General features: G+C 35.2%; 9 protein-coding genes across 9 annotated transcripts; 6 read left to right on the top strand and 3 right to left on the bottom strand.

Annotated features, from left to right (window-relative positions):
* Positions 1 to 7,372: 7,372 nt before the first annotated feature.
* On the top strand, positions 7,373 to 9,311 carry GCK72_012697 (uncharacterized protein; the record flags this gene model as incomplete). The annotated part of the gene is made up of 3 exons (XM_053729328.1): positions 7,373 to 7,566; positions 8,873 to 9,054; positions 9,106 to 9,311. The coding sequence occupies 3 exons, from the start codon at positions 7,373 to 7,375 to the stop codon at positions 9,309 to 9,311; spliced, it is 582 nt and encodes a 193-aa protein (XP_053584100.1).
* Positions 9,312 to 17,885: 8,574 nt separating this feature from the next.
* On the top strand, positions 17,886 to 19,884 carry GCK72_012696 (uncharacterized protein; the record flags this gene model as incomplete). The annotated part of the gene is made up of 3 exons (XM_053729327.1): positions 17,886 to 18,079; positions 19,446 to 19,627; positions 19,679 to 19,884. 3 exons carry the CDS (start codon positions 17,886 to 17,888, stop codon positions 19,882 to 19,884), a joined length of 582 nt encoding a protein of 193 aa, XP_053584099.1.
* A 1,579-nt stretch (positions 19,885 to 21,463) lies between these two features.
* GCK72_012695 (uncharacterized protein) lies at positions 21,464 to 23,332 on the bottom strand (the record flags this gene model as incomplete). Its single annotated transcript, XM_053729326.1, has 4 exons — positions 21,464 to 21,563; positions 22,099 to 22,232; positions 22,282 to 22,839; positions 23,003 to 23,332. 4 exons carry the CDS (start codon positions 23,330 to 23,332, stop codon positions 21,464 to 21,466), a joined length of 1,122 nt encoding a protein of 373 aa, XP_053584098.1.
* Positions 23,063 to 23,368, top strand: GCK72_012694 (uncharacterized protein; the record flags this gene model as incomplete). The annotated part of the gene is made up of 1 exon (XM_053729325.1): positions 23,063 to 23,368. One exon carries the CDS (start codon positions 23,063 to 23,065, stop codon positions 23,366 to 23,368), a length of 306 nt encoding a protein of 101 aa, XP_053584097.1.
* A 9,314-nt stretch (positions 23,369 to 32,682) lies between these two features.
* GCK72_012693 (uncharacterized protein) lies at positions 32,683 to 35,604 on the top strand (the record flags this gene model as incomplete). The annotated part of the gene is made up of 6 exons (XM_053729324.1): positions 32,683 to 32,766; positions 33,184 to 33,444; positions 34,651 to 34,738; positions 34,786 to 34,999; positions 35,056 to 35,197; positions 35,245 to 35,604. 6 exons carry the CDS (start codon positions 32,683 to 32,685, stop codon positions 35,602 to 35,604), a joined length of 1,149 nt encoding a protein of 382 aa, XP_053584096.1.
* Positions 35,605 to 43,305: 7,701 nt separating this feature from the next.
* GCK72_012692 (uncharacterized protein) lies at positions 43,306 to 43,737 on the top strand (the record flags this gene model as incomplete). The annotated part of the gene is made up of 2 exons (XM_053729323.1): positions 43,306 to 43,542; positions 43,585 to 43,737. The coding sequence occupies 2 exons, from the start codon at positions 43,306 to 43,308 to the stop codon at positions 43,735 to 43,737; spliced, it is 390 nt and encodes a 129-aa protein (XP_053584095.1).
* Positions 43,738 to 47,789: 4,052 nt separating this feature from the next.
* GCK72_012691 (uncharacterized protein) lies at positions 47,790 to 49,390 on the top strand (the record flags this gene model as incomplete). Its single annotated transcript, XM_053729322.1, has 4 exons — positions 47,790 to 47,987; positions 48,410 to 48,576; positions 48,677 to 49,079; positions 49,193 to 49,390. 4 exons carry the CDS (start codon positions 47,790 to 47,792, stop codon positions 49,388 to 49,390), a joined length of 966 nt encoding a protein of 321 aa, XP_053584094.1.
* Positions 49,391 to 49,535: 145 nt separating this feature from the next.
* Positions 49,536 to 51,561, bottom strand: GCK72_012690 (uncharacterized protein; the record flags this gene model as incomplete). The annotated part of the gene is made up of 7 exons (XM_003095126.2): positions 49,536 to 49,661; positions 49,746 to 49,796; positions 49,843 to 50,012; positions 50,055 to 50,184; positions 50,232 to 50,316; positions 50,365 to 50,531; positions 51,343 to 51,561. The coding sequence occupies 7 exons, from the start codon at positions 51,559 to 51,561 to the stop codon at positions 49,536 to 49,538; spliced, it is 948 nt and encodes a 315-aa protein (XP_003095174.2).
* A 2,259-nt stretch (positions 51,562 to 53,820) lies between these two features.
* GCK72_012689 (uncharacterized protein) lies at positions 53,821 to 57,608 on the bottom strand (the record flags this gene model as incomplete). Its single annotated transcript, XM_053729321.1, has 5 exons — positions 53,821 to 53,985; positions 54,109 to 54,408; positions 54,801 to 55,119; positions 56,974 to 57,164; positions 57,552 to 57,608. The coding sequence occupies 5 exons, from the start codon at positions 57,606 to 57,608 to the stop codon at positions 53,821 to 53,823; spliced, it is 1,032 nt and encodes a 343-aa protein (XP_053584093.1).
* Between the last annotated feature and the right edge of the window lie 1,014 nt (positions 57,609 to 58,622).

Below are 58,622 nucleotides of genomic sequence, written 5' to 3'. Positions count from 1 at the left end.
AATTCCTATTGGTCAAATCAATTTAGCAACTGATTGGAACAGCAATATTTGAGATGAAGATGTCAAAAACAAGTGACAAGTGACAAAAAGTTGGTGCTCAAAAGGACTCATATGATTTGACATCAAAGAAAAGAATGTTTTTATCTAGTTTTTGTTAAAATTGTTAAAATTCTTCGTATAGAAATGACTGGGAACAGTACAACTGATGCTACCTAGTTTCGCCAATTTAGCAATTTCTATACGCCACTGTTGTCAAGTTAACACTTCTTTGAAACCGCAAGCCGTCATCAATAAACCTAACTTCTTAATGGTTTAATACAACATTGAATTAATTTCTAGTGAAAAAAATCTGGTGACAAGGAATGTAAGTCTGGTATTTGATGATTGAAATTTTTTTAGCTAGTCGTTCTAAGCAACTGGTGTAGTACATACCGTAGCAATCTTCGGTCGATTGAAAATGCAAAATTTGAGTTGAAGTTGTCAAATCAATCTAGAAGCAACATGTACAGTTTTGTGTGATTTATCAACTTTTTTTTGCTTTGGCAATGCATTAACTGTTCTTCTATTATGTCACTCTGGATGTTTAACAGAAGGTATTTTTGTGAGGATCAGTGCCCGTGGACAAGACTTACAGTCACTAAAATCACAATGAAATCGTTAATTTCATGGAAAATGGTTTAAATTAAAAGTAAGGGATCCACCGGTGAACACGATTGATCATATCATTTCATCGACTGATTGAAACTGCAATAACATTCTAGTGGAGTTTGCCAAAAACAACCAGAAAGCAACATAGAGAATGCAGAATAGCTACAAAAACTGAAAATATGTTTTGACACTGCTACATATTTTTAATGTTTCAAACTTGAGCCAACTCTCAAAGCTGGGGACAAAAATTGTTATTTTATCAATGCAACCTTGTGAGGACCAGAGCCAGTTAACACAGTTTATATGCATTTATTTCAGTTACAAAAAGTTGCAAAGGTTTTGACATATAAACCGAAGTAGTTGCTCGTGAAGCTGTACGGCAGAAGTTTGAAAAGGACACATAATCTTAAAGACATCTAGAGTGATTATGTATTTATCTGAAATCTTAGAATAAGATCTTGTATCATTATCAAACTAAAGGTCAACTCAATTAATCAACTGATTGGAACAGCAACATTTGAGTTGAAGTTTTCAACAAGAATGTTGGTGCAACTAAAAATTGCAAAGGGATTCAAATGATAAAACATCATAGAAGAAATATACAATTTCCTTATCAAGTTGTTGTTTATATTGCACTTGTACAAATCTCAACTAATAGCAAAACTCCGCAATCTAAAATTAACAACTTTTTAATTATCCAAAAAAAAAACCTTAGAAAAAATATACAAACTTTCCTTATCAAGTTATTGCTAAATTTCCTTTATAACTTTACAATTACTCAAAAAACAACACGATTAAAAAAAAACAACACTTGCACATGACATGCAACAACTCTGCACAACGCGAGGAAAGGAAAAAAAAGGAAAAGGAGAAATAAACTGTGTGAAGGAGCGGAGTAATAGACAAAGAGAGCGCAGAAACCACGCAGCGGAAGGGTGTGTGTTTGGGTTCTTTCTCATCTCTCTTTTTCTCTCCTTCCCCAACCAACATCTATTGATCGAAGCGGACGGTGAAGGGGGAGAAGGAGAGTATAGATGGAGTGTAGACGGAGTGAGGAGGCGCAGATGGTGATGCAGAGAATCGTCGCGACACGGGACGAGGCCGTCTTTGCTAGGGGAGAAGAAGAGAAGACAGGGAGAGAAAGGGTGACGCAGATGACGATAGTCCGTCCCGCAAGGGCGTTTGGTGGAGGAGAGGAAGGGAGAAGGAAAAAAGAATTGGGTGAATGTGTTTGTGCAGTAGTATATTTTTCAGGTCATGTGTTTGTGGGGGGAGAGAAGTACCTATTAGCTCGGCACAGTTCTTACAACTGCGCTCCACTGAAATGCCCTTAAAATGTTTTTTTATTGGAGCGCGATCGGAAGAAGAGTGCATTGCTAATAAGAAGAGTTGAAATTGGAAAGCAAACGGATATGGAAGGAAGTGTGTTTCAAGGAAAAGGGAAACTGTAAACTTACATGGAATGACTCCCGACTGGCTCCACAAAATTTACGAATTTTTTTGCCTATTTGATAGATTCTACAGAAAAAATGACAAATCTAATTGCTTTTCCGGTGACTGGACCTAATTTTCGAGATTTTCAGATTTTTAGAAAATCAATTTTTTTTCAAAATTTTTTTTTCATCATTTTTTTTCTCAATGTTCTCCCATCTGGCGAAAAAAGCAAAAACAAGTAAACAGTAGAGAATTTTATAGAATTTTCGATAGGCTATGAAAATTTTTTTGGTCATGTCCCTACTTTGACCAGACCCCCGAAAACTGAGAGTCAAAAATAATAATTTTTTCTGTGAAGTCGTTGGGCTGTTTTAAAAAGCTTTAAAAAATAGAAGAACTCATGCAAAGAAATTTTTCAAAAAAAAATTTGGGGGTAATCGCGAAAAAAAAAGAAATAAATTTTGTTGAATATTTCGGTTTTTCAAGATTTTGATGGGTATAGGAAACATGTCATTTCTTCTGTTTAAGCTTTGAAAACGTGGATATATTTAAAGAAATTAATAACCACGGACTTGTGAAACTTATATCAAAAAGTTTTAGTGTTTTCTGATCAGTTTCCAATTCGTAGCAGAGGCTCATAAAATGCATTCTTTTGAGGTGGTGAAAATTTCAAAAGCTTGCAACGTGCTTTAAACGTCAGATAAACGATTTTCGCTTCAAAAACATGCTTAAAATGAAAGATTCAACAAGATCGAACACTTTAAACAAAAATTTAAAATTTTCATTTTTCATGAAAATTTCATGTGGTCCCCCCTTATGAAATTTTCAAAAAAAAATTAAAATTAAAATTTTTGTTTAAAGAGTCCCAATTTGTTAATTTTTCTATTTTAAGTATGTTTTCAAAACAACAGTCGTTTATCTGACGTTTAAAGCACGTAGCAAGCTTTTGAAATTTTCACCACCTCAAAAGAATGCATTTTATGAGCCTCTGCTACGAATTGGAAACTGATCAGGAAACATTCAAACTTTTTGATACAGGTTTTAAAAGTTTCTGGTTATTAATTACTTTAAGTATACCAACGTTTTCAAAGCTTAAACAGAAGAAATGACATGTTTCCTATAACCATCAAAATCTTGAAAAACCGAAATTTTCAACAAAATTTATTTCTTTTTTTTTCGCGATTACACCCCAATTTTTTTTATGAAAAATTTGTTTGCATGAGTTCTTCTATTTTTTAAAGTTTTTTAAAACAGTCCAACGACTTCACAGAAAAAATTATTTTTTTTGACTCTCAGTTTTCGGGAGTCTGGTCAAAGTAGGGACATGACCAAAAAAATTTTCATAGCCTATCGAAAAGTCTATGAAATTCTCTACTTTTTACTTGTTTTTGCTTTTTTCGCCAGATGGGAGAACATTGAGAAAAAAAATGATGAAAAAAAAATTTTGAAAAAAAATTGATTTTCTAAAAATCTAAAAATCTCGAAAATTAGGTCCAGTCACCGGAAAAGCTATTAGATTTGTCATTTTTTCTGTAGAATCTATCAAATAAGCCAATAAATTCGTAAATTTAGTGGAGCCAGTCGGGAGTCATTCCATGTTAATGATTTGGATGTTGTTGATGATTATAACATTTTTTCTCAAATTTATTCCTTAAAAACCTTTGAAACCTGCAAAAAATCAGTCTTACGAAGTTTTTTTTCAAAAAAAATCAGAACATTTTCAAAAAAACTAAACATTGTATCTTTTTCAGCACTGAACTTGTTGCTAGTCTGAATATGTATAAAGTTAGCTACGACGGAAAAAACTAAATGAAACCTGGAATTCAGTCACGAAACTCTGGAAGGGACAATGTTTTAAATCAGGATTACTGTTGTATCAGTCAAAGGTGTTGTAATGAAAGCTGTTTGAAAAAGCAAAAAAGTTGTTGGTTTTTGTTACAGACAACTTTTAGGGAAATTTTCAAATTAAAAACCTCGAATATAGTGCTTTTGATGAGAATTGGAAATTAAAAAAAACAAGTTAAAACTGAAAAATACGCGGAAAACAAAAGGAAATCAGGGATATGGTTTCGAAAACTGGGAAGAAATTCAATTATAACAGTGCTGTAGTTGCTTTAATAAAAGTTGTTTGAAAAAGAAAAATATATTTTTTGGCAAGTAATGTGGATTTTGTTACGGGGGAAGTTTTCAAGAAACTTCCAACGTACTGATTTTTTTCTAAATTTTCTGTTTCATCTGTTTTATATTCATCAGACTAATTTTGACTGCTTGATCTGCTTGTGTACTCTAGTTCAATTCATACTAATTTATTCTTACATGCACAATCCAACTACGCTCCACTGAAAGTATCTCGACAACTGACTCTTATTCTCTACGTCTTTCCATTCCTCACGTCGTTTTCATTGTTTCGGTGGAGCGCAGTTGTTGAAATGATGACGAGCTAATAAAGATTTTGGACGACGTAAGCAGTAAGAACTGATTTTTTTCTTTGTTATCACAGAGTAAAAAAAATCACAAAACAGTAACTTTTTTGTTTAACACCTCAGATTTTAACAAATTTTTCAAAAATTGCTTTTTCTTGAAAAGCTGAAAATTCGCCAATTTACCAAGATTTTCTGTTTCATCTGTCCGATATATGTATATTCAGAAACCTTTTTTTGATTGGTTGATTAAGTTTGAACCTGTACTCTCACAATGTTAGCACAATTACATACGCAATATCGAAAGTTTCTCAAAGATCGATTCTTCTTCTCCGTGGTTTTAATTATTGTTTCAATAGGGCGCAGTTGGGAAAAATTATAATGAGGAATTTCGTATGTGGAAAGCGGATACAAACAAATTTTCAAAGTTAATCAAAAAATTAAATAAAACTCGCAAAACAGTATTTTTCTGTGGATCCTGAAAATTTACCGATTCTTGTGGTTTGCTATTGTCGGCGTTATTAAACAAAAAAAAATGCAAAACTGATTTAAGTCATCTTTGAAAGAGGAAACTTTCGATTTTTGGGGGGGGGGGGGTCCAATTAAAATGGATAATAGTAAACATTCCACTTCTGAAATTCTTCCTTGTGCTCTACTGATGTGGAAAAAATGGTAAGAACTTTATGACTCTGCAGTGAAACACAGAAAAAAGAGGCGGAAAGTGAAAATCCGTTTAAAAAGAGAGACACTTTCAGACGTGATGAGAACAAAAATTCCAACTCTAGAAAAAGAAAAATCGGAAGAACTGACCATTCCAGGTATTCTCACCGACGATTACAGTATAGTCGAATGGCAAGAGAGTCATAAGTCATAAGACTTATTCGAGTATCGTTGAAAAATATAAAGTAATTTAATTCGGAAACAAAACGTGAAAAATGATGCATCAAAACTAGATTACATGTTATTGAAGTCGAAACTATTCCCATCAAAATGATGGCTCACTGAAACGGGATGCGTTTTGAATGATATGAGAATCAAGTTCACTCTTATTAAAAACATGTGCTTTGTTTCTGATTCGGTGTAAGTCCAGAATTATAGTGAAACTTCAATGCGAAGACTATTTCAAACCGTTTTTCCGTATAATGCCTTTGTCAATAGTTGCGCTCGAAATGGGACGAGTTGGGACGTCCCGCGTCCCCGTCCCGCGCGTCCCGGATTGTCATAAAACGGTTGAAAATGAACGAATGTTTTTGAAACTTTGGGAATCGCGTCCCCAGCTATGTCTTCAGATTCTGTGAAAGTTTCACTATTCTCCTACAAAAACTGACAGTTTTCCAAAATTCCCGGAAAAAAGTGGGACGCCCCATTTCGAGCGCTAGTCAATGGTGCTCTACGATGAAAAATATTTCTGGAACATATTTTATCTCTTTTGTATTAACTTTAGAATTGATATTTTTTAGAATGATACTATCAACTCCTGCAATCCACTCACAAAAAATGGCACATTTGAAACCGCAACTTTTTTCAGAACAAAAAAAACGTTTAAGAAATATTGTTTCGTAATTCCAGTGAATGTTATGATATCTTGTTCAAACAATTGATTGATTCCATTTTTCCATTCCATATATCGTTTTTTTAATAATTGACTGTTTATTCAATTAAAATTTTTCACTGATAGTGAGCATGTGATAATTTATTTCAGTTTCAGGAAGGAGATTTAATTTGATATAATTTTAGTTGACATTCCGTTCAAGTTGAGACAATTTATCAAGTCTTACTAATCTAAAATGCTGCAAATTTAACGTATCCTCTAAGTGTCTTCTCCATATATTTGTTCAAAACAATACACACCAATAATAGGGGTCTCTTCGCGCCAGGTGAGCCAACACTCCCCTCCCTTGACTTCCCATTTCGCCACATTTCAATTAATGTTTCCATGGTCAGTATTCACAAAAATATGGTTTTTACAAGGAAACGGAAGGATTCGAATACTACTTTCTTCTGTGCTATTGTTTTCTTCTGTCAATTTTTAATCATTCTTTATTTGTATAAGCATTTGAAAAATAGTGAGTTTTTCATAGTCGCAGTGTCGAAAAATATTGCGACTAGCATTCTTAACATTGAGAAGCAGGAATTCCAAATAGGACGGGTTTCACGCACACGTCCATCAAATATTAGAATTTTAGTTAGACTGAAAATTATTTTGTGAAACTGTAGAAAAAAGAATTGACGCCCCAAGCTGTGTTGAAACAAATGGAAATCATTTTATTTATTTCTGAAATCATGATTTAATGGGGGCAAAAAAGTGTCTGTCGTGATTGGTTGTCTTACTGAAAAAATATTTTCAGCTTCATCAGTTTGAGATATTCTTGTATGGTAACTTAGAAATCAATTCGAAGATTTTTTTCACTTTCTTTTTTTTCTCACTTTCTTTCTTTTTTCGATCAATGAACCTTATCTTGTTGCTCTCGCATTATCAGTTCTGAAAAACCTAACTTTTTTTCGGTTTTGAATTGTTGTAATAATTCAACGACCCTTTTGATAATGGTTGGAAACGCTGATCTTTTTGGTATAACAATATATCAAAACATAGTGAATATAGTTACAAAGTTATATTTTGCTTTACAGACTAACAAGCTATCATTCGAAGCATTTTTTCAAATGTTTCATGAATATTACATGAACTGAAATTAATAATGAAGGCATTGGGTAGGCCATAAAGAAAGAAATAAGATTAGGAATAATCATAGAGGAGTTCCATCTTCTAATAATTTTCGATTTCAGACACCCCACTTGATTTGGAGAACATTAACTTGAAAGTGAGTCCATCGCTTTAGAGTCATTTACCAAAAAACCCTTCGTTTCAGAAAATGCGACAAGAAGCGTTGAATCAAGGAGAGAAAGTGCGGGAATCAGTTCTAGAAATGTCGAAACAAAATGAGACTCATAAATTCTACGAGACCCTGACACCAGAAGCATTTTGTCCGATTAAAGTGAAAGTTGGTGGAGATGGAGACAGTGGGAAGGTGACGTGTAATCCGAGGAAAGCGAAAAGGGATTGCACGTGAATATTTTGGTTTTTTTGTTGTTAAATGTTATGTCCAGCAATTTCATGAACTACACTGCGGTAAACAGGAGCATAGAAACAGGAAATCTGATGTAATATTCAATCAGACATTTGGAAAAGCATCTTTAAGTTATTGAATATCAAAATAAAAAGTTGCAATATATCATCAAATACCGTTACATGAGAAACTTATAAATGTTTGATTAATTTGAGAAACAGTGCGTTTTTGCCTTTCATGATACTTTAGGATGTAGTCTGTGTTGTCATTTTCCCGATTTTTGGTAATAATTGGAGATATTGAAATGTTTCAATAATCTTAAAATGAAGAAACAGTACAAATTATTTAGTAATTGTATTTCAAGATTTTCCTTTATTTCCTGAATCAGTAAATAGTTTATAGTGAAAACGTAATAATACGTCCATTCGGTCATCGTTGTATAGCACCAGCCATTCGACGACACATGTGAAACATGATATACAGAAAATTTTGAAGCAAATTCGAAAATTATTGAGTTTTTTGATGTTCAAGCAATTCTTAGTGTTTGGTATTCAGTATTCTGGTTGTTTTGTTGAAAATTGCGTTAAGCAATATCATGGACTTCAGAAAGGCATCTCTGATGGTGGGAGTTAAAGAAAATAGAAAAAATGACAAGTAGTCACCAATAACCACTGGGAAACACGTAGTCTGTGTTGCTATTTTCCCGTTCATTTACCTCAAATCTATTTGTTCGATAATTGGACTAATGACTTTGCTGAAATGTTTCAATAAATCTTCAAATGAAGAAACATTAGAAATTAAATTGTTTGAAGATGACCTTTTATGAAAAAAACTAAAATTCCTGGCATTTTGAAAAAACAAAATTGTAGTGAACTGAAAAAAAAGATGAGATCAGTATCTGTATTTCATATTACAGATACAGTTTCACGAAATTTTCCATTCTTTCCTGAATCAGTAAATAATTTATGGTGAAAACGTAATTCTAGTTATAACCATTGATTATTAAACGTTTATAATGTACTAGCCTAGAATTCGCAAATTTTCCACGTTTTTCTGTTTCATCTGTCCGATATTCAGTAGCCTAATTTCGACTGGTTGCTGTGCTGGTAGAGCCAAATTGATAAAAGTGGATTTTAATAAAATTTTCCTTATTCACGAGCGTCGAGAAACCTTTTTTTTTAATAAATCTCTGTTTATCTTTCGTCTAACACAATTTTCCCAATTTTCGCATTTTTCGACTTTATTACGTAGAAAAATGAAAAAAAAAATCTTCATGACCATCATGAAACATTAAATATATTCCAGAATGATGTCTCTCGGACTCAATGATCAAATCCAATTCGATGAGGAAATACAGTCGATGACAGAAAACCGGTGTAACATTATCGGGGCGGATATGGCAAGACAGAATGCGACAACCAGAGAGAAGTATGAGAAAATCAGAGGACAATTGTTTGTTGGAAATGTTCCGGATACACTGAAATTATGTAAGTCGGAGAAATGTGAGTTAGACAATGCCAGATAAGCCGCAATTGCAGACCGAATGATGATTGACTCCGGCTCGAAGGAAGTGGAAATTCTGAAAATAGACATTGAAAGTTCGGAGCACACCGCATTGGAGCCATTCCTGAAATCATATTTCGTTTGTCAGATTTTGATTGAAATCCATGGATATCCGGCAAGACAGTTGGAGATGCTAACGAAGTTATCCAGGTGGGTGGTTATGGTAAAACGTATGACGTAAATGATGGGTGTACCATCGAGTATGTTATTAAGTTTTTAAAATTCAGTTCTGAAACAGAAAAACTACCCAACATGAGACACTTCATCAGTATTTGAATATACTTTTCGTTTTTTTAAATTACCGGTTTCACTTCCTAGGTATTGCCGGGGAGATCAGATTGTTTTTTCGCTTTCTGCTGTAAATCCATTCGAAAAAAATTGATTTGCCTGTAGTTCTATTCTATCACACGAATGACTAACTTTCGTACTGATAAAAACTGTTTATCGAATCTTGAAATTTTCACAATTTCACTATATTGTGTTTTCGAAACTGAACATTTTTGAACAGAAATTTTCAGTTTGATTCCGGTGAAGTGCTCTGAGATATAGAGCTAAAAAGTGACAATCACTTTTACGAACAGTTCGATATTTCAAAACAATAATCTATTGAAACAACTGTTTCAAAAAGTACTTGTAGGGCTCGCTTTTCTCGGTGTGCAGTAGATTGAAAAAATATCAGTGAACCGCGAAGCTCATCTTATTTTCATCTTATAGCAGAAAAATAAATTCTACTTGAGAACACCTCATTTTGAAATTAAATTTACCCAGTAACATTCCCGTTTCATCATTTAAATATTAAAATTCAGACTAGTCATACATGCTGATTTTAGCATATTCTCGCAATCGTCTCGTTTCGTGCTGTCTCGTTTTGTCCAGCATAAAATTCAGCATAGTTCAGTTACAGTATATTCTAGCACGTTTCAATTAATTTTCATTCCCGCATAATTTCTTGCTGGTCATTGCGAGAATCTCGTGAGACAAACGTGATCGTTTTTGTATAAATTAATGTCATTTTGACATTTCTATTCATTATTTCATACAGATTTTCACGAAATGAATATCGAAAAAAAAACAAAATGGGCATTGTTAGAACCGTGACCTACGAAAAAAGTTCAAAATGAGGAACAAAATGTACTTAATTCACAGTGAAAGGCCACGGGGAATTCACGTTTGTCTCACGAGATTCTCGCAATTCCCAGCATTAAATTATGCGGGAATGAAAATTAATTGAAACGTGCTGGAATATGCTGTAACTGAACTTTTGCTGAACTATGCTGAACGAGAATATGCTGAACTTTATGCTGGACAAAACGAAACAGAACGAAGCGAGAATATGCAGGATTCAGCTGGAATTCTCGCAAAGTGCTGTAACTGATTCTCGCGAGACGACACTCTAATATCTTGAAATCCTTTAATTATTTAATGTTTCTATTGGAGTTCTCCCAACGCCTTTTGAAAATTCTCGGACAGAAACGTTTCCATTTCAACTTAGAATGCGAAGAACATATAGATTATTATCAAAAACTCGGCAACCTAAATATGGATTAGTGGAAACGGTATACTTTAATGAGCTGTTTCCTAAATAGATTAATACCAACCGTTATTGACGAAAAATGTTTAGAAAGTAAAATTCGTGTCTGTTGAAGAAAATGAATCCCTGCAAAATAAGTCGTGATCGACTTCCACTCCTGGAGATTTAAACAATTTATGAGCGTACTAACTAAGTCTCACGGGGACAATTGCCAATTAAAAAAAGAGAATTGTTTTCAAGACTACCTTGAAACCGTTATCAAAATTTTGAATTTGAATTCGTTTTTATTCGTTTAACATCTCGCTCTTGGAATGTTGCTCCAAATTTGTTATGAGCGAAGTCTTGCTGTTTCAGTGACTGAATAGAATTCGAAGAGCAGTACTGGACCCTGATAGGTGTTCCTAAAGCCATGTTACTTTCTAAACATTGCTGGAAATAACTTTTAACTATGATATCTCACTATCAGAGAGAATTCAATCTATCTATGTTGATGGATAATAAAAAACTCGGAATCCAAAATAGACTAGTGGAAACAGTATATCTTAAGCTACTGTTTCCTAAATAGAATAATAGCAACTATTTTAACGGAAAATAGTTGACACGGTGAATAGCGTGTTTTAGAGAAAATGAATCCATACGAAGGTTGTAGGTCGGGATCGACATTGACTTCTGGAGATCTAACCATTTTTTGAGCAAACTAATTCTGTGATTCGTTGTTTAGCCAAGGGGAAATAACAATTTAAATTGTTTTCATGAATATCTTGAAGCTGTTCTCACAGTTTTAAATTTCTCGTTTGTTGTTCCAGTAGTTGGATGAAACTCAAAGAGCTCTCATCGTTTTTTTTTCTTCCATGAAAAAGTGCCTGCAAGTTGTTATGAGCAAAGGTTCGTTTGCTGTTTCAGAGATTTCATGAAATTCGAAAAGCAATAACGGTCCTTGATTGGACTATTATTAAAGCCATTGTTCTTTCTAAACATTACATTTAGGCAATTCCTACTTGCTTTCGAAGTAACGTCTATCTTGAAATGTTTTGATTATTTTTTATTTCTATCGCAGTTTCCCGACGCCTTATGAAAAATCTCAAACAGAAAATGTCCAATTTCGGTAGATATGTTTGGCGCACTCAAAATAATTTCCTACAAAACATATCGTCGGTAAACTACTGTTCTAGATTCGCTTTTAATTTTTTTAAAAGTTTCTGAAACAGAACAAACACTTTCCGGATATTTACATATGTTTGTAATGAGAGTCCTGATCATTTTTTGCAATGGAAGAACATGTCAGAAATTAGTCCAAATTTCATATGTAGCATTCCTATTTCTAGTTCAGTCCCTCTAAACCTCTTTTGCAAGCGAGAATCAAAATATATAAAATACGGCTCTAGGTTTGCTTCTGTTTTTTTTCCAATTTCTGTAACAGAACAATCGAGGATATCTACATACATACGTATTTAATTTCACTTTTAGTTCTTGTGCAGTCACTCTAAACCTTCAAACTGGTAGTGACTCAACGTGTGGCAAAGCGTTAGAAACAATCCGGTTTCACATCTTCCTTATTTGAAACTGAACAATTAATATCTTAATCTTTCGTCTTTTAAAGTCTTCGTCTTGTAATCTTTCATTGTTTTCATTGCAATTTTTTCGACGCTTCTTGAATAATTTCGGACAGAAAATTTCCAATTTCGGTAGATATGCGTTCTCAGGATAATTTCCGGTAAATTTCGCCTCTGTTTTTTTCTGTTTCTGAAACAGAACATACATTTTTTAGATATCTACATAAGTTTCATACTTTTCTCTTATTTCTAGTCCAGTCACTCTAAATCTTCAAATTGGTACTGGCTCAACGTGTGGCAAAGCGTTAAAAAAACCCAGTTTCACATCTCTTTCATTTGAAACTGAACAAGGAACATGGTTAATCGCCCCAAATGTCATAATTTTGAAGACGTCGGTTTTTTCTTCGATCACCTCTTATCATTTTGTGAAACTGGTCTCAAATGTCGTTGGCAAAATGTGAATCTATAATCTTGAAACTATGTAACGAAAGGACTGATTAAACTCACCTTTTGTTTCTTCAAATATGATTGTTCTGAAACAGTAAAATTTGAAAAAGTGTAAATCCCGATATCGAAGAATCACAGCAAAAACAGTGTAGGAATTAAATCTCCATGGTGTCTCCATGATATCAGCATGTGTAATCTCACTTTTCTTGGCAGTTCACCTCATAACTCTTCCCGTTCCAACATTTCTATGTTGAGATTCAGTTAATGAATTGCGCCGATGACACCCCCCTCACTTTTGAGTTAAAAAACCAAACCTTTTCACAACAAGCTCGTTTCATTTATCAAAAGAAAATCATAACATATCAGAAATTAGTCCAAATTTCATAGGTAGCATTCTTATTTCTAGTTCAGTCACTCCTTCAAACTGGTAGTGACTCAACGTGTGGCAAAGCGTTAGAAAGAACACGGTTTCACATCTTTCTTATTTGAAACTGAACAATTAATATCTTAATCTTTCTTAAAATTGGGAGGGGAAAAAATTATCTTTACTAATAATATTCAACAGATCCGTGTGTCCGTTTATTTGTCGCTGATCATAACTCCCTCCGTAGTGGACCGATTTTTATGAAACCTAGACAGATTGATTGGAAATTTCCCTTAGATGATGCCCGAACTTTTCTTTTTTCAAAAATATCAAATTTGACGTCTTCTGGAGACGATGTCGATTTCAACAGTAGAAAGCGTTCAGAAAAGGTGTGTCCCGACAGGGTGGTAGAAAGCTCAAAATGTCAACCTAACACTACTGACTCGGAGTTTCTTGACAGCATTCTCGAGAGCGCCCCGGCAGCGCGTATTTGGAGTAGCGGTCTACGCAGATGATTCTCACCCATGGGGTAGAGAGTTCGTTCCCGCCAGGTCCGAAAAGTTTTTTGGTTTTTTGTTTTGATAAGAGCATAGACAGTCAGTATATGAACGTTGTAATTATGGTCGAGATTTTAGAACAAAAGGGTGGAGTAGCTATCTTTCTGTTGACTCTGTACACACCGCTGCAATTCTGTCAGAAGGGATGATTGAGGTCCAACTTTGACGGTGTTTAAAAATTCACAATCCTACAAACACCGAGTCAGAAATAGATAGTAGTTAACAATAAACCTTTCGTCCGAATCTTTTTAAAAACTCAAAATGTTTTTATTTGTTTTTTTTAGTTAGTTAGTTTTTATTCGAGATGATGAACCAAAAGCCACTAACACAATCACAATAGAAAAAATAAAAGAAAACGATCAGGAACTTAGTAGGTAGACATGTTAAGAGTGAGATATTTAGGGGAATCAAGAAGTTTTGTTTTCTTTAAGAACTTTGAGAATTTTTGTGAAGCACTCAGGTACGAATGAAAAGGATTGAAATCAAAATAGACTCTGAATAAGGAGGTTCTTTAACTTTTGAACTTAGAGATATGTGAAATAGTTTTAGTTTCGAAGTATTCCAGAGAAGAGAGGCGGCATCGCCGTCGAACAGTGAAATATTTAGAAAGCAGAACGTTTTGGATCAAATTAAACTAAGAGAAGATTTCCGTGTATATGAAAAATTAATCTTTAAAGAATTTGGAGGAGGGAGGCGGCATCGCCGCCGATCAATCAAAAGTTGAAACTTTATATTTAGAGGATCACCTGCCTATTGATGAGAGGGAAAATAGAGATAATTTGTCGAAAGCTTATCAGAAAAGTAAGAGTGTTTAAATTGTTCTCTCTGGAACGGGTTGCTCAGCTAATAAAAACTACCAACAATCGAAGAAAAGTTATAGGACCAGAAGAAAAAGAGAATTCTGATACCCCCGATTGTTTGGACCATGTGAGAAGCGCCGCAGGCGCTGTAACACCTAGAAGGGTGGTGTTGAGAAGGAGGTTCAGTCGCCGTTAGGCGACGTGAACCGACTGGTAAATTGAGAAAGAGGAAGGTAACATCAATCATGAAAAAGACAAGAGCGGCGATGAGAGTCATCGAAGTCCGATCTGGAAATTGAGGGATTGTTGAGAATGAAACAAGTGCCCAGCAGGGAAGAGTGATTGGGGAGAAAGCGGAAATGGAAGGAAATGTGTTTCACCGAAAAAGGAAAATGGAAATAAAATGATCTGGATGTTGGTGACATCGTCGACTTATTTTGTGCAAATTATGTATAAGCAGACAATAATTGTTTTTGAAAATTTCCCATTTTTTTACAAGTATATTCTTCAAAAACCTTTGAATTCTACAAAAAATCTTAAGAAAAAAAAACAGAATTTTTTCAGTGCTGAACTCCGGGCCGTATCTGGAGATTTTTTAGTCAGGGAAGCAGAAAGACGAAGATTTTTCCATTTTATTAGTGGTGTACGAGTCAGTGTTCTTTTAATGAAAGTTGTTTGAAAAAGAAAAAAGTTGTTGGTTTTTGTTGCGAATGAATTTTTAAGAAATGTTCAAATTGAATATCTTGGTTTAGCACTTTTGATGGGAATTGAAGAAAAAACAAGTCAAAACTGAAAAATACGCGAGAGAGAAAAGGAAATCATGAATTTGGTTTAAGAAACTGAAAGGCGGTACATTTGTTATTGCTATAATAAGTGTTGTATGGGTCAAAGTTGTTTTAATGAAAGTTGTTTGAAAAAGAAAAAAACTGTTTTTTTAAACAACATTTTGACAAGTAATGTGGTTTTTGTTACGGGAAAGTTGACAACAAAAGTGTTCAATATATGTTAATGGGGAGTAAGATGTAATATTCCGTAAGGCTTTTGGAAAGACATCTTTAAGTTATTGAATATTGAAATAAAAACGACAAGATGTAATCAATAATCAATACGTAGGAAACTTATTACTGTTAGGTTATTTTAAGAAACAGTAAGCGTTTTCCCTCTCATGATTTTTTAAGTTGTAGGCTATGTTGTCATTTTCCCAGACCTTGACCTCAAATGTTTTTTTTTTCAGGAGTCTTACTTTGACTGCTTGAATTGTTTACCGACATCAATATCTTGAATAAAATACTTATACGCACAACCCAACTAAGCTCTGTTGAAAGTATATGGAAAACTCATTGTTTCGGCGCAGTGCAGTTGGAAAAATGATGAAGAGCTGATAAAGATTTCTCAGCACAAAAGCAAAAACAAATTTTTAATGTTAATCACAGAACAAAACAAATCACGAAACAGTACATTTCCGTTTACCGCTCTTCTTAGAGTTGAACAAACTTTTCAAGAAACGATTTTTCTTGAAAAGCGGAAAATTCGCAAATTTTTCACGATTTTCTGTTTCATCTGTCCGATATTCACAAACCTTAGTTAGAGTTAAGATGTTTCGTGCGTAGACGTGATGAGAACAAAAACTTCCAACTATAGAAAAGGAAAAATCGGAAGAGCTGACCCTTCCAGGTATTCGCACCGACGATTACAATATAGTCGAATGACGAGAGTCATAAATCATAAGAACTATTTGAATATCGTCGAAAAAAATCAAGTAATCAAATTTAGAAACAATTTGTGAGAAGTGACACATCAAAAATCATATAAAAAGTCATCATTGAAGTCGAAAACCGTTTCATCAAAATGAGGACTCGCTGAAACGGGATGCGTTATAGTTTTAAATTGAAATAAAACTTCTTTTTAATTTCGGAATTGGTCCTGAAGTGAAACCTCAATACAGAAACTGTTTCAAGAAGTTTTCTTCCTATTAGTCAATGGTGTTCTGAATATTTCAGAAACACTTTTTATCTCTTCTGGATTATGGATCTGAAACGTAGCTTCAAATTAATTTCATTAAGAAATTGTATTTATCCTTATTGTTATTCATACTGTGTTGAAACAATAAATTCCTGCAATCTACACACGAAAAAATGGCACATTTGAAACCGCAACTTTTTTCAGAAAAAAAACGTTTAAAAATATTGTTTCGCAATTCCAGTGAAAGTTATCATAAATTGTTCAAACAATGCTTTTATGGACTTCGTTGCACACATATCATATTATTTAATCATGGACTTTTAATCTTGTTAAAGGTTGTCACTGAGAATCTGATAATTTGCTTCAGTTTCAGAAAGGAGATTTGCTTTGACAATTTTCCAATGACATTTTTCAACCAATCAAATCTTACTAATCTAAAATGATACAAATGTAACGTATCCTCTAACCAGAAAGTGTCTTCTCCATATATTTGTTCAAAACAATACACACCAATAATAGGGAGTCTCTATGCACCAGGTGAGCCAATACTCCCCTCCCTTGACTTCTCATTTCGCCACATTTCAATTAATGTTTCCATGGTCAGTATTCACAAAAATATGGTTTTTACAAGGAAACGGAAGGATTCAAATACTACTTTCTTCTGTGCAATTGTATTTTTCTGTCAATTTTTAATCATTCTTTATTTGTACAAGCATTTGAAAAATAGTGAGTTTTTTTTGGGGATGCAATATGAAAAGTGACAAAAATTACTTCGAGTGGTATTGTTAGCATTGAGAAACAGGAATGCAAAGTAGGAAAGAGTTTCATTTGTCTATCAAATATTAGAATGTTAGGTAGACGGAAGATGATTTTGTGAAACTGTGGAAAAAAGAACTGACGCCCCCTAGCTATGTTAAAACAGGTGGAAATCTTTTTTTTATTTCTGAAATCATGATTTAAGGGGGGGAGGGGGGCAAAAAAGTGTCTGTCGTGATTTTGGTTGACTTACTAAAACTAGTTTCAGCTTCATCAGTTTGAGATATTTTTGTATGGTAATTTAGAAGTAAATTCGTAAATTTTGTCCACTACGTACTCTCATGATTGATGAACCTTATCTTGTTGCTCTCGCCTTATCAGTAATGAAAAAGTTGAAATTTTTACAGTTTTCACTTGTTCTAACAACTATGTAAATCATCTTTGTGGATCATGGTTGCGGCGCAAATTTGGTATTGCAAAATGTCAAAAGCTCTTGAATATAGTTACAATGTCATTTTTTGCATTACAGACTAACGAGTTATTATTCGAAACATTTTTCAAATGTTTCATGAATATCACATAAACTAAAAATAATAATAAGAAGGCATTGGTGAAGATATGCTAGTTAGACCACATTAAACAAGGCAATATTATTTAAAATTAGCATAGTCGCATCTCCTAATAATTTCCGATTTCAGACACCCCATTAGACTTGGAGAACATTAACTTGAAAGTGAGTGCACAGAATCTATCATTTCGAACTATTGCCTTCTTCGTTTCAGAAAATGCGCCAAGAAGCATTGAATCAAGGAGAGAAAGTGCGGGAATCAGTTTTAGAAATGTCGAAACAAAATGAGACTCATAAATTCTACGAGACGTTGACACCCGAAGCATTCTGTCCGATTAAAGTGAAAGTTGGTGGAGATGGAGACAGTGGGAAGGTGACGTGTGATCCGAGGAAAGCGAAAAGAGATTGCACGTGGGTATTCAGTGTTTGGGATTTTTAATTATAAAACACAAAATGTTTGCCGAGCAATATCATGAGTTTCAATGGGGTTAAATTGATCTCCCTGTTTGTTGTAGGAAGATCGTTGTGTGAATGAATGTGTTGAATGTGTTGGATGTTGGTTTTGAAACAAATATTTAGAAACAGGAAATCTGATGTAATATGCCATCAGACATTTGGAAAGGCATCTTTAAGTTCTTGGATATTGAAATAAAAAAGGTGCAAGATGTAATTAGATACCGTCACATGAGAAACGTATCACTGTTTGATTGATTTGTGAAACAGTAAGCGTATTTCCCTCCCATGACACTTTTGGTAGTAGTCTGTGTTGTAACTTTCCCGATCTTTGGAAAAATTGGAGTTTGGAGATATTGAAATGTTTCAACAAATCTTCAAGTGAAGAAACAGTACGAATTATGCAGTAATTGTATTTCAAGATCGAATTACTGATAACATTTTATTGAATTTTCCTTTATTTCCTGAATCAGTAAATAGTTTATAGTGAAAACGTAATAATACGTTCATTCGGTCATCGTTGTATAGCACCAGCCATTTGACACATGGTATTCTGTATTTTGGTTTTTTGTCGAAAATTGCGTTAAGCAGTATCATAGACTTCAAAAAGGCATCTCTGATGGTGAGCGAGTTAAAGAAAATAGAAAAAAAAGACAAGTACATAGTCGCCAATAACCATTGGGAAGCACGTAGTCTGTGTTGTTATTTTCCCGTTCATTTACCTCAAATCTATCTGTTGGATAGTTGGACTAATGACTTTGCTGAAATGTTTCAATAAATCCTCAAATGAAGAAACATTAGAAATTAAATTGTTTGAATCGTAATGAGAAGTAAATATACATGATATTCAAGATCGAATTACTTTGGAATTTTCCTTTCTTTCCCGAATCAGTAAATAATTTATAGTGAAAACGGATTTATAGTTATAAATATTGATTATTAAACTTTATAATTTGAATCTGCATAAAGCAAAAGTCCTCGTCTAGAATCCGTCAAATCGGTCACCGTTATAGCCCACCATGAAAATGACGTCATTCGGCACATCTGAAACGAGTTGTACCGAAAAATATCAGAAAATTTGAATATTATTGAATTTTTTGATGTTCAAGCTATTTTCGTAATCAATTTTCATCGATTATCAGCGATTATCAATTATTATTTTCAAAATGCAACAAAAAACGGTTTTCTTGAAAATATTCTTCAGGAACTTTCTTTTCTTTTTCAAGAATCAATGAGAATTTCTATCAATTGTACCTTTTTATAACAAATTTTGAAAAACTAAAAAAATCTTCATGACCATCAGGAAACATTAACAATGTTCCAGAATGATGTCTCTCGGACTCAACGACCAAATCCAATTCGATGAGGAAATACAGTCGATGACTGAGAACCGGTGTAACATTATCGGGGCGGATATGGCAAGACAAAATGCGACAACCAGAGAGAAATATGAGAAAATCAGAGGACAATTGTTTGTTGGAAATGTTCCGGATACACTGAAATTATGTAAGTCGGAGAGATATGAGTTAGACAATGCCAGATAAGCCGCAATTGTAGACCGAATGATGATTGACTCCGGCTCGAAGGAAGTGGAAATTCTGAAAATAGACATTGAAAGTTCGGAGCACACCGCATTGGAGCCATTCCTGAAATCATATTTCGTTTGCCAGATTCTGATTGAAATCCATGGACATCCTGCAAGACAGTTGGAGATGCTAAGGAAGTTATCCAGGTGGGTGGTTATGGTAAAAACGATTGAATGAAATAGCCGTATTACTATCGAGTAAGCTATCAATTTTTTTAACTCAGTTCTGAAACTGAAAAACCACACAACATGAGAAACTGTATCAGTATTTGAATATCGTTATTTTAAATTACCGGTTTCACTTCCTAGGTATTGTCGAGCAGATTGAATTATAATATTTCACTGCTCTAAAATTTGAACAACTCGAAAATACTTTTCTTTGCCTGTCCACTTTTCTATTCTATCACAATCATGAATTTTTCACAGTTTCACTATATTCTGTTTTCGAAACTGAACATTTTCGAACGAACGGAAATTTTCAGATTGATTCAGGTGAAGTGCTCTGAGAAATAAAGCTAAAAAGTGAAATCACTTTTACGAACAGTTCGATATTACAGAACAATAATCTATTGAAACAAATGTTTCAAAAAGTACTAGGCGCTAAAGTAGGCGCTATTCTCGATTTGCAGTTGTTAGGAAATATCAATGAACCGCAAAGCTTACATCACATGATATCCTCTAGAAGTCCTATTTCAAAACTGAAAAGCAGAATGATAAATTCTACAGGTGAACCCTCATTTTTAAAATATAATTCACATAGTAACTTTCCTGTTTCTTCATCGAAATATTAACATTTAGACAATTCCTACTTGCTTTCGAAGTAAGGTCTTTCTTGAAATGTTTTGATTATTTTTTATTTCTATCGCAGTTTTCCCGACGCCTTTTGAAAAATCTCGAACAGAAAATGTTCAATTTCGGTAGATAAGTTTGGTGCACTCAAAGCAATTTCCTACAAAACATATCGTCGGTAAACTACTGTTCTAGATTCGCTTTTAATTTTTTTTAAGTTTCTGAAACAGAACAAACACTTTCCGGATATTTACATATGTTTGTAATGAGAGTCCTGATCATTTTTTGCAATGGAAGAACATATCAGAAATTAGTCCGAATTTCATATTTAGCATTCCTATTTCTAGTTCAGTCCCTCTAAACCTTCAAATTGATAGTAGCTCAACGTGTGGCAAAGCGTTAGAAACAACCCAGTTTCACATCTTTCTTATTTACTTTTGAACAAGGAACATGGCAATCGTTTCCCAAATGTCATCATATTGAAGACGACGGTTTTTTCTTCGATCACCTTTTATCATTTTGTAGAACATGTCTCAAATGTCGTTGGCAAAATGTGAATCTGTAACCTTGAAGCTTTGTGATGAAATAATTAAACTCACCTTTGGTTTCTTCAAACATGATTGTTCTGAAACAGTCAAATTTGTGAAAAAAGTGTCTCGATATCATGTTCACATCGAAAACAAATTAGAAATTACACCTCAATTATGTATAATCTACGTAGTTTAACTTTTCTCGGTTGTTAACCTTGTAACCATTCCCGTTTCAGCATTTCTATGTTGACATTAGAGCAATGAATTGTGCCGATGTCATTTTTCCCTCTTTAAAACAAACTCGTTTCATTTATCAAAAGAAAATCATAACCCAAATAAATACACAGTGAGTAAAGCAGTTTTGATAAAAAGACATAAGAAATGAATGCCATAAAATCGGGAGGGGAGAAAATAATAAACTGAGAAGGGGAAGGGTGACTAATTATCAATTATGAAAAAGACAAGAGCAGCGATGAGAGCGAGGAGATTGAAGAGGTGGAATCCGTTGGAGCTATCTTCGAAGTCATCGTCGTGATATCTGGAAATTGGAGAATGTTGATTGTTGACTGCGAGTCGGGGTCAGTCAGCTTGTTCTAGCCTTTTTTTCAAAATTTGTATTTTTAAGCCATGTTAGCTTAAATACATTGAAAAAATGAGCAAAGTTTCCACCAATAGGAGGCATTTTTCAGATTTCAAAAATACTGATTTTGAACAAAGTTACAAGCGTTTGAAGTTGGTGGCCTAGTTTGGGTTTCTAGGCCATCCACTTTAAACCTTCGTAACTTTGCTATAATTTTTCAAATCTGAAAACTGGGATATACTCTTATAGACCTGGTGGCCTAACACCCCAACAACTTGTTTCTACAGAAACGGGGGCATAAAGACCAACCAGAATGCTTGAATCTCAACGGGTTCCGGCGTTCCGAGAAATTTTCGGACTACGGTATCAGCAATAGACCTTTTAGACAGCTCTTATTGCGAACCGACCAAATCAAACATCAGTGGAATCAAATTTTTCTATTTTACACATTTCTAAAACAGAAAGTTCTAAACCGGGACCCTTGCCAACTCACTCCTCCTCATCCGGTCCTTTTTCCTTCTTGTTGTTCTTTTTCTTCGGTTTGACATCCTTATCATCATCGAAGACGTCCTCGTCTTCTTCATCGGAATGTTCACGACGAGATGTTGGGCGTCTGCTCTTCTTTTTCTGAAATACATATCATTGGGAATTTCTGACTATAGATATTCGAACTCACTGGATTCTCTTCTTGCTCCGCCTCTTCATCTTCCTCATTACGAGATCCACGGGTTCTCGATTTGTGTTTCCGACGTGGTCGCTCCTCATCATTCTCCGCCTCCTCTTCTTCACGGCGACGCTTCTGCTCCTGCCGACGTCGAGTACTGTACTTCTTTCCAGAATCCAACATATCATCCAAGTTCTCTTCCTCTCCTTCATCTTCCGATTCCTCCGACTTCCGATGCTTCTTTCCAAGAAGTGCTCCCAACTCCTCATCATCGTCACCTCCAGATATTCTTCTCATTCTTCCCAACAAATCCGACGTCCGTTTGCTTTCATCTACTGATAACACAGAATCCGATCGTTCAAAAGATCTAGCGGCGACTGGATAGGAGTAGAAGTATGTGGGGGTGAGTAGATGAAGTTGTTCTACACTTGGGACAATCATATTCTCAGAGTAGATTCCATCGGCGAAGTAGAAGACGTCTTGATTGGAGAAGTCGTTTGGGAGCTCACTCTTGAGGAATGTGCACACGAATTCGTCGTCGGACATGTCTCGGACATAGCGGGCCATATGCTGAAAAGGAAAAATCGAATCGTTATTCTAAGAAAAAATAAAGAAAAACGGCGCGGGGGTCGAACCTACTGGGCAGCGCCTTAGACCACTCGGCTACACGTCCATTTTTTGGGGGGGGGGGAATACAGGACGGTGACAAGGATAGCTCTGACCCTCCACTCACCTGCTCAACAATCTGAATCGGCTCTCCTTGCTTCGCGACACCTCTCATCCGTCTCTGTTGATGTGGAATGCAGATGACGTACTCCGTCGCGAGATCCGCTCGAACACTGACAGCCACTGCGATGTATCTATTGTAATCGACGACATCCCTCATTTTGACGTCCAAATTTCCTTGTGGATCGAAGTGAAACAGCACATTGCAATCGGTGTCCGGTTGACAGTTGGCTGGCGTTCCGAAGCACGAGTGTTCTTCGACGGAGCAGTCGATTGTCGTGTTGTTGCACGAGACGAGTGTGACGAGAAGCACGGCGAGAAGACTTTTAGGGATCATTACCTGGAATTGGGAGAATTGGTGAAAATCAGCTAAAAATCCAAGAAAAAAACTGAAAAAACCAATGAAAACAAGAAAAAATGAAGAAAAATGAAGTCTGGTTGTTGTTTATTCACTTTGTCTCAATGCTCATGATGACAATTCCGCCTTCCGCGCTGGTAGATCAAAAAGTTTTTTTTTGAAAAAAAAAGTGGGTCTAGAAATTTTTCCCGGAGAAGATTCTTTTATTCAATTCAAAAAATTGTTCGGTTATAGAACGTGCATGTATTATAGACAACTATGTGGTAGCATTTTTTCTACGTACTTTCGTTTTATTAACAATTTTTTTTTCAGTTTCAAATGCTCCATACAATATGTAGATCTCTTTTTCTGATTTATTCGTTGACTACTGATAAATTGTAATTATGAATTTCTCGCTGGGAAAAATGAACATAAGGGACCAAATTCGAGGGCTTAACCGATCGCTAATGATAACTCGGCAACCAAAATACGGGTTAGTGAAAACGGTATTTATTATGGATCAATCCAATAATGAAACGATTAAATTTTTGAGCAAAATTCTAAAGACTCGAAAAATGAATGAATCGAAGCATAAGTTGAAGGATGTTCCGACGTGAGACTTATAATTTATGAGTTCCAGTAATCTGAGAATTTCATGGAATTACGAATACTAAAAAAGATGTCATACACATTCAGGCAAAGAAACATTAGTAATTAAAAAAGAGAACTGTTTTCATGAGTATCTTGAAACCGTTCCTCAGTATTTAGAAAATAAAAACTTGCTGTTTTGAGAAAGTATGAAATAATGTGATTTTTGGTTCGATCCTCCTGAATTTTTTTATCTTTGATGAAGAAGTGTTCGAATGTTGTCATGAGTGAAGTCTCATTTACTGTTTCAGTGATTTGATAGAATTCGAAGAGCAGTAATGGGACTTGATTGGTCATCTTTAGCCATCGTTCTTTCCGAACATTTGATGGTTGGGAAGGAATTAAGAACACAATTAATTTCGAAGGCAATTGCAACATAAGAGATGGAAAGTTGACTGGGCAGTATTACCCGTTTCTTAAAATCAGAATACGAAGAACAAATAGATGATTTAGTTTATATTAATCATTTATCAAAAACTCGGCAACCTAAATATGGATAAGTGGAAACGGTATACTTTAATGAGCTGTTTCCTAAACAGATTAATACCAACCGTTATTGACGAAAAATGCTGAGAAAGTAAAAAACGTGTGTGTTGAAGAAAATGAGTTGATGCAAAGGCTGTAAAGGACTTTGACTTCTGGAGGTATAAAAATTGCATGAGCGTAATTAAAATGTCTCAAAAAAGGACGATTAACAATTAACAAGGAGAACTTCTTTCATGAACATCTTGAAACCGTCCTCAATATTTAGAAAATTAAAACTTGCTGTTTCGAGAAAGTATCAAATTTTGATTTTTGGTAAAAAAACTGATTAAAACTTGCTGTTTCGAGAAAGTATCAAATTTTGATTTTTGGTAGAAAAACTATTGAACCAAAGAAATATTTGTTTTATTCCTTACTATTAGCTCTAAATATCTTTCTCTTTGATGAAGAAGTGTTTGAATGTTGTCATGAGTAAAGTCTCATTTACTGTTTCAGTGACTCGATAGAATTCGAAGAGCAGCGTGATTGGTGTTCACTAACCCATGTCCCTTTCTAAATACTGCTGCAAATTACTTATAAAGCTTTCGCTGGGAAAAAAATTTAGAGCGCAGTTAATTGCGAGCATAATTGCAATAAAAGATATGGAAGGTGGACTAGACTTCTCAAAAACAGAAGACGAAAAACAAAGAGAGAATTCAGTCGACCTATGTTAATGGATAATAAAAAACTGGGAAACCAAAACATGGATTAGTGGAAACGGTATACTTTAATGAGCTGTTTCCTAAATAGAATAAAAACATCCTTTTTTAACGAAAAATTGTTCAGACGAAATTAAGTTGGAAAGAACGAATCAATGCGAGATCGATTTCGACTAAAGGAAATTCAAAAATTTTATGCGCGTACTAACTTTATAATGTGCTTTTATGCTAAGGATAAAACAACTTTTTTAGTGAATATCTTGAAATCGTTCTTAATATTTAGAAAATAAACATTTCTGTTTCGAGAAAGTATGGAATATTTTGATTTTTGGTAGATAAACTGATGGATCTAGGAGAATTTTTCCTATGTTCACAATCTTTTTATCTTTGCTGTAATTTTGTTTCAAAGTTGTCATAAGCAAAATTTCATTTGCTGTTTCAGTGATTTGATAGAATTCGAAGAGCAGTAATGGGCCTTAATTGGGAGTCTTGATTAGCCAATAGAATACTTCTCTTTATAATCGATGGAAATTACTTTTAACTATGAAATCTCTCGTTGGAATGAAATTTAGAGCATACATAGTTAATTACGTAGACAATTGAAATATTATAAATTCACAGTCCGCTGCCGGAGGGTGTTAAAGACGCATCGAACAAATTAGATGCGCCTTACCACCCTCCGGTAGCAGACCCTGAATTTATAATATGTATAAGAGATGGAAGTTGGACTGGGCGGTATTACTCGTTTCTTAAAAACATAATACGAAGAATAAAGAGAGGATTCAATTTATGTTAATGGATAGATTAGTGAATAATAAATCAACTGTTTCCTAAAGATAATAATAGAACCTTTTTTGGCGGAAATTTGTTGACACGGCGAATAAAATTATGAAATTAAAGAAAACGAATTGTTGCGAGGTTGTAGATTTTTCCACTTCCGGAGATTAAAAAATTTTACGAGCGTACTACAATGTACTCTTTGTGCTAACAACTATGTATAGTTGTGAGAAGATTAAAGAGCAAGGCTGTCAAAAAGGCCGTGGACCGATTCTGTATCTCAGTTCCCAGCCATGGAAAATTCTCGCTTCTTCAGGCGGCCTTGTAGAGGGCCAAAGGATTAGTCGATGTACAAAAATTTTGCCTTGCTAAAGAGAAAACAACTGCTTTCATGAATATCTTGAAACCGTTCTCAATATTTAGAAAATTAAAACTTGCTGTTTTGAAAGGGTGTCACACATTGAGGTTTTTTCTGACGAAACTGATTCCATTCTTATTGGATCAACTCATAATTTTTCTCTTTGATGAAGTATTGTTTCAAAGTTGTCAGCCATTTCCGGAGCCTTTTAATTTTTGCTCATTATCGACGATTATCGACGATTAATCGTCGATAATCGTCGACCGACTATCGAGAATCATAAGTAATCATGATCGTCGAAAGTCATCGATAACTTTGAGAGATAATCATGATTTTTTGATTATCGTTGAGTCGCGATTCATTTTCTGGTCATCGACTCAACTAAATTTCGATCGAATAGATTTGCTTTTCCCGATTATCGTCGACACTATCGATGATCATAGCAATCGACACGTTACTCTACTTAGCTCTCAACATTTTTCTCTTTGATGAAGTAGTGTTTCAAAGTTGTTATGAGCGAAGTCTCATTTGCTGTTTCAGTGGTTGGATGAAACTCAATTAGGAGTACTCGCTTGATCGCAGTTCTTTTTACAGTCCTTGATTACAGTTTTTAATCCATTTCCGTTTCTAAACATGGATGCAAATTATTTTTAACTAGCGCTCGAAATGTGACGAGTTGGGACGTCCCGCGCGTCTCGCATAGTCATAAAACAGAAGACGAAAAACAAATAGAGAGTTCAATTTATGTTAATGGTTAATAATTCGAAAATTTGCTGTTTTGAAAAAGTAGGAAATATTATGATTTTTGATGGAAAAACTGATCAGTTTGGTAGAAGAACTACTTTGTATGCTCTCAACGTTTTTTTTCTTCCATGAAAAAGTGCTTGAAAGTTGTTATGAGCAAAGTTTCGTTTGCTGTTTCAGAGATTTCATGAATTCGAAAGAGCAATTCGAAGAGCAATAACGGGCCTTGATTGGACTTTGTAAGCCATTGTTCTTTCTAAACATTGCTAAAAATAACTTTTAAATATGATATCTCTGGTCGGGAAGAAATTGAGAGCATAGTTAATTGCAAAGACAATCGCAATAAACGAGATGAACTGGTCTTTTTGAAGACATAAAACAAAAAATGAAGAGATCATTCCAGCATTTTAATAGATATTCAAAAACTTGGCAACCAAAATATAGATTCGTGAGAACGGTATATTTCTATCAACTGTTTTAGACAAGAAGTTGTTGGGACGGGAAAATAATTCGGAGTTAGAGAAGACGAATTCCTGTGAAGGTGTCGTGATTGACTTCTACTTCTGGAGATTTAAAATATCGTTGCCGTGGACGATTAACAATTTGAAAAGAAAATTGTTTTCATGAATATCTTGAAACCGTTCTCCTAATTTTGAGGTTGAATTCTTTCTGTTTCGATAAAGTATAAAATATTGAGATTTTTGGTAGAGGGACTGTTCTAACGACAACCACGTTTTTTAGTTAGTTTTTGATGATGCAAATGACTTATAATTATGAAAGTTCTCGCTTGGAAGAAATTTAGAGAATAGTTAATTGCTTTGATATAGTAATAGCATCGTTTTTGACGGAAAATCGTTAAAACTGAGTATACAAAATGAATTCATGGTTGTAGATCGATATCGACTTTGACTTCGGGAGATTTAAAACTTTTTGAGCGTACGAACTCTATAAAGTGCTTTTATGCTAATGACAGTTATTAATGAGAAAATAACTGTTTTAGTGAATATCTTGAAACTCTTCTCAATATTTACGAAATAAAAATCGTCGGAAATAAAACAGGCGATTCTCGCCAAAAAACGTTGTTTTAGCAGCCCAACTGAAATTGTATTTTATCACAGTAGCGCTTTTACTAGTTTTTCAAAAACAGAAAACGATGAACTACAGTGATCTGACAAGTTTACAGTTGCGAAGTAGTTTGGAAAATTATCGTCGATATTAACCTTGCGAGCATAATATTGATTAGTGGAAACGGTATTCCTATTCTTAATAGAATAAGAAAAACTTTTTGATGGAAAGTTGTTAATACTCCAAAAATGAAAAAATTAGAGAAAATGAAATGATGCAAACATTGAAAGTTGTTTCGATTCCCACACACAGGGATCCAAGAGTTTAATAGAATTACTAACACTAACGGATTTGGTTTAATTACGCGCACAGAGAAGAATTAACATTTAAAAAAGATAACTGTTTTCATGACAATTTTGAAACCGTTCTCAAAATTTGAATTTGAAAATTTGCCGTTTCGAGAAAATATGAAATATTGTGATTTTTGGCAGAAAAACTATTGGACAAAAGAAAATTATTATTCCTTAGCTCTCATAATTTTTCTCTTTGGTGAAGTAGTGTTTGAAAGTTTCATAAGTGAAGTCTAATCTGCTGTTTCAGTGATTTCATGAATTTCGAAAATATTGACTCGAGTTCAGTTCACGAACTGTACTCTGGGTCATTTCCTTTTCTTAACGTTGGTCCAAATTACAGCTCTGACTGGGAAGAAATTGAAAGCACAGTTAATTGCCTAGACATAGCGACAAAAGATATGGAACGGTGGACTGGTCTCCTCAAAGTAAATATGAATTAATGACAACGGTTTATTTTTGACAACTGTTTCCTAAATAGAATAACAGCATCCTTTTTGACGGATGATTGTTGATACTCTGAATAGCGTGTGTTGGAGACAATAAATTAATTCGAAGATTGTGTAGGACTTTGACTTCTGGAGGTTGAAAAATTGTATGAACTTTCTAAATGTATCTGTTATGCCGAGGACAATTAACATTTAAAAAAGATAACTGTTTTCATGACAATTTTGAAACCGTTCTCAAAATTTGAATTTGAAAATATGCCGTTTCGAGAAAGTATGAAATATTGTAATTTTTGGTAGAAAAACAATTTGGAAAAAAGAAACTTTTGTTTTATTCCTTAGCTCTCATAGTTTTTCTCTTTGGTGAAGTAGTGTTTGAAAGTTGTCATGAGTGAAGTCTAATCGAATGGGCTTGGAGGTGTTGGAGGCGGACGTAGACACTAGAAAGATTATAAATTCACAGTCTGCTGCCGGAGGGTGTTAAAGACGCATCGAACAAATTAGATGCGCCTTTAACACCCTCCGGCAGCAGACTGTGAATTTATAATAAAAGAGATGGAAGCTGGATTGGGCGGTATTACTCGTTTCTTAAAAACAGAAGACAAGGAACAAAGAGAGGATTTAATTTATGTTAATGGATGGATTAGTGAATAATAAATAAACTGTTTCCTAAAGATAATAATAGAGCCTTTTTTGACGGAAAGTTGTTAATACTCCAAAAATGAAAAAAATTAGAGAAAATGAATTGATGCAAACGTTGAAAGTTGTTTCGATTCGTACACTCAGGGATCCAAGAGTTTCATAGAATTACGCACAGAGAGGAATTAACATTAAAAAAAAAATACAACTGTTTTCATGACTATTTTGAAACCGTTCTCAAAATTTGAATTTGAAAATATGCCGTTTCGAGAAAGTATGAAATATTGTAATTTTTGGTAGAAAAACAATTTGGAAAAAAGAAACTTTTGTTTTATTCCTTAGCTCTCATAGTTTTTCTCTTTGGTGAAGTAGTGTTTGAAAGTTGTCATGAGTGAAGTCTAATCTGCTATTTCAGTGATTTCAGGAAATTCGAAGAGCAGTAATGGGCCTTAATTAAGAGCATTGATATTCCAATTGAATAATTCTCTTTATAATCGATGGAAATTACTTTAACTATGAAATCTCTCGTTGGAATGAAATTTAGAGAACACTTAATTACGTAGACAATTGAAATATTATAAATTCATGGTCTGTTGCCGGAGGGTGTTAAAGACGCACCGAACAAATTAGAAGCGCCTTCAACACCCTCCGATAGCAGACCGTGAATTTATAATATAAGAGATGGAAGCTGGATTGGGCGGTATTACTCGTTTCTTAAAAACATAAGACGAAGAACAAAGAGAGGATTTAATTTATGTTAATGGATGGATTAGTGAATAATAAATCAACTGTTTCCTAAAGATAATTTTTTGACGGAAAGTTGTTAATACTCCAAAAATGAAAAAATTTAGAGAAAATGAATTGATGCGAGGTTGTAGATCAGAGTTGCATGGAAGTGAAAATTTCTTATCCGGAAGTCGGAATGGAAAAAATGCCCGGAAGTCGGAAGTCGAAATTCCATGCAACTCTGTTGTAGATCTTTCGGCTCTGTTTTGGAATCGGGTGCCGGCCATCAAAAATCGGGTGCCCAAAAAAAATCGGGTGCCGGTCAAAAAAATCGGGTGCCCAAAAAATCGGGTGCCTAAAAATCGGGTGCCCAAAAAATCGGGTGCCCAGAAATCGGGTGCCCGACTTTTTTATCAAAGATTTTCTATTTTTTTGTTTTTTTTTTGGTTTTTTTGTATGTTTTTCATCGTTAATGTTTTTATATTGGAAATTATCATTGTAATTATTCATCAATGCGTTGATAAGATTGCATTCTCGAGAAAGACTTTGTTATGCCCAGAAGCCGACAGAAAGCTTCAAGGTAGATTTTTTCAGTAAACAATTCGGTATCACTGACGAGGAGAAGATGTGAGTATAAAAGAAATTACGAAAGCACTGGAACCATCTTCATATTCGGTTAGCACTGTTGCAATTGTTCAACATGATTGACGATGGAACCCAAACCAGAGGAGAGCTTTTCGAACTGATAAGAAATTTAGAATGGGAGACGAGCGTGAGTTTATTCCGGCTAGAAGATAAACCAATTTTTGGATTTAGAAACGTTCTGGAGTGCTGGATGAAGCTTTATCAAGAATTAGCCATTTGAGGGGTACTGTGGATGATTTCGGCAAAAAATGGTTCGACTATGAAGAACGAAGATACTTATTTCTGGAGAAGAATGTTGCTTTCAAAATGTCTATTACCATTCGCGAGAACTTCTACGAGGTAACATCTGCTTCTTTTCCCGTTCCAATTTTGTATTTTAGATTACAATTAATGACTATTACACCAAGGTGTTTGAGCATCATATTCCTTATCTGCTCGCAGAATATCTTGTTATCTCTGGTGACATCATGTCAATGACGTCGTCGTTTCCGAGCCGCCCACAGAAGAAGAAGAACAGTAAAAATCTATTTGATGTTGACTTGTTATTCTGATTTTTCTCAATAAACACGTATGTTAATATAACTTCATCTCAGAGAACAAAAACCAAAAAAAAAACGAAAAAATAGAAAATCTTTGATAAAAAAGTCGGGCACCCGATTTCTGGGCACCCGATTTTTTGGGCACCCGATTTTTAGGCACCCGATGTTTTGGGCACCCGATTTTTGGGCACCCGATTTTTTGGGCACCCGATTTTTTTGACCGGCACCCGATTTTTTTTGGGCACCCGATTTTTGATGGCCGGCACCCGATTCCAAAACAGAGCCGATCTTTCCACTTCCGGAGATTAAAAAATTTTATGAGCGTACTAACAATGTACTCTTGTGCTAACAATAATTATAGTTGTGAGAAGAATGACCAAAGAGAAAACAACTGTTTTAGTGAATATCTTGAAACCGTTCTCAATGTTTAGAAAATTACAATTTCTGTTTTGAAAGGGTGTCACATATTCAGGTTTTTTTCTAAAGAAACTGATTCGATTCTTGTTGGATCAACTCATTATTTTTCTCTTTGATGAAATAGTGTTTGAAAGTTGTCATGAGTGAAGTTTTGTTTGCTGTTTCAGTTTTTAATAAAATTTTGACTCGTTTTCAGCATACTTGTCAAGGGCCGGGCCGGGCCGGGCCGGGCTTTTTTTTCAAAACGTCAGGCCCGGCCCGGCCCGGGCCGAAGCTTTTCAGGCCCGGGCCGGCCCGTCAGGCCCGTCTTTTTGGAGGCAATTTTTTTTTTCAATTTTTTTTCAAATTTTTTTTTCAAATTTGATTAAGGTGTACTGAGATGAACTCAGACTTTTCTCATAGAATAATATGAGTGTCTTTTTGTCAATTTTTCCGCCTGAAAAATTGAAAATTGAAAAAAAAAATTGAATATTTTTCTCAAAAATTTCATATCCCTGACAAGACGGGCCTGACGGGCCGGCCCGGCCCGGCCCGGGCCGAAGATTTCCAGGCCCGGGCCGGGCTTTTTACGGGCCGGGCCGGGCCGGGCCGGCGGGCCGGCCCGTCATTTGACAAGTATGGTTTTCAGTTTATAATTCCGTTCGGATTCTTAGGTATTTTGATATTTGATGCAAATTATTCTACCTTTCTCTTAATTTTTAGAGCAAAAAATTTTAAAGAGCTATAAATTAACTCAAAACAAATCTCGTTTTTATTTATCTGTTTTCTGAAACAATACTCAAAAAATTTCCCGAAATTTCAGACTCGGCTTCCGAATGTTCAACTTCGAGCCCAACCCATCATGTAGTATCTGCTGTGAGTACTCCTTCATCAACGAGATATGTATGCCTCGCTATCAAGTGACTCCCTTGGCAATTATAATTCCATGAAAATTATCATAATACTTTTGTTTTCGATATAAAATAAATTTTACTTCTTATTTGTACGCTCACGTCAAGAATCCCCAGGAGTAAGTTTCAGACATGTGATAAGAAGGCGGTAGACAGCTTTCTTAGTTCTCACTATACGATTTTAAGTCTGGCACATTCGCTGTTCCGTGCTCTCTGAGATGTTCAGAACTGTCTGGGCAAAATTATTTGTATACTGTTTTCGAGAGTTGTTAATTCAAAACGAATGGCTTCCCAGCTTAATACATTTCTCTCTACCGTATAATTTATTTTTGATTCTTAAAAGTTTTCCTGAATTCTTTAACTTTCGGATTCTACTGCTCTCTATAATCTTTCGAATCCGTTGAAATTATTCGATTCTATCTCCAGAATCCTCCAGAATTCTCCAGATTCCCCAAAATGAAAGAAATCCTCCCGACCACCGAAAGAATCTCCAACATGACCATGTGGCTTGAAGTCACTCGCATCTTCGACTTCATCACATTCGTCTTGTCTACATTCATCAACGGTGTCCTTCTGAATCTCATCAAGACTGCGTCACCCAAACATTTCGGGAATTATGTCTACCTCATGATGTCATTTTCGGTCAACAGCTTGATCTTTGCCGTCATTCACGCGTTCCTTCAACCAGTGAGTCAGGGGATTTATAAGACAGTTTGGTCATGGATGTGTGAATAAGTACATGCTAAATAAGTGAATGTTTGAAAATAGATTGAAACGAATTTCATAACAACGAATTTCACAACAGAAATTTCATAACATATATTTCATGAACTTTACTTTTACGGTATATTTTCTGAAAACTTGATAAATTCGCATTTCTTACATTACACTTTCTGACTTTTCAATTTATTTAATACAATAACTGAAAAAAAACACGAAAACGCTCACACGACTGGATCGTTTTATTAAAGGATCATTGAAAATGACGCTACTTCCTCTGTGCACAAAACGGTATAAAAATGTAATTGTTATGTATAAACTAGTAAAAAATTGTTACGAAAGCAGGATTTAAAAAGAACTCCTAATCATGATAACGCGGTCGAGGTTCAAATTGCGTATCAGTTTCATTTCTTTAAACTACGGAAACTGTTTTCTTTTTCAATTTATCAATCTTTCGGGGATTCATTCAAAAACATAGTTCTACTAACTTTGCGGACACTAGCCTACTGTATTTCAAAGTTTGCTGAAACATTGTTTTGGTTTTTCCTTACCTCCCACTGAGTTTTCGTACTTCATCACTGACCAACTTTCTGTTTTCGAAATTATCTTTGTCACGAAAAAATTGTCTGTTTCAATTGAATGTTGTATTTTTCAAACTGTAATGATTGTTCAATCGGATCACGTTAATCAAATTTTTGAATCTCATACAATAATCTGTTTCAGAAGTTCCACCTCCTGTTTCTCGGTTTCTCAGTTCAGTTCTTCGTGCAATTCCCTAATCAGATCACAAACAGTCTAGACATTTAAATGCAGATAATAAAAACATTACTTCAGTACTAAAAAACGAACAGAACACAGAACTGGATTGAAAATAGACATAGCTGTACAAATTGAAATCATGAAACATTTAATTTTTGAAATTTTTTCCGAGTGCGTGCGCGTCGCGGTATGTATTGAAAATTACGACAAAAAACCGTGAAATTTGAATTTGGCACTCATCGAAACTTATTGGCACAGTGCCCACTGTAGTGCGATGGTGCGCGTTTCCACCCAAAAACTCTGTTTCAAAAAGTTCACTTCAACGCTCATGCGTTCTCATATGCAATGCATCTTCTCAAAATACGAAAATTACATCTACGTCATCATAGCATTTTAATTTTTCTCTAATTTCAGATAATCTCCACGGAGAAATACGTGCTGTTTGTGTTCACATCGACCAATTACTTGGAAGTACCACGTGGATTCATGAGAGTACTTCTATGTAGGCACCCCTCGTAAACAGACTCAATATACTTTAAGTGCTTTCAGCCGTCTACGGAACCAGCTACAGTCAAGCCTTGGTGCTCATCGCCGTTCAATTCATTTACAGATGTTTTTCAATAAGCCGTCGGAAGTTTTTGATCTACTTCAAGGGGAGATGGCTGTTCTTCTGGTACGCACTGGTTGGAGTATTCGGGATCAATTGGGGTCTTTGCATCTTTTTCATAGCTCAGGAGAACCCACAAGTCGATGAGATTTTGAGGTTAGGGAATCCTAAAATCCTTCTGAAAACGGAAAATTTTGAGTAGAACGTTTCAGACCTCTAATGGCATCAAGTTTTGGTCTAAACATGTCCGACGTCTTCTATGTCGCAGCTAGTTACGAAGTCGAAGATGAGTTCAAGAACAAGGTTTTGAACTGGCCAGTTATCTTCATGATCATCAATTTTGCCTCTATTATGGTACCCAGTAGAACCAAGACTTATCCCCCACACCTTCAATTTTCCAGGGTCTTTCCTTCGCCATCATCGTCCTCTGTTTCTGTTTCATCCACTTCAAAATGCAGCGTGTCACCCACTCGAAAGTCTACGAAGCAGTCCAACAGCAACTGTTCCGTGCCCTAATGTCCCAGATGATTATTCCATTGGTTTTGATCTACCTCCCTATTATAATCGTCATGATCCTCCCGATTTTCCATCTTAAGAATGATGCATGCATGAGTCTCACCTCTATCTTGATCTCTATTTATCCAGTTTTGGACCCCTTCGCTGTAATCATGATAATTTCAGTCTACCGGCAAGGGTTCTTGAATATGTTCACAAACCACCCGAAGACTAATCAGATTTCGAATTTGGAAATGAGCACTTGAGATATTCTGTTTCATTAAATTGGTGAATGATCGTTTTTCGCAAAGCTCACAATGAAAACAACGCCCAACCAAAAACGATGGTCCAACACTGAAATGTATTGTAAAATTTTAATTGCATAAAATGAAAATACGAAGCAGTATTAAAAAAATACTTTTAATTATTCTTCTGTTTTCATTCAAGGTGATAGTTGTCGGATTGACTTGGACTTTTATTCGATGGAACTATAATAGCTTCCTTGAATCCTGACAAGATCTGAGAAAGGTTCATGTGAATCAAAACATTTTATGATACTGTGTTTATGTTTCAGTTTTTACAGTTAAGATCATTTTTGCTTTGGCCATAATTCCAGGTAGAAAAATAAAATTTAAAAAAAGATGTAATTTATGTTCAAGGTCTTCAAAAGTATGATGGAAAAAATAATTGTTCACAGCACATTGTGTATAACGGTTTTTCCCGAGTTTTTTACTGTTTCACTCCCGTTTATGTTCGACTTATTAGCGGAAAAATAGGTTCGTTTTATGATTTTCCGAACAGCATTCATTCAATTGCTGTTTCAAACACTACTGATTATGCAGTTCGCGAATTGAAAAATTAGTAGTCCACGCTTTGTTTCTAAGTTTCAATGTGTTTTCTTCCTTAAAAAGAAAACAGGATCAGTCGAGAGCTAGGTCTTCAAAAATCGCGGTTTTTTTTTAGAATATCAACTGAAAACATGACTTTATAGACATTTGGCTTTTTGGTACTAATCTGACAACCAGGATTCGACCAACACTGGTAGCATGTTTTCTCTCGGCCAGTCGATATTTGGTCGAGAATAAGATCTGTTTTTCTGTTCCACTTAATGTATAATGCAATGCACATTAGAGGCTAACGTTTATGCCAATAGATCGTGATTACAACAAAATTTCCCGTTCCCCGCTCTCTATTTTTTACTTTGTATTTTATTGATAAAGTATTTAGAATCCTTAGGATGTTCTGGCCAGTTCACAGTTGATGCGAAATGAAGTTATTGCTATAATAAAATGAACTACCAATACTTTCGTTAATGATATCATCGAACCCACTTGGTTTATCGAAACTTCTCTGAAACAGTATTACTTGTTTCTATTATTTACCATTTCACTGTCTATACTTCACTGTCAACTTTGCTATCAGATTGTTCACAAACCAAACTACTGTATAAAAATTGTTTTATTTCAACAACTTAATGATGAGAGCTACAGAAAAAGTGAAAATAATTGTAATAGGATGATAATGCCAAACGGAAAATAACATTTTGAAACAGTAATATTACGTTCCACATTTTTGAACATTTTTAATAGGTATGCACTATCAGTTCTGACCAGACAAATATAATAGTTTTCTTCGCAATTCTATAATAGTTTTAATCGAAAAATCATGAAAAATTGGCAATATGAAACGTGCCACACATTATGAAGTTCAATATTTGTCTTTGATTTCAAAATTCGAACTGAACGTGAAACTGGGATCGTGGATTAAAGTTACCAGTCGGTTCACGTCGCCTAACGGCGACTAAACCTCCTTTTCTACACCATCCTTCTGGGTGTTACAGCGCCTACGGCACTTCTCAAACGGTTGAGACTATCGAAGTCTAAGAATCTCTGCTTTTCTGGAACGATTTCGATTCATTACTCTTTTTCTTTTTCTAAATCTGGGGGAGAGAACTTTTTTCACGTCCTCAAATGGGTTCGAACAAACTAACTACAGTCAACATTGGCTAACTTGCCAGATCTTGCCGGATCTTTCCTGAACGCGAAGAGCTTCTTGGCGTGTCAACTTCCGAATGATTTTAAGGGCTGGTAATAGGCCGTCGTTAGCCCGCTGGCGGTCGTTTAGCCGCGTCCGTTCGCCACTCGCACGCCTGCGCTCAGTCGTCGCTCGTCCGTAATTGGGACTTGTCGGTCTACGCTGTCCATTCCCCTTTGCTTTATCAGTGTTTCTGGCTCAGAAGACGTCACTTTGGGAGTTTGGAAGAAAAGTAAGACGGGTATCGCGAGAAAAGTTTGAAAATTTCTGATTTTTTTGTCCAACTTTGAAGGAATGTGGGCCCATTTGGATCAACAATAGATCCATCACCTGTGTCCTGAAAACTGCCCGTATCTAATTGTGTTACCGATCAATCTGGAAGGAAAGGAAACGTTTTTAATCCTCGATTTTTTCTTAATCTGTTGATAACAAAACATCTTTCACGTCGTTTCTTGTTAGAAACCGATTCGTTTATTTGTGACGTTGATTTCGTTGGAAACAAACGGCACGTTCGGATACATCACTTTTTCGAATCTATCAACAAAAAAAACCAAAAAATCTTTTCTCGCCCCGGGATCGAACTAAAAACTAACTGTAGTCAACGTTGCATAACTTGCCAGATCGGACGCGGCGACACGCCGTCCACAACCACGCGGCCGACAGAAAATGCATGCCGGAGAAAGGAAAGAAATGACGAAGTTGAGGCCGACAGTTTCACGCAACTTTTTCCGTTTTTCATTCCCCTATGCTTTATCAGTTTTTCTGGCTCAGAAAACGTAATTTTGAGAATTTTGGAGAAAGAAAAAGACGGGCATTGCGAGGGGAAAATTTCTGATTTTTTGGTCCAAGTTCGAAGAAAATCGGTTCAGTAGGGAGGGCGGTAGGATCGGCGAACCACAGACAAACATACAGAATCTGGTGTTTGTTAATAGTAAAGTTATGATGAAAACATTTATTTACCATGTTTTTGGTGTCGTATAACTAATTCCCGCTGGAGATTATTCGCATCAAAAATGAAATTGTAATAATATCAATCTTTAGCAAAACCATATTCTCGTAAAACATCTCGCTGAAACACACAAGTTTCTTATGTTAGGAAACCACCAAGAAGTAATTATATCGGTATACTAATCACACATTGATGGTCATCACCTTTATTCTGGTTGGTTGAAACGGAAGTCGTTTTTGGGTTATCAAGCAATATGAAAAACCGAAAGTTAGAAACAGTTTCGGGTAGTTCTGAAACTTTTTTTAGAACATTTTCAAAACGTTGATTTGGTCATAGTCTACCAGCACTCATCAATGAAAAAAGTGACGGTTTTTCGATAAGACACTGTTTCAACTAGACGTTTCATCCGAACAGTTGTTTGGTCGTGTATTCCTCCAGTTGTGTACGTCACCTTTGCCAAGAAATCTCTGATATCGAGAATCACTTTCTGACAAAATTATCCCATTTATTCTCCTTGAGTCAAAAACAAGAGAACATAGCAATTAGCTCATACGAGCTTCTAAACAACAACAGAAATTGTACTACCCAATCATCATGTCTTAATAATTGATACATTTAAATTTACTTCCTGGTGTCAAAAATATCAATAGTTCACACAAGTTCCAATAAATTGAAATGAGTTCCTTTCTGTTTCTGCAACATTTAAAGTATTCCGAAGCGCAACAAAAGTAGTTCTGCACGTGGAGTAATAAAACAGTACCGTATAAAAGTTCTCGAAAAAAGTGGAAACATTTGTAGGAACTGTTGAACAGAAAGCTTCGTTAATGTAGAGTGATCATAATGCTCCAAGTGTTGTCCGACAGGGTGTCTCCGGATTTCATGAGCAAAAATTAATATGTACGAGTTACAGTTTCAATGTTTCCGTGTAACTTATGGTATAGGTTCAATTTGTTAATGAGAAATTATGAAAAATATGAAAATTTATCAATGAGGGGATTAACAAATATGAAATGGTTGAAATAGAGTGCACGCATGCCTTCTCCTTAAAATTCTTAAAATTATTCTAAATTTTAAATTAACTAATTAGGTTCAGGAGTTGAAGGAACATGGGACAGACTGCACTCGCGGTCCTCCACGCATGCCTTCTCCATGAAATTCTCAAAGTATTAAAAGTTTTTAATTAACTATTTTGAATAATTTTAAGAATTTTAAGGCAGCGGTGAGGAAAGGGGAGACGACGCTTTGCCGCCCGTCTCTCCCCCTTTTTCCGCTGTCGATTCCTACATATTTGCTTTATCAGTGTTTCTGGTTCAGAAGGCGTCATTTTCAGAATACATACAGCCCTTTGCGATTGTTAATAGTAAAGATACATGAGAATGATATTATCAAGCCCATTAATTTTCAGAAGTGATCTTTGATCTTTACATGTTTACAAAACAGTAAAGTTGATAACAAATATCATTTTTGAAATGCTTCCATCAATTGATATTAAAATGAAACAACTTCAGTGTAACGCACATTTATTGATCTTATCCTGAGACATCTTCCATGTAATCAGAATTTACTGATTCAACAAGTTTGCTTTTCAAACTTCATTCAATCATGATTCGTTCTCATGTGTAACTACGAACCTCACGTTTTCCAAGAGATCTCTAATCTCGTGAATCACTTTCTGACTGAAACTACCACGTTTGTTATCCTCGTGTTAAAAACAAAAGAGCATTGCAATTATCTCATACGAACCTCCAGACAACAACAGAAAGTGTACTACCTAATCACCACGACTTGATAATTGGTACTTCTAAATTCAGAAATCTAGTTTCTATTCAACATACTTCCTAGTTGGTTTTCAATAGTAAATGAAATCAAAGTACAGTAGATGTTTCTAAAATTTTTCAAAGAATGCATGGAACAGAAAAAGTTTTGTTCTCGATAAATAGGTTCTTGTCTTGTTTTTTCCGAGTTTGAACCACTGGTTAAACCGGTATTTAACTGAAATAAGTGTAGCTTAGTCACAGTTTCATACAAATTCCTTTGGTGTCTTCGTTTAAATTCAATTGTTGAGAGCTTCCGGGGAATTGAAGTTGAGATTTTCTGTTGAGATTTTTTTTCTACGTTTAAATTGTTCCTACAGTTTTACCTCCACAACAGCCTTTGTTTGTGTCATATTTCACTAGTCATTTCTGAGCAAATTTCGTTATTCTGATTCGGCTAACAAAACTATTTTCATATCTTCACTTTTTTTCTTCTGAATTTTCGATTCATAGTTTTTTTTTCAGAAATATATCTTTGCTATAAGTATTGTCTTCCTAAGCAACATTATCATTTTTCGTTTGATCATGAGAACAAACGATAAGCAGTTTTCATTTGATAAGTTCCACTTTCAGAAAGCGATGATTCTTCTTGAGATCTTTTTAGGGAGTATGGATACATTAATGTAGATCAGTTCATCATTATATCTCAAGTCTTTCGTAAACAGGAAAAAAGATTAAAAGAAAACGTAAACTTACTAGTTGGTTACGTGCAAAAAACAATTTCAATTTCAGAACATCCCTATTCTCCACTAGTTGAAACATATAAACAAGTTATTTAGATATAATAGCTGTCCGGTTTCTCTCAAACTGATTTCTGGGCTCCTCACCGTCTAATTTCTCATTTCTGGAACACTGCTGTGACTTGTCTCTGACTAGACACTTTTAATTTCAGTTTGTTCACCGAAAATCGTGATTCCAATACTGAATAAATATATCTCAATCTTAACTGGCGCCTACAACAAACTTCGACTACAATTCGAGTATTTTTGTGAATATTTTTGTTGGATTGATATTTTGAAATTATAAACATTGGAATGAAATGTGATTAGATCTGATGAAATTCCCTGAATACATATGCAATTTGTAAAACAGTTTCAAAAATGTTGAGTGAGAAAACATTAGAATGCTATCCTACTATTTGCGTAGCTTCTTACTGAAAATCCTATTTGATAATTCTTTTTTTTGTAACAAACACACACCACGAAATCTGTTCCAAGTTCACAGAAAATTAATAGTAACATTTGTTGATATAATTGTCAAAATAATTTCAATGACACTTGAAGTATTGAATCTTATGAAAATGTAGGATTCAAAAACGTGTAGACCACAATTTGAAATACATCCTCGTGAACACATAGAGTCATGTTCTATCTTCTCAAACTTCCGTTTCGATAAGCCATTTTTCCCCTTGTAAGTTCTTCTTTCTAATTTCATTTCTGATTATGTTTCCTGTTTCAAAGCTTCTTCACAAAACTGAAATTTTAATTGTAATGTTGAAGTTTTCCTACCATTGCTATTGCTAGTTATCCCACAAAGTCATATATAATTCCTTTTTATTCTGAACGCATATTCCCCAGTCAACGGATCTCTGGATAATCTGAAGATCTCTTTATTCTATCTATGTAATTTATTATGAGGAACTCTGTAATTCCGTGGTCTAGACAGTCTTTTGCGTTAAGTTTGAGATTTCAGTCGATTATGAAAATTCTGTTTTAAAATTTCTGTAAATAAATCAATTTAGAACTGAAGTACTTAGCCAATGAAACTGGTAGATTTGAGCCCTTCAGAGCAAATTAGTACTCAAAGAGACACGATCTGTTAGAAATACTGAAACTCTACAAATGAAAATTTTCTATCATATCAACCACATCCACCATAGCCGTCTCGGTTTACACAATTGTGAAACAGCGGAGTATTTTTGAAATTTAGATAATTGTCTGGTAGTTTTAGTTCTGAATGATTGCATTTGAAAACTTTGACTGAAATCTACGTCTACATATATATGATGTTCCACTTCTGCTAACGATGCTACTTCAAAACTGTAGAAATAATCTTGATAACCTGAAACAGTGTCAAAAGTAATCGAATCATTTTTTCTTGTTTCGTTAATCTCCTTTTAGTTGCATTTGTTGCCTATGTTTTACAAATTAAAAATTGAAAATTCCTGATTCTGCAGTGCCATATATTTCAGATTGTTTTTGTTCTAGTCAATACAAAGTTTACAATTTAACCACATCAAATTCCTGCCTCGTGGAAGTATTGGGGATTTTAGGGTCGCTGAATCAAACTGGACTCCCCGATTTTTGATAACTTTTCAACATTTTTCAAAACGTCAAATTTTAGGGTGTGTTCTTTATGGCGCTCACAGTAGATCTTGTGATTAGACGCCGCCCTTGGTTAGTTGACTCCTCCGTTTTATGTTCAAATTTCAATCTCCTGTTTTTCAAATACGGTTTCCTGATTCTTGAGTAGCCCGTCTCATACCTGCGAGTTATTCGTTTTCGAGAACGGTGCAATTTTCTTTGTCTAGACACTTCCTCTTTCATTGTTTTTCATTTTTTGACAAAAGTATAATTGTCTGACTCCACTGACTCCAGACCTGATTTCCACTATTTCTCAGACAGCTTTCAGAACTAATTCATGAGAAATTCGTTACCTGTTTCAAATACTTTATTAATAAGTGCTGTTGATAACGCAACATTCATTCGAGATTGTCCCCTACACAAGGTAGAAAAAAACACTAGTTAAAAAAATAGTTTTTCGCTTTATTTGATCTTATTTAGATTTGTGAACACTAAACTCAGATTTGTGTCAAGAACTTATTTGTCAATAGAAACTGAAATTTCAATAGAAATAGGTATCAAAATAAGATCCTGTATATTATAGTCTTTTTGAAACGCTGATATAAATGCTATTCTTGAAATAGAGAAGCTTCTGTGCATAGTACATTCTTACTGACACTTTTAGATTCTACGCTTTTATTGTCAAAACTGAAAAACACTTTTTCAACAAGCCCACAAATTCTATCCTGAAACTGAAAGGATGGTTTGTTTAATTGGGCTCTTTTGTGTGCAACGATCGTGACCGAAGCACATTGCGTCGGCCAGTTAAAAAATAACATGGGCTCGTTAACTCTACTCTAGTCTTCACCACCTGATCACGACTATTTCATGTCAGAATACTCCAAAGCAGCACTCTATGAGATAATCGAGAAGCCACTCGAGGAAGATTTCGGAATTGCATTCGTTAACACCACCTATGTTGCCGCTGTCTACGAGATCCAAAACATGGAAACTGGGTTGACTGAATGGAATCAGAGTGGTCTTGTGATGGGAATCTCGTTTGGTACAATCATTGTCGGGTCGATGGTTACAATCTTTTTCTGTGTTGGCAGAGTTTGGATGAAAGTGAATAAATTTGTACACTCGCAAATTTTTGATAAGGTTCAGAAGGAGTTGTTCAAGGCGCAATGTTTGCAGGTGAAAAAGCAAAGCGCCTTCAGAAAGTTTCTAAAACTTCCGCGAAAGTGTCTAATAACGAAGAGATACGGTTTTTTTCATTTCTCGCGTTCACATACGATTTCTATTTCAAAATCACTGTAGAATCTCTCAGTGTTTTTAAAGTTTTTCACATAAAGTATTTTTTTAGGACTATTAATTTTCAGAAGTGATCCTTCTTCTTTGCATATTTTCAAAACGGTAAAGTTGATATCATTTGTTATTTTTCAAAATATTTTCATCAATTGAGGTCTAAACAAAGTGCTTCATTGTAACTCTCATTCACTGGTATTCATCTGGAAACATCTTTTATGTTTTCAGAATTTACTGATTCAATGATTCAAAGTCGGTTTTATCAACATTTCCTTTTCAAACTTAATACCTTGCATATTCTGTCTTTTCTATACAAACCTCACGTTTTCCAAAAGATCTCTGATATCGCGAATCGCTTCCTTGTTAAAATTATCATGTTTGTTAGCCTCGTCTTGAAAACAAAAGATCATCGCAATTATCTCATACGAACCTCCAGACAACAACAGAAAGTGTACTACCTAATCAACATGCCTTAATAACTGATATTTTATACTCAAAGATCTAGTTTCTATTCAACATACTTCCTGGTTGGTTATCAATTGTGAATGAGATCAAAGTACAGTAGCTGTTTCTAAAAATTTTCAAATATGCATGAAGATTCAATATTGACCGCAGAATGTTTCTGTGTAAATGATGTCAAGTTTAAGAAAGCATGGAACAGCAAACATTTCCTTCTCGATAGTCTTGTGTTTTCCTAATTCGAACAACTGGTTAAACCAGGATATAGCTACAGTAATTGTTTTTTTTTTCAGTTTCAAACAAAATGCTTCTGTGCCTTTGTTTAAGTTCTGTAGTTGAACGGAACTTCCGGTTAACACTTTCATGTCTAACTGTCAGTAAAGTCAATTGAATCGATACTGTTTCTGTTCAGTTCTTGAAAGGTCGTGTTTGTAATCACATAATTAGCTGTTGTCTACGTTTAAATTATATTAATGTACTTTAAGCTTGAATGATATAACTACAGTTTCACCCACTTGTTTTCGTTTTTGTTACTCAATCAATTCTATTAGATGCTGACAAACGCGCAGACATTTCGTGACTTTGTTTTTTCAAAGTGTGGAACAGCGAATAAATTTGAAAATTAGATAATTGTCTATTAGTTTTAATTCTGAATGATTGTATGAGAAAACTCCTCTGAAAACCACTTTTATGACCAATAACCTGAAACAGTGTTAAAAATAATCAAATCAATTTGCTTTTTTCATTTCATTTAACCTTTCAAAATTGTTTTCCAATCTCCCTTTTTTTTTTCAAAAAACTCAGTTGTGACGAATAGAGGTCTTCTGACCACAATTTCTAGTCTGAATGCGTAATGTGTATCTCCAAATAGGTACTCTAAGCCTTTAATTGTTGTTTACGAGTTATACTTACTTGGCTCTGATATTTCTGAAATTGCTCATTCTTCCCAGCTTGTGATCATACGCTCTGAACTTTTGACTTTTTACATTCGCGCGATCAAACGGAGTTCGATTGTCAGATTATTTGTTTTTTGAATAAAGTTTACCAGCGGAGTACATCTCGTCAGCACGTGGTCATCAGTGAATACTCCGCAACAGTAAATTTTAATTTAATAGACCGTAGATACAAAATATTTCATAAGACTAGTGAAAGCAAACACCACATCCCGAAGAAACCGACCAATAACTTTAAACGAAAAACTTAAGTATGATTGTACCGGATATTTCAGCTATCTGCCAAAAAACATTCATGCCAAACAGACTCGTTTCAGCAGAGATATCCATAAAAATATGGAGGGCTACTCACTACTGTTCGCCACTGTACATTATTCTTTTTGCATCCTCTTCTCAGTTTTCATATCTTTCAGATTCTTTCTGTTCAAGTCAATCCCAAGATCGCGTTGATTTGAACGGGAAAAATCTGAAGATTGAAAAATCCAGTTTTCTACGAACAATTTCTAATTAAAAAGTTCCACGTCGAAAAGTACTAATTTTGGGGGACGTGCTATCTTTATGACGCTCGCTGTTGATCTTGTGACTAGACGCCACGCATGGTTAGCTGACTCCTCAAAAGCTTGAATTTGTCCCGTTTCCTGATGTTTTGAAATTCTTTTAGGGTTTTTAGGATCGCTAAGTCTTGTTCATTCAGCGGTTAGACATCTTCCTTATTAGCTATGTAACTCATCCTTTCATTCTCAAATTTCGAGCTATCGCCTGTTTTTCTAATACGGTTTCATAATTCTTGTGTAATCCATCTCTTATCTGCCAGTTTTCGCTGTCAAGAACGGTGGAGTTTTTCTTTGTCTAGACTATTTTTCTTCTATTTTTTCTTAGTTTTCGAGAAAACTATAATTGTCAGACTCCAGTCTCGATTTCCACTATTTTTCAGGCAGCTAGCTTTTAGAACTAATTCATGAGAAATTAGTTTCCTGTTTCAAATACTTCATGAATAGGCGGTGTTGGCAAAGAAATGTTTCTCCGGTAGGAGTTCTCAAAAAAACTTTTTGCTATTTGTTCGCCTTGTTCAGAGATTAATGAACTCAAATTTATGTCAAAAACTTATTGGCCAATTAGAACTGTAAATCCAGTCAGATTACATTGTCAGGGCTTAAAACAATAATAATTTTTCCGCATTATTCCACCTGCACTAATGAGAATAGAGTTCTATTTTCTCATATCCCTTTCATGAAACATTTTTACTTTTTCAGAAAACCAATATTAAATCAGACTGCCTGACAAACTGTTTCTACCGGCTTCTTCTTTAATTTCACTTTTGCATAGTTCCAGTAATTTTCTAAACCTTCCATATATTTTTCAGATCATGAATCAGAAACGACTCCCAAAGCCCTAGCGGTGACGACAGTTTTTGAGTTGTGTGTTTCTTGATTCCTTATCTATCCCCAGTCAGAATGAATCTCAACGGACCAAATGGTGACGAAGCTTACCTTCTAGATCTTTCTGACTAGAGAATATAATTGATGTTTACACGTTTCACAAATCTCCATGACGTTCTTCTTTTGTTCTTTTTAGCACTGCCCCCTCGCTGGCTTCACCTCCTTACTTTCTCTTTTATAGTCTTCGTTTTTGTTAGATTACTATTTACTTAATATGAACATGATAGCGTTTTTTTGAAATATGCCTGTTTCTAATGCTTTTTGTATAACAGTAAAAAACGAATAACGTATTACGTTACCGAAATGTTCTCTAAACTTTTCATTCAGCTATTAGCGGCCCACCCCCTCTTACAACTGCGCCCCACCGCAAACGAGAGAGTATCGGTGAGTGACGCGGAATTTTTTCTCGAACAAATATTTTTACCATTTTTGACCTATTTTCGCTGTTTTTAAGAACAAATTACATAAAAACTTTCGAAAAGTAGTGAAAATAGGTCAAAAACTGTGAAAATAATTGTTGGCGCGAGAAAAAAATCTGCGTCTCTCGCCGATACTCTCTCGTTTGCGGCGGGGTGCAGTTGTAACAAATTTGCTCGGCTAATATGGACCCACTTTTCAATAAAACAAGTCACCACAGTACTGAATTTTCGTGTTTCAAAATCAATAGGTTCCAAAAATATACATATTAGCGAAAATGAAAAACACGTTTTCAACAAGCTTATATAATTCTATCCTGAAACCGACAGGTGTTGGTGGTAGACTATGCACATCGATCATGACCGAAGCTTTTTGCGGCGGCCAGTTAAGAAAATAATTGGGTCTAGCATCAATTAGCTCTAACCTAGTCTTCCCCATGAGATGACCGAATATGAATTTAAATTTGTATCAGCTATCATTCTCACACGTCACCGTTTCTCCTGTTTCCTCTCTTCGTCATTTTTCTATCCAGTTATTTTTAACACTTCTCATTTTCTTTGCATTGGTCAGAACTAATCCAAAAGGTCCCCACGGTGACGAAGGTACTCTTCTGATCACGACGACTTATAGTCAGAATACTCCAAATCAGCACTCTCTTGAGATTATAATTGCTGTTTACGTGTTAAGCCAAAGTCGCTGACGTTTATTCATTTTTCAATTGTTTGCTCTAACAAATTTATATCAAATTGTTTCTTTTTATTTCACACCAGCTCAATTCCAGACAATGGATCATAAAATGTTGATTCGAGTCTTCACTCATTTCCCCGTTGTCATCAATTGGATTGCCTTCTTCTTGGCTCTTCTACTGAATAACTTCCTGGCATACTGTATTCGGTCGTCAGAAACCAAACATTTCGGAAATTACGAAAAGATGATGTACGCCAATATGGCAAATCTTTTGTTCTTCTCAACGTTGCATACGTATCTGCATCCGGTGAGTTTAACTTTTTAGGAAAGGACAATTTGGAAATTGAAAGAGCTAATGTTACTTGCACTAAAGAAAATATTAATTTAGAGACTAAAGGGATCTTTGAAAAAGTTAAAATTTCATATCAAAATTTCCATGTTTCATCCTACTGCAATAAGTTCTTAAGCAAGACTAGCTCTGATGCGACGTAGAAAATCAATTAATATGCTGAACGGTTCCTTACAAAAATTGAATTCATAATCAAATTCCATTGTTCTCCGTTTTACGCATTTGTGATAAGTCCACAGTCAATATTATTTCTGATAGCACTTCAGTACTTTTATCATACTATCGTACTCTTAAAAGAAACTTTCCTAGCCTTTCAGACATTATTGTCAATTTGAATTTTACAAGGCATCCTCTAACTCTATTTACTCTTCCCATTCCAGATCATTTCCATCGAGCGAAACGTTCTCTACGTCTTCACCCGACTGGACTACTTCCAGCTCCCAAAATTATCTATCCGAATCCTCATGGCTCTCTATGGAATGTCATACTGTATGTCACTTGTTCTCTGCGCCGTCACCTTCATCTACCGTTTTGATCGGGTTTGCCAGTGAGTAATAAAGATAATTAAAGGAAGAATGTTTAATTGCAATATAGGAAATGGGAAATGGAAATTTTGAAACAGATTGAGATTGAACAAATATTTTCAGCTCAACCCTCCAATACTTCCAAACCCGCAAGCAAATGCTTCTCTGGCTCTTCCTCGTTTTCTCCCTCGGACTCTATTGGGGATTCTGCATCTTCCACTTCGCACAGGCCACTCCATACGTTGACAAGATAATCGAGAAGCCTCTCGAGGAAGATTTCGGAGTTGCATTCGTTAACACCACCTATGTTGCCGCTGTCTATGAGATCCAAAACGTGGAAACTGGGTTGACTGAATGGAATCAGAGTGGTCTTGTGATGGGTGTCTCGTTTGGTACAATCATTGTCGGGTCGATGGTTACAATCTTTTTCTGTGTTGGCAGAGTTTGGATGAAAGTGAATACATTTGTACACTCGCAGATTTTTGATAAGGTTCAGAAGGAATTGTTCAAGGCGCAATGTTTGCAGGTGAGCTTGAATGTTTGATCACAATGTTATGGAATTCTTGAACAAAACAGATTATTTAACTAGTCAGCCTTGATATGAAAACATTGAAACAGTCCCCAATTAAAATATTCCAGGCCCTCATCCCCGTCGCTGTCATTTTCATCCCAATTCTATCCTTCCTGGCTCTCCCAATGCTCAACATTCATGGATACACTGGTCTCTCGTTTGTTTCCGTATTCATTGGCTTGTACCCAGTCATCGACCCGATTGCTTTGATGTATACGATTACGGAGTACCGGGAACTGATGTTTGAACTTTTTATTTGCCGTTAATTAAATCCTAAATGATCTCTGTTTTCCTTCCCAATTGGTCTGTTTCAACCATCTCATTTACTCAGAGCTTTTTCTCAAACACCAATGTTCTGTCTAATTCTTCAGCTTATCTTTATCTACTTCGCATCTGCTCATAAATAATCAATCAATCAATAACATAACTAGTGTCCACATTCCCTCCACATAGAATCACGAGTGGGCGCTTGACATGTTCAGGTTTATGATAAAGCACTCCAGCGAATGCCAATGCAGCACTCGGTTCGATTCGTTGCTAGAAAAAGTAAATCGGTAAAAGTAACTGATAAACGAATTAGCTGAAAAGTAATTATTTTCTTGTTGAAACTGTGAACCTTACCTTCAATCTAGTCCACACCAATTTCAACGCGTATTTTATCTCCTCTTCCTTCTGAAATTCTAGTTCTTTTTTTTAAATTTCAACTGAGCACACTTACCACACTAATCACTTTTCCAGTACAAAACTTTCTCAAAATTGGCTCACAGAGTGTTCCAACATGTGCCACCCTTACACCATCCGCCATGGTATTCAACGTGTCCACTGGACAAGGCACGTTGTTAGCCAGAAGGTTTGAGAGTTGTTTGTCTTCCGGTTCCACGAGGAATACTGTAAAGAAATAAGGGTTACTGTAGAAGAGGAGTTCCTTACCTTCAATATCCGGTCTCAAATTTCCTATCAAAAAGGCTACGGACGATGCAAATCCTCCACCTCCAACGGATAGAAAAATTGAGTCAATGTCATCCTCAGCTTGTTCCAGAATCTCAAATGCAATAGATGCCTGAATCAGAATCTTAAATGCCAATTACTCGTCACAAGTCTACTTACATGCCCATTAATCATGGATACACAATCATAGGGGTTTACAAAATAGTACTCCAACTTTTCAGCTTGTTCTGCACATACTGATTCTCTGTAACTCTCACTGAATTGCTCCAATTTACCCCATTAATTCACCTACCTGCTAGTAAGTGTTGACTCACAAAACACAAGGTTTGCATTGTACTCTTTCATTCCATCTATTTTAGAGATCGGAGCATTGTCTGGTACTACGATTGTGCAAGGGAGGCCGATTTTTTGAGCAGCCCAGGCAAGGGCTTGGCCATGGTTTCCGGATGAGTGGGCGATCTGAGAATAGAGCAAATACAGTCGCGAGTCTACCAAAATACAAATAAAAGAATAAGATTTAAATATCGCTAGAATCTAGGCAAAACAATAAATAAGTCACCGTTTCAGAATGTAATTTTCAAGTCATCATTTTTTATCAGTTGGCCCAATTTTGAAACAATTTTTTAGAAATTCAGTTTTTCTCAGACTGGGCAACATAATGTAATTTTGATTTCTCTTCAACTATCAACTTTACATAAAAATCACATCATCTCAACCGAAATTGAAAAAAAAACCGTTCCCTGAAGAATCTGCAGTTTCAATTAACTTATTTTATATGTTGTCGTTTTTCTCATAACTTTTGAGCTTAGTTGTTTTATCTCATAAGTTCGAAAAAATCAGACTTGCAACGGGCCGGGGCGGGTCTCATTACAAAAATTTGTAAATGTTGATTTTTTTGAAAATCGTGATTTCGACTATGTTTTTAATCTTCGATAAGACTCAAGCGTGAATAGGATTTTAAACTATTTTTGATTATATTTTCAATTTCGAAAAAATTGAGGAAAATACTAGCACGGTACGCTTCTTACAACCGCGCTCTACCAAAATCGAAGAAAGTTGTGTGCAAAATTGAGAGACTCAGAGAAAAAGAGATTTTTCAAAGGCATTTTGGTGGAACCCAGTTGTAAGATTTGTGCCGTGCTAATACTTATTAGTTTTTTTACCTCAGAAGCTCGAAAAATTTACAGTTTCAGTTTTATCATATCGCAATGTGTCAACATTTTAAATTGTTTTTTTGAACGCTTTTTATTTGTAATAATTTTCTACTCACCACTCCCTTCGCCTCTAGTTCCTTTGCCAGAATCGCTGAATTCAATGCTCCTCTCACTTTGAAACTTCCCGTTTTTTGTAAATGTTCACATTTGAACAAAACGGGCACTCCAACCTTTTCATTAATATTTTCACTTGACATAATCGGAGTGTTATGAAGAAAAGGGGCGGTTCTCTTGTGAGCAGCACGCATTTCGGCCACGGATATTTCAGTGGTCATTATTCTCTCTTCGATCGGCGGAAACTACTGGAAAAGTAAAGAAAAAAGCCTGATAATATTCCTGGAAGTTGGAAAATGTAAAAATCGAGTGAATGAAACAGAAGAAAAAAAATGGTCGACGTGTGATATCTTATCAGTGTTTTAATAAAGTTTTATCAGTTGCAAACTTTGATCTTTATTCACGTGATTGAAAAGAAGGCAAAGTTTTTATGACAAGGTTGTGATAAAATGCTTGCGGATTGGTTGGGAAATAATGAGTGAAATATGTTCTACGGATTTTTGTAAAAAAAAGCAACTTATCTTTTTTCTGAAATTTTATATTAGTTCGAGTTTTTTGTGTTTATTGTGTATCGCTCAAGTGTAGCTATACTTATGAAAGACCTAGCACTATGATTCCAATGATAGTGTATTCATCGGATATCTGGAACAGCAAATCCTGCATTCAAAACAAACGTTTTTATTTAGATGAAGACTTTCACAGCTAATTAATTTTTATTTATGGAAAAGCAACTCCACAAAAATCCAATTCTGGTTTTCACATGTGACTGAAATAGATTCATGACTTGTACATTTTGTCCTACCCATTGCATTCCGAAAAGAAAAACAACAATATTTTTGATTTGAAACAGAAAAAAAGCCATATATATTTCCAAGAAACGTACTTGGTTTCCTTGTTCAAACACATCCAGTAATTTAGATTTTTTAATCAAACAAAAAAAAACGTGTTCATCGATAATTTATTGTTATTGAAACCATCACAGTAATTGGTAGAGGTTGATGCTGTAAAATTTTTAAAAGGAATGGCGAACATACTACTGATAGTACTTCGCTTTCAGTATCAGGAGTAACTTAAACAGTGAAAAAAATCTCTCAGTTTTTAAAACATGCAAAAAAGCTGTTCCATTCTTAATATTTTTCCAGAGGTACTTGCGTTCTTCATTGTTGTCACTTCGAAATTTAAAAAAAACATTTCAGTAATATACAGTTATGCGTCATTATATTTCGGAATAATTATATAGCTTCATGATTTTGTTCTCACATGCACGGTAGTTTCATCGGGAGCCTTCCAAGTTCACCCGGCCTGGCCCGGCCCTGGCCCGGCCCGGTCGGCCCGAGTGAAGCGACTTTTTTTCGAAAAACATGTTTTTTTTCAGCAGTAATTTTTGAAAAAGTGGTTTTTGCTGTATTTTCTGCAAAAATTCGATTGAATTGATGATTTTTATTAGTTCTACAGTGAATCCAGTGATAAAAAAGCACTTGAAAATTATTTTTGGGGTGCGAAAATTTTAAAAAATTTTCCACCCGGGCCGGGCCGGCAAAATTTTTCCTCGGCCCGTCAAATGACAAGTATGAATGAAACCAACAGACGATTTTTAATACCTTCGGAGAATTAGCAAAACAAAATACCATTCAAATTCATGGACTGACTGTAACAGGAACCCGAAATACTGCAACAATTTTATTTTAGCATCTAATTGTAAGACCGTGGCCATCCTTTTTGCGGGAGTTTCGTATATCCAATGTTGTCGTTTCCAGGTTAAAATAATCAATTGACGATTCATTAAAAGACCTCTGAAAAAACATCCTGCCACGACAAGATCAAAATGAGACGCCATGTTTAAATATCTGGACTGACTGAAACACTAAAGATTCCAACAATTGTTAACAATCGTTTTGATTTGCAAGGTCTGGTAGTTATTTTGCAGAACGTATTTTAGATGTGTCCCATATTATCTGTTCGCGTAAGTACATATAAAAGTGTGAAGAAACCCAGAAAAATGTCACCAGAACAATAAAATCGCTTTTTCGAAAATGCGAAAATACTCAAAAGAAACTTTCAAAATGTCTTAGGGCAAACTTGTTTAGATCCACAACAGAATAAATCGATAATTGAGAATCTGGATTCCTGAAAATGTAGTAATAATTTACAAAAACTCAAAGGTTGATTAAATTTCTATGAATGTGAACAAATTAAAACATTATTGAAACATAAATGTTTTTTTCTCAAGTCACCAAATAATTTACGGTTTCAGTTTCATCACACTAACGGGCTCTAGGAATCAAGAGTAGTCAAAATCTTCAATCGTTTCCCAAGTATTTCAGAATTCTACAACTGGATAGAGGACAAAGTTTTTATGATTATCCTATCTTTAATTTAAAAAAAACCGGTTACAACAATGTTCTATTGTTGAAACATTTAGTTTACCGATTACTACGAATATGGCATGTTCAATATCTTTATTCAAAAACTAAAAACATTTACAAAATAGGCAAAAGCGGTTTCTCCGTGTTGATTCCACACCAGTTGACACCTCTCTTCACTCTCATGTATCCCTTCTCTCCCCACACTTTGCTGTAAGTGTTCTTGAGAATCCAGTAGTCTGGACCGTATCCGATAACGATTAGAGCATGAGTTGGTTCGGTCTAAAATAGAGAACAGATTTAGTCTTAAGAAAATATTTTCTAATGTTTCAGGATATTCAGAAAATTCAAACTTTTCTCACTATCCTGTTCTTAGAATTTCACATAAATTACTCTCTGACTCACCCCACAATCCGGATCCTCTGCAATTCCACTATGATAGAATCTATTCTTATTAGTTGCGAAGTTAGCACAGACAATCATTGGCCCCCTGAGTGCCACCATTTCCGCCAATTCCTCTTCATTTTCAGCCTCTGCCCAGGTAGAAATCTTCGCAACAGTTGGAACATTCTCCCGACATGTTGTGGACCAGAAGTAGTATGGATAGTTGCGAGCACTGGTGACTCCATGGAATTGAGCATAGGAGAGAGCCTCCACTGGCTCACCCCCACCACATTTATCGGAGACAGGGGTGCAGTCGAGGAGCTGAGAGAAAACAACATGCGATCATTACAGGGATTCTTTCAAGGTTTTTACTGTCTCAGTGAAACAATATTTTTTCGAAAATTTCTAGGGGAATGTTAATCCCGGTTCCATTCGGTACAGTTTTTCCGCCGACCTGACCGACCGCCGACCTGACCGCCGACCTGACCGACCGCCGGCCTGACCGATCATCGACCAACAGATTGCCAACCGACCGATCGCCGTCCTACGCAATTTTTCCTGTCTGCATGCGCCATATTGGACGACACTTTTTTAAATTGAAATCGGCAGAAAATTGACAGTCGGTTCGGACGGTCGGCGGTCGGTCCTGTCGGCGGTCGGTCGGCTACCGATCCCGACCGGGCCGAATGGAAGTTCAGTCCATGCAGTATTACCTGTTGCGAAGACAAGCTCTGCAGACCACCCCCACTAATCGAAACAGCGGATTCAATAGCTGCTGCAGTAGCAAACGCCCAACAGGATCCGCATGGTCCTTGATATTTAATTCCAGTTACGTGGTTGTTTCCTTTCACATTTCTCCAGTCAACGGATTCTGGGATAAATCGTTTTTCTTTTGGATGGGAAGGCTTGGCTGCTGATTTTGATGGACTCTTTGGTTTCGGTGACATCAAAAATTTCTTCCATTCTTCGTCACTCAAATCGGAGAAGTCATTGAGTTCATATGTCACTTTTCCGAGGTCTTCTTTGTTGTATCTGAAATTTCTCTGTTATTAAGAGGCGTTGTCTGTAAGATGAGGATTCCTCTTGGCACAGTTGCAAAAAGTTGTTTCAATCCGAACTCTTTTTACAGCATATATACCCCTATGGTAGTGATTTACAAAAAATATGTCACCAGTCCCCTATGACGTCATCATAGGAAAATATGACCAATAATTGACTTTTCACCCAAAAATGCATAAAAATTTCAATTTTCCAGATAACTTTCTGAAACTTTCGGTACATGTTTAGAGTGTTTTTGACTACACCTACACAGATTTTTAGCCCCCCAGACACCCCAGAAACAATTCAATTGAATTTTATTTTCATGTTTTTTCCACTTTTCTCGAAAAATCCCTCTAGAAGTCATAAAATTTCAAATCGTATTCGTATTCCCCGCAAAAAGTTCTATTAGGACCAATTAAAATCATAAAAAGTTAGGTGGACCATTTTGAGATTTTTCGATTTTTTCAAAAATCACATAAGGGTCCCCCCTTATGAAAAAAAATTTTTCACGAAAAATTTGAAAAAAAAAATTGATCCGAAAACAATCAGAATATTGATAACACACATAAAATAAACCAATTCCAAGATTTTACACCTCAGAAATTGGTTTGAACAGATTTCGTATTTTTCTTCATCAAAATTTTTTCCCATTTTTTGAGATTTTCATCAATTATTTGTACAGAAGCCATAAAATTTCAACTTATGTATCAAATTCCTGCAGTATTTAACATACGATCCAATTGAAATCATCAAAAATTAGGTGGACCATTTTGAGATATTTTCATTTAATTTGAAAATCACATAAGGGTCCCCCCCATGGAAAAAAAATTTTATCGAAAAAATAATTCGACATCATTTTGACGCAAAAACGTTCAGCGCTTTGATAAAATATTACAAAACCATTTGTAAAAAAGTTTTGAACGTTTTTGCGTCAAAATGCTGTCGAATTATTTTTTCGATAAAATTTTTTTTCCATGGGGGGGACCCTTATGTGATTTTCAAATTAAATGAAAATATCTCAAAATGGTCCACCTAATTTTTGATGATTTCAATTGGATCGTATGTTAAATACTGCAGGAATTTGATACATAAGTTGAAATTTTATGGCTTCTGTACAAATAATTGATGAAAACCTCAAAAAATGGGAAAAAATTTTGATGAAGAAAAATACGAAATCTGTTCAAACCAATTTCTGAGGTGTAAAATCTTGGAATTGGTTTATTTTATGTGTGTTATCAATATTCTGATTGTTTTCGGATCAATTTTTTTTTTCAAATTTTTCGTGAAAAATTTTTTTTCATAAGGGGGGACCCTTATGTGATTTTTGAAAAAATCGAAAAATCTCAAAATGGTCCACCTAACTTTTTATGATTTTAATTGGTCCTAATAGAACTTTTTGCGGGGAATACGAATACGATTTGAAATTTTATGACTTCTAGAGGGATTTTTCGAGAAAAGTGGAAAAAACATGAAAATAAAATTCAATTGAATTGTTTCTGGGGTGTCTGGGGGGCTAAAAATCTGTGTAGGTGTAGTCAAAAACACTCTAAACATGTACCGAAAGTTTCAGAAAGTTATCTGGAAAATTAAAATTTTTATGCATTTTTGGGTGAAAAGTCAATTATTGGTCATATTTTCCTATGATGACGTCATAGGGGACTGGTGACATATTTTTTGTAAATCACTACCATAGGGGTATATATGCTGTAAAAAGAGTTCGGATTGAAACAACTTTTTGCAACTGTGCCAAGGCGCAACACAAACATTCTCACTCTTACAGATAGTGCCTCTTAAATGGAGTTTCCTTCTACCTAGTAGTCAGTTACCTGAAACCGTGAACCTTACCTCTCCACCAAATCCATATTCCTTGAGAAAATAGTGAATCTCTTCACCAATTCATCCTCTGTCTTGTACTCTCTCAAGTACTTTACAAGGAAATCTTGGAATGCATTGGTATACTTGGCATCTGGAGTTGGGATGTGATGACGTTGAAGGATGACGTCAAGGTCTGGGATTCGGAAGGACGGGAGAATGGGCTACAATAAATATTTATGTTACTAATCAGTGATCTTACAACTGCGCTCTACTGAAACTCAGGGAAATATGTGGAAAATTGAGAAACGCAGAGAAATATTGGAATGAAGTTTCTAACATTGAGGGTCAATGATGTTAGGAACGAATCTTGTCAGTGAAACAGGAATGATTTCAATGTCTTTCTCTAGAATCTTACAATAGCGTACCCCTCTAAACAATGGGAAAAGTTTTGTACGACGCAGTTTGGCTTCCACGAATTGAAAAAAAAGTGACATCAAACTTATTCTACCAAAATGTATACGGAAATACCCAGACATTCTTCGCACCACTTAAAACTACATTCAGAAACTGCAATTTTCCATATCTCCTAGGAGATCCTTCTCACTCACCTCCGAAACCGCAAGCCCCACCAGAAAAACCACCAAAAAACCTGATTTCCACAACATTCTTCAGCGAGAAAATGAAAGAAAAATGTAGTAAATCGTTCCGAAAATTGTTATCAGCTAGTTTTTTCTTGAAATCACTCGGCTTATTTCCACTTATTTCCATTGATAATAATGAGACTCTTAACAAATAATCAGCTTAAGGTTATTGAGACTAGAAGAACACAATTCGATAGATGATGGACACGTTTTATTTACTTCGCTGTAATGTTAAAGCGAGGAAGATAGTTTTTATGAGATCTTTCTGAAATAGAAGAATAATATTTTTAATTTCAAAGATATAAATAAGTGAGAAGTCATAGCATTAACAAGGGAACCTTGGGGCAATGCCATAAAATTGAAACATAGAGATCGAAAGCATCCTTGAAAACCGATGAATTCATTTTCAAACTCTGCTTACGAGACATCTGACACACAGAATTTTAACGTCAAATGTGGAAACGCCTTAAGTTTATATTTTACTATCTTATTTTTATAGTTTTTTCACGTTCTTCATGTTTTTTGAAAAATTTTCTGAAAACATCATTGGGTGGATGACGAACTGATAAAGCTAAATAGGCAGTTATTATGAGACCATTCTGAAACTGAAGAATAATATGTTTCAATTTCAAAGATACAAATGAAAGAGAAGTCATAGAATTAGCAAGGGAACCTTTTCAGTAGCGGTCAATGCCATGAAAGTTGAAACGTAGCGATCAAGAGTGCATCCACAAAGCTCGATAAATCTGTTTTCAAAATCTGCTCACAAGACATCTTACACACACACACACACACACACACACACACACACACACACACACACACACACACACACACACACACACACACACAGAGTTTTGACGTCAATTGTGGAGGCCTAATTTAACTATCTCATTTTTATCGTTTTCATCACGTTCTTCACGTTCTTAACGTTTTTTCACGGCTTGAAAATGCTTTCGATCTCTACTTTTCGATTTTGATCTCATTATCCCCGAGGTTCCCTCGTTAATACTATGACTTCTCATTTATTTATGCATA

Source organism: Caenorhabditis remanei, chromosome IV, assembly GCF_010183535.1.
Source record: "Caenorhabditis remanei strain PX506 chromosome IV, whole genome shotgun sequence".
NCBI classification, from domain to species: Eukaryota; Metazoa; Nematoda; class Chromadorea; order Rhabditida; family Rhabditidae; genus Caenorhabditis; species Caenorhabditis remanei.
The sequence above is the reverse complement of the archived record's forward strand: the minus strand, read 5'-3'. Positions and strand labels throughout refer to the sequence as shown.